The 72,089-nt window shown below is 39.4% G+C and overlaps 3 protein-coding genes across 7 annotated transcripts in view; all 3 read left to right on the top strand.

Annotated features, from left to right (window-relative positions):
* The first annotated feature begins 36,733 nt into the window (after positions 1 to 36,733).
* On the top strand, positions 36,734 to 62,582 carry LOC131257868 (ras-related protein RABB1c). Its single transcript, XM_058258789.1, has 6 exons — positions 36,734 to 36,867; positions 41,162 to 41,301; positions 59,590 to 59,672; positions 60,114 to 60,318; positions 60,438 to 60,506; positions 62,192 to 62,582. Exons 1-6 carry the CDS (start codon positions 36,822 to 36,824, stop codon positions 62,282 to 62,284), a joined length of 636 nt encoding a protein of 211 aa, XP_058114772.1. The 5' UTR covers positions 36,734 to 36,821; the 3' UTR covers positions 62,285 to 62,582.
* LOC131257869 (small ribosomal subunit protein eS10z-like) lies at positions 42,733 to 43,414 on the top strand. The gene has a single exon (XM_058258790.1). It carries the CDS (start codon positions 42,825 to 42,827, stop codon positions 43,236 to 43,238), a length of 414 nt encoding a protein of 137 aa, XP_058114773.1. The 5' UTR covers positions 42,733 to 42,824; the 3' UTR covers positions 43,239 to 43,414.
* Positions 62,583 to 69,989: 7,407 nt separating the features above from the next.
* Positions 69,990 to 72,089, top strand: part of LOC131257866 (general transcription and DNA repair factor IIH subunit TFB1-1) — a 21,674-nt gene continuing 19,574 nt past the window's right edge. For 2 of the 5 annotated variants that reach the window (XM_058258785.1, XM_058258788.1), the window contains exons 1-2: positions 69,990 to 70,299; positions 70,993 to 71,071. In XM_058258785.1, coding sequence (XP_058114768.1) covers positions 70,222 to 70,299; positions 70,993 to 71,071 — 157 coding nt within the window. In that variant the 5' untranslated portion in view covers positions 69,990 to 70,221. The remainder of the gene's footprint in view (positions 70,300 to 70,992; positions 71,072 to 72,089) is intronic. The other 3 variants (XM_058258784.1, XM_058258787.1, XM_058258786.1) reach the window with 3 other exon arrangements.

Below are 72,089 nucleotides of genomic sequence, written 5' to 3'. Positions count from 1 at the left end.
AAGAAAAAGTTAGGCGAGGGACACCCACCATTATTTTTTAGGGCCCGCCATGATGATTATATAAAATCCACTCTAATCATTAAATACAAAGTTAAAATATAGGCCTGGGAACAAAAAATCGTACCCATCCTCAATTCATATGAATGACATGAAAGAAAATAGTTTGGAGGGTGAAGGTAACTGTTTCCCTTCGCATGGCCTATCTAAATTATTGAGCAATCTTGTATTTGGGCCATATGGCTAAAATCAAGCGACACACCTGATGATCGGAGTGGAATTTACATAAACATCATGGTTGCCATGTCCCATACATTTTTAAAGCTTAAATAGGTTCACATCACTGCGTCTACGTGTGTGAAAATAATTATAGTTGACTTCAAGAATTAGTCTGCCCCACATTAATTTTTACGCAAAATCCACTCAATTAATCACTAGTTGTGCCACTTTATGTTAGCCGTAGGGCCCAAAAATCAGCCCAGATTATAATTCAGGTGGGCCATCGAAGGGAAATAGTTGGGAAAGGTATGTTGTGTATATTGTTTCCAATCATATGGTCCACTTAAATCACAGAACAAGCTGACTTTTCAGCCCTATGGCTAAAATGGAGTAACACACCCAATGATCAGGGTGGATTCAATTTACATAAACACTTAGGTAGGCTACTATTGAGAAATTACTAAAATACATGTTATGCACCCATAAAAATGCTAAACATAAATTTTGGATTCACATGTAATCCATATACATAATGCTAAACACAATAAAAATTTCAATTCACATAAATTTCATAATAATTGTGATTTGAATTTTAATTAATTTATTTAGAATTTATGTTTGCAGACCAACTCTTATACTTTTAAGAGAAAAACCATGGTTCATGTGCAGGCCATAGTTCACACTCGCGTACAAGGCAGTTCATAGTTCATGTACACGCCATCACATATGCCAGCGTGGCCAAAGGTGCAATATCCAAGCCATCCATTAGGTGGGCCTGACCATGTGGACGTTCTCACAAAAATAAATCTTGCTCATTCAGTACGTGGCTATGATTTTAGAAACAGATGGACGGGTGAGAAAAGTTTAGCTAAGTTTGTTTTTCATCCGTTCATTTGTTTTGTAGTGGGCCCCACAATAAGTGGAACGGCTGGTTAATGGACAAGCTCATCTACATACATCTGTGATAAACGAATTGGATCACGTACAAGTGCCATGCTGGCACACGTGTGGTGTACATGAGCTGCCTTGTACGGCCACCCGTGTGGTCCTATCAAAGCTCCATCAAAGAGAACCTTCTTACCACCACACTTTTGGGCTTTTGTTCTTTCGGCCAAACGCCATCATTTCTGTGGAGAAAGTTGGATGAGGGCACACGTGTGTGGACCCCACCCATCCAAAATCAGACACACGTGTTGAGATGGCAAACGTGTGCTAGATCCTTCGTTTCTATTAGTCAGGCCATACTGATTAGCTTGGAAATAATTATGTTTTGCTACTCATGTCGGCTTTAGTGTACAAAACAAATGGACGGCTAGAACCAGTCCGCATGTTTGTGTGTTGTGTGGTGGCTGAGAAGTGAATTGCCCTGAGATTTTTTAGCCTAGAGATGTGATTTGTGTGGCCCACCAATTGAAAAGCTCGGATACAGTACAGATTCTTTGTATTGGCACGACTGGCGCATGTGCATGGACTGTTAAGCGTGCGAGAGTGAGACACATGAAATGAATTATAGGCGGTAGGTTTATAATAAAAAAACTATCACTTTAGGGTTTTGATTTTGTCTTGTAAAATCATAGCATGTTTTTACAGGCAAAGACATGTAATTTTTTAAACTCTTTAAGTGAGTTTGCCACACAAATTGTGGCAGTCCATGACACGTGGCAAGCATGCAAGAGAATCCAATCCATCAAAATCATGGGACCCACGCTTGATCAAGTGAAATCCTAATGGTTCGATTGGCCACCACCAAGAAAGAAAACTTCCAACGGTCCAAATTCAATGGTTGAAATCAACGGTTCAGATCATCTGATTGGTGGAAAATTTTACGTATGCACCATCCACCTTGGGGCCTACGACTTCAAAGGCCTGGATTAGTTTCCATTTATGTCCCTTAAACCATGAATGAGTCACCACACCTTTCTATAAGTTTCACCAATGGCTTCAAAGACATGATCATTTACACCTAAACCCTAGTGAGGAAGGCTATGTTAGACCATTGATTTGTAGATCAATTTCCACAAGGAGTACGAATTGGATTCGCCCCCACTGAGGCTTTTCCACTCTACACGTGTGCTAACATGGAACACGTGTGAAAGACTCAGCCCATTGATCCAGTGAGGGAGCATGTGCACCCTCAAAATCAAATGGGCCCCACATGAATGACTAATATGCACTATTGACCATTTATGTAAATTTCATATATATTTTTTTATTATATGTTTGTGGCCAACCTGATGAGTGTTACAGCCTGGATTTTGGGCCAGGGCATGTCTAAGGTGGGCCCCACGCACGTGTGCAGCAAAGAAAACACTCAAATCTCCTTAGACAAAGTTCCAATAATGCGTCTGGATACATGCTTATCAAATGAGTAGCATTAACATAGTCATAAATGTTCTAATGATAATAGATAAATATCCATCACAATGTTGCATTGCCTTTTTCAAGCTTGTTTTCATCCCTAATGAATTTTACACCCTTTTTAAAAGTCATCGGACACTTAACAAAGGAAGTGGATTGCGTCCTGCCCCCGCCTCGATGGAAATTGGGTCTAGTCATGTTTTGTAATTTATCCGGCGAAAATCAGTCCAAGTAGGGTTCTATGATTTTTGGGTTTTATCGAATGCATTCGTCTTTTATTTATTTATTTATTATTATTTTGAATACTTTAGGGTATGAGCAAGCCTTTAAAAATGAAGTGGCTCCATGGCTCAAGTGAACCATGCCACATAAAGTAATGGTGATAATGATGGCGATCGTTGAAACCTTTTTAGGGCTTATCATAATGTTTATTTGTCACCTAACCTAATTATAAGATCACCTAGACATGTACGGAGAGAAAACTCAAATTTCAACTTAATCTAAAACTTATGTGACCTCTAAAAGGTTTTTAACGGTGGGTGTTCAATCCTCACGGTGTGTTCCACTCAAAGCATTGAATCTGCTTCTAAAATTATTTGAAAAAATGGATGAACGGTGTGGATAAAATCCATACATCATGATGGGCCCTGTAAAGTCCCTAACAGGACCAATTCCGTTAAGGTGGGGCAGGACACAATCCACTTGCCTTACCAAAGGCCCCCATTTAAACTCAATATGAAAATGGGTAGTGGTCCAATACAAGGCCTTGTTTAATAAAGTTACTTTATAAGGATAGCACGTGGGAACCATTATATCATGTGATAAAATCAGGTTGATACAACCATCACGTGAACTACTCCGTAGATTTTCAAAATTTGTGTGTGATTATTCATTATTTTCTATACAACGACTAAATAAGCTTGACTTTTAAGGCATGCTATTATAGTTTATTCACTCAACTAGTAAGTTGGATGACACATGCAACATAGCTTTTAGTGTGTCCCACATGCAACAATGCAAGTGAGTAGCCAGAGGGAAGCGGATTAGCTACTTACAGGCGATGCTGAAGCAATTGCACCAAGTTCTATGAGTCTCACCATGATGTATGTGTTATATCCACACCGTCTATTCATTTGAAGAGATCATTTTAGGGCATGATCCAAAGAATGACGCAGATCCAAAGTTGTAGTGCACCTCACCACAAAAAACAATGGAGAGAGTGATGCCCACTGTTGAATCCTTCCTAAGGCCCAACGTGCATGTTTATTTGAGATTCAAACTATTGATAAGTTAAGAAAGAAATTAAAGAAGGAAAAACACAATTATCAGCATGAAACTTTTGTAGCCCTTGGAAGTTTTTAATGGTAGGTGTCACTCTCTCCACAGTTTTTGTGGTAGGGTCTACTTGAGATTTAGATCTTACTCATTTTTTGGCTTATACCCTAAAATCTATGTGTTATATCCATATTGTCCATTCATCTGAAGATATCATTTTAGGGCATAATTCAAAAAATGACGCAGATTCAAAGCTGTAGTGCACCTCGCCGCAAAAAACAATGGAGAGAATGATGCCCACCATTGAATCCTTCCTAAGGCCCAGCGTGCATGATTATTTGAGATTCAAACGGTTAATAAGTTAACAAAGAAATTAAAGAAGGAAAAACACAAATATTAGCATGAAACTTTTGTAGCCCTTGGAAGTTTTTAATGGTGTGTGTCACTCCCTCCACTGTTTCCTGTGGTAGGGTCTACTTGAGATTTAGATCTTACTCATTTTCTGGCTCATGCCCTAAAATGTTATCTCTAATTGGATGGACAACATACATCATAGTGGGACCCACAAAACTTACTGACATCACTTCAATTGGGAGTCTCCCTACTCAACATGTCAGTAGCCAACAGAGTCTTTACAGTCAGGTAAATAAAATTTTACATAAGTGAAGAAAGTTTTCTACACGAAGGTGAAAAACCTAAATATGCAAGGCCTTGTTGGTGAACCGGCGCCTCTTGGATCAAAACCCAAGTAGCAAAATGACTTGATTGTTCCATTCAAATCAGTTTAAATGGGGATTCAAATGCATTCAATGAGATTTGATTGGCATGTTGGTGGGATGACCTCATCCTGTCACTTCAGTCTACACAATCTACCAATCAAGACCTGCCAATGTTGTTGCTTGTGGCCATTGATTAGACATTAGGCCATATGGAGATGGGCCATGAAAAATAAAATAAAAAAATAAAAGAGAAGGTATTTTGAATGTCTTGGGTTTCATTCCACATAGTCAAAGCACATCTTGCAATATATTCTTCTTGGACTCCTCAATATTATTAGTTCCAAGGGACCCTTCTCTCTCTCTAACTTTATATCTATTGCATGGTGGGGTTAAAAAAAAAATCTAGAAAAATGTATATAATTAGTAACATTGTAATTACAGCCTAATAGTGATGTCATTCTTTTTCTTCCCTGCACAATCTTGGGTGGATCTCAAAATTTAAAGAATTTTGGTTTTTAATTTTTATTGTTTTCTACAATACATAGACGGGAAGACCAGGTTGTGAGTATATCACAATTTACTAAATTGTAGCAACTCATCTAATGTATATATGCACATATTTTGTATGTCAATTTATACCATCTGATTTCAAGAACTAAACAAATCTTTCTTTCATGATTGAGGCCTGGAGGAATGCCCGATCCAATAAAATGAAATATTTCTTCGATCCTACTTATTCATTCTATAGGATGGTGGCACTAGGCACGACTTGTCTATGCCCACGAAGATTTAGATCCTACTTATTCCTGTGGTTGGAATTTATGTGGGGCCCATGAAGATGCATACCACAAGTCCGCTACATTAATTTTGCAAGACCATAATAGGATGAGTCTTAAAAATTAGATAGATCCAAAACTCAGGTGACCCATGCCATATGAAACAGTTAAAACAGAAAAATCTACTGTTGAAATTTTGGTAGAGCCTACAACAACGTTTATATGCCATCCAAGCCGTTTATAGGATTATCGCTCAGATAAACTATAGTGCAGATATCATACTGATACAAAACTATTATGACCCCACAAAGTTTACAATGGTAGACATCCAATCCCTGCTATTTCATGTGGAATGGCACACCTAAGTTTTGGATCTGTCTATTTTTGGACTCCCGTACTATTTTGATGTATGGGTTGTCACATGCATCTTTATGGGCGCCACATATCTTCTGACAACAAAAACTTCTTGTGGCTAGGGTGCAAGTCGCATCCACGTGGCTGTATTGATTCAGTGATGTTATCTGTGATCTGGTCGTACTAGTTGAATTTGGATCAGAGAAATTTTCTTTTTGACCGTCCGTTTGATCAAAACAGATGGAAATGTTAGGACCATCTGATCAGTGTGATTTTCGGTATATGATCCATCAATGGTGGGGTCCAAAGTTTGGACGGTGTGGATTGACACATGCAGGGTGGCATGTTTATGGTTGTTGAGCTGCCACAGTTTTGTAAGTTGTGGTGAACACACCACGTCTAGTAATCAGAACTTTTGTATTGCACGAGCTAGATCCTCAAATATCTCCACTTTTACTACGGAAAAGATCAGAAATTCGAGGATCTTAACGGAGGCTTTCTGTGTCGGCATGCGTGTAAAAGGCAGCCCATATACACGCCACCATATGTGCCACGTGGCACAAATCTGTACAAGATCCATGCCGTCAAACAGGTGGGCCTCAACTTATAGATGCCCTTGACAAAATATCATGTTGGCCCACTGACAAGGTGGGCGACAGTTTTTAGAAGGGACCACTAGGAAAATGTGGTCAGCTTTTTCTAAGCTTTATTTTATGGGCCGAATGATGAGTGGACCAGAAAGAGTTTTTGCAGGGCATTTAGACAATGGGAATCACCTGATGGATGCTTTGAATCGTTAGCACGTGTGCCATATTGGCACTTGTTGGTGTCACGTGTGGGATTAACTAAGCTCTCTTTTTTAAACATAAATGGATTAAGAAAACAGATCATGCATGCATACACGTGTTTTAGTTCATGCAAGCTGAGTCAAGTTTTATCTTAGGAACAATCACATGCACGTGTATGTTTCTATATATGTATATATATATAATACTCAGTCACGTACAAGTACGCACAAACTTGTGCCAACTTTTTTGAGAACTTATTATGAACTTATTATACGTTATGTGAATCTAAAATTTGAACCGTCCTTAGACGCACCTCATGAAACTTCCCAATCCCACTTTTTACTTTGATCAAAAACTTTGGTGGGCTATAAAAAATGTAAACAATTCTCTCTTGATTTACATTTCTCTTTGCTATGGCCCATTATGATTTTAGATAAGGGTGAAAATTTATCCTTTAGGGTTTTATGGGATTCCGCATCACATGGACCGTTGGAATTAGATGCACATAACACGTGTGCAAAGGTTCTCACATGTGTAGGTGCCCAGGTGAGCATGACTAAGACTTGAGAAAACTTAATATGGTCATGACGTGGTCAAAAGAAAACAACTCTGCCCACTAAAAAACTCAAGAAAGTAGCCGAACTCAGATCAACTTAACACAACTCTACATTATTTATATATTGATAGTATGAATAAGCATTTAATAATACTCAAAAGAAAATAATTTAATAATATTTAAAACAAAAGTTTTGAAAAAACTTATGATTTTTTTATGTCAACTTGAGTCAATTAGATTTGAGCTGAGTTTTCTTATTTTTAAATTATGCAAATATGTATATATATATGAGAAGCTGCCCTTGAGGTCGAACTCCGTGACCCCACCCACCATGATGTGTGAGGGACATCCATTCCATTTATTAGATGTGCCTTTCCATGCTAAGCTACAAGCCTAAAATTTAAACCAATCCATAACTTAGGTAAGCCACACCACTCGCAATAGTTGAGAGTGAATGTGTATTGATGATTGAAACCTTTCTGGTTGTATACATGGCTAATGAGATATGGTTTAGACATACAACTCATTCATTGCATGTATTCCACCACCTTATGCTTGGCTTGGATGTCATGGACATGTGACACACTGCCCTGTATGTGCACGTGTGTATCATATAGAATAATCCTAAAATATTTATTCAATCTGTGAGTGCCCCACCATGTTTGTGTCCGTCCATCAAATGTTCCCCTCTTGTGCTGGCCACTGACAATAGAAGTAACACGGATTTGTGACTCAGGTGGACAACACCACAGGAAATAGTTCCAAGTGAGATGCTGACCATTGATTTTGCACCATGCGAACCGTACGTCCCTTGTACATGCATTTCAATCCATTCATTTTGATGCATTTCCACCAGAACAGTGAAGTGACACACCCAAGAATTAGGACATTCCAACACTCGGATTGCCCACATTAATGCAATCAAAGGTGGCCATCCACTCCTAGCTATTCCCTTTGGTGTGGCCCACTTAAGTAATGAACCAGCCTAATTTCTGGACCCCTGACCAAATATAAAGAGGGCCATCTCATGGCAGGAGTGGATCCATATACCCACTCGGTGGGGCCCACATAACTCAATACAACTAACATAAGTTATAGTCTCCATGCCACTTGATAGTTTCCCATACGTGAGTGTATGAACGTATGTATAAAACAGGCAAAATGGCAAAAGCGTGAGAATCTGAAAAATGAAAAGACAGAGAGAGAGAGAGAGAGATAGAGAGAGAGAGGATATCCTTTCTCACGGGGTTATCTGATTTCTTCGTTCTCGCCCTTCGAGATGGCACGAGGCCTTGTCAGTTGGACCAACGTCGCCTCCCCTTCTCTTTTCTTTTCGTGTCTTTGACTCTCTCTCTCTCCCCTTATGACCCTCTTTCTGTCTCTCTGTATGGTGGTCCATGAACCCATACAAAACTGTATACTTCCCACTATCCATGAATATGGTCCACCTCTAAATGATCCAGCCTTTCGTATGATGGGACACAGATTGGGTGCTACCACCACCTCTCCCTAGCTAGGATGGGATAGGACTCTGAGGGATCACCATGATATATGGGTTTTATCCACACCATTTATTAATTTTACTGTATCATTTAAGAAGATGAGCCCAAAAATAACCAGTTCAAAGACCCAAGTAAATCACGCTAGTACTTATGTTTTTCCTTCATTTAGGTTCACATAACTTTATAAACAGGTTTGCTCGTAATTAACTATATTGTTGGAGCCTTAAAAGGTTTTATTTGTCGCTAATATTGTTATTATTGTCTCATGTGATGTAGTCCACTTTAGCCTTAGACTTGTCTCAATTTTTCACTTGTATCCTAAAATAATATGGAAAAATAAATGATATACATCTGGGTGACCCTCCAAAGCCCTTATCTATTCCTAGTTAGGGACGAGTAGGGGAAGTACCCGATCCACCTCCCTTATAATGGAATTCATAGTCATGCATGCCACTTGCAAAAAAAGTTGTATCATCAGAATCTTGTACATCCACTTAGAAGATTGGCCTAATCAGGTCCTATCGTACCCGTACTCAGCCTAACTAGGTTAAGGTACGGGTGAAAAGCTTTTTAGATTCAAGTCTCATTCTTGAAGATTTAGAGCAGGTTCAGATACTTATCCATTCTATAGATAAAGGTTTCAATTTAGGTTCAAAAATAAATAAAAGCTTTTTTTATCTGCAAGCACATAAATGGATGGATTAGATTACACACGTGCCACCAAAAACATGCATGGGATGTAAATGAGCTTTTTTGAGACCACAATAAGAAATATATATTTAATATATATAATGGTACTATTAAAGTTAAGCTCACCTGGCAAAAATTGACTTGACCCGAATCTGAATCGAATCAACTTTTAAGCCGGTCCAAAAAGTTAAGCCCCAAACCTAACCTAATTTTTTAATGGGTCCAATAAAAAAATGAACCATGTTAAAATGGGTCAAATCTATTTACTAATGTGGGTCAAGATACCACAGCCCTAAATCAGGGAGAGTGGACCCATGCAGTGTAAAATATCCTGTGGATTACATACAGATTTGGGTAGTCCTTGAACTACCATTTGAAAATTCCATTTTCAGGTAACACGAGGGCATTCAAAGCTCTCTCTGAACATGGATCCTTTTATTTTTGTCTGACAAGACATGCACGGAAAAAGCTGACTATGAAAAAGAGAGACACCCACCCATGCAAGAATGGCCGTTTTCTGTTTGGAAATATATGCTTGTGAGTATAATATCATTAAAATAATAGTCCCAGACATGGTCAAGATTGTGGTACAAACACACGTACCAAAGACCTCTGATGTCCTGACCCAGCTGTTGGATAATCTCAACCACCCATTTCTTAAAGTTGGATATTGGTTTTATTTTAGTTTGGTTTAAAGAAATTTATACTCTGGCGCAACTTGATGCTCCTTAGCATGCACATGGAAAATGTAGAGTTGGTATGTATGTTTGTATCTCAATCTAAACTACACAAATCATGGGCTTTATAGTAGATGGGTCATGACATAAAATTTACTAAATTTATGATCTTAAATGGCTTGTTGATGGACATTGAGTGGATGGTTGAAGTTGAAAGTATCAGTGGTCAAAATTGGAGTCCAAGAGAATATCCATTAATCTACGGTTAGGATTGTCTCGTGGATCCGATCTGGGGGATATGCCCCCATCTACCATGAGTCTCCCTGTTTGGACGGCTTAATTTGAGTTACATGTATGCCTAGCATGGACAGTTTGCATGCATGGGTATGGAGCATCATACTCTGTTAGAGTATTATACAAGCTCTCCTGGTTGGATATAAAAGATAAGGAATTTTACGAAAACATACCTACATATTATAAAATTCACAACTACCTACATAATATAAAAATTCACATTTCAATACATTTTTCAAAATAGATTTTAATAAACTATCTAATTAATTTAAGTAATTATCATTGGAGTAGATGGAAGTTAGGATTAACCTTGTGAGGGTTGCCTTGTAGGGTATTTCCAATTTTGTGATCCAACTGAATCATAGATGAAAATGATTTTTAGTCATGGGCCTAATATAAGATGATGCAGCAAGTTGCGTGGATTTTGTATGAACATCATGGTGAGTCAATATACGCTATCGATGTAATACTATATGTGAAATTGAAGAGAATTGATCTATGCATCAAATATGGGGATCTGATAAAATGAATAAAAGGCATACCTAATTGGCAAGCCATAATTGTAGGTGATTGTTGAAGTCTTCCACACCTTACACTTTAGGGCCTGTTTGGCCGGACGGATCCCATGGGATTAGGAGGGATGGGATAGATTTTAAGGTAATGATGGTGGTGTCAGTGGATTGGTTTAAGATCCATGGGATTGCTATATTCCGAGACAAGTTCACCAAGTCTGTTTCGCACGCCCGGCATATCCCGGGATTTTACCTTCCAATCTGTCCAACCAAACACACCCCAGGCACAATTGAACAGGATTAGGAGGGATGGGATCAATTTTAAGGTAATGATGGTGATGTCGGTGGATTGGTTTAAGATCCATGGGTTTGCTATATCCCGGGACAAGTTCATACGGTCTGCTTGGCTCATTTGGCATATCCCGGGATTTTACCATCCCATCCCTCCTAATCTCTCTTAATCCGTCAGGCCAAACAGGCCCTTAGAGAAGCATCTAGGATGGAAAATAGAAGCTTCAGACGTGTGTCAGCTTGAGGACCTAGTCGGTATTAAATAGTTGCGTGAGGGAAGAGTTTGACATACATCGTAACTCCTCTAGCTCCCTTAAGGTTCCACATGAATTTGACAATTCTAATCTAACTACAAAGTTGTGCGTATAACACAGCAGTACTAGTAGCGTACCACCCCTTACATGATTTTAGATTAATCACAATGTTAGTGGGGTCCACCGATATGCCTAATCACAGTATCCAACGCTTGGAGAGATCCATACCGTTGATCAATTAGGAGTACTTTATAGAATTCTTACAACCGACACTTTTGCTCGCATGGTTGAATGGTAACTTCCATTAAAAAGCTAAACGGAAAGTACTCCAATAATGATTACTTAATGAGGTATCTTATTGAAAACCTTTTTTAAAAAGTACTAAAATTTACATTTGATTTTAAGTTAGTAGCTATTTTGTAAAATTTCCTAAAAGATACTAAAGAAATCTTAACCAAGTCGTATGTCGTGATGCTTCACTTCCATATAAATGGGACACACGATTTGCTCACCAAGACCATTGATTGATGGCCCCCCACCATGGGAGAAAGGTCCATATCCATCCTTTGATCACATCAGCAATGGATGGCACGAAACTTCCAATATGGATGATTTTGGGACATTCCCCATCCACAGTGGGACCTATGGAATTAATGGTGGACAACTAAACCATAAGTCCCACTAGGGATATTGAAGCTGGACCAAAAGAGACCTATTCATATGTGGCCCTATAAAACTCATTTTTTAGACTTTTGTATTTTCTCTCTCTCTTGAAAACATTAGATTTTTCAAAGGCAAAATCATCTTTAATTTAAAAAATAATAATTAAAGAGGTCTTGGTTAAGCTGGCCTACAGCAGTTATAGGTGATCTTGTCATGCTAAACAACTTCCAATAACAAAGGCTTTTAGCCATTTCATGTACGCAATGGGCCCATCAGATTAATGGTATGTATGGTTGATATAAATTGTTCATCATAAGGACCTGGACAATATGGACAATCAAACCATGCATGGACCCCATCTATTTATGTGGCATGCAAAATTACTCTTTTTTATCATTTAACCGAGAAGTGAGCCACCCACATAGAGACAGATATTTTAGATATTTTGAAAATGGATGTCTTGCCTACAACTTTATATAGATGAAAAAAATGTACAACTAGCTACATAGGTGGCCTTAAGAGAAGTGTCCCATGTAACCCATAAGTTGATACTCGAAGTAAGATGCAAATTAGGTGTTGAGTAGGGCTGTACATGAACCAATTTAGCTCGGTTAGCTCACTCGACTCGAAAAAGCTTGATTTGACTCGGTTCGAAATTGAGTTCGAGCTGAGTCGAGCTAACTTTTTTAGCTTGAAAAAATTTCGAACCGAGTTCGATCTCAACTCGACTCGGATTGAACCCCAACTCGAATCAAACTCGAATCGAACCAGTTTGAAGACTCGGTTACTTTGATATCGATGTTGCTCACCAAGTGTTTGATGAAATGACTCAACGAAGTGTCGGCTGGTAGCAAGAAAGGTATGTATATGAAACAAATACCCTTTTTGCTTGATTTTGATGTTGCCTACAAAGTATTTGATGAGATACCTGTAAACAACTACTGCTGTTTTACATATAGTAAGAAATTGAAAGTATACTCCATGTGTTTGTGAAAATGACGCATGGGCTCAATCTTGGCTTGAACTTAGCTTGAACTGGCCCGAGTTACTAACTGAACCGAGTTGAGCCGAGTTCAAGCTGGGGTTAGCTAGTGGCCGAGCCAAGTCAAGCTGTGCCAAGCTCGACTGGGTTCAACTCGTGTACACCTCCAGTGGTGAGGAGCTCACTACCCACCTTAGTGATGAAATGACACGGTGAGATTTTATTGGAGGAGCCGCTTGAGTGGTAAAATGACGTGGCTAGATTTGATTAGTGGGGCCTTATGTTGCCGGCGATAGACCCGAGCCTTTTTTTTTAAGCCTTTTCGGCCCTTCTTAGCCATCCATAACAACATACAACCCACCAATCAAATATGGCTGCATCATTTAATCACTAAGTTACCCAAATTGCATCCCTTTAAAGCAACACTAGCTTATAAAATAATACTAACAATAATAAAAAAATAAAAATGTCACCACTAAGTGCCCAAAAATAAAGATAAATAATGGCTATGATTTATGTTAGGAGTATTATTCTTTAAACATGGGCCATCCATATTGAGGCCCACTAGATCAGCTGTCCCAATTGAATTTTCACCCTATTGTAATAGGTGTCTCTACACTCCGACAGTCCAACATATAAATAAGAATGCTGTGGATTATTGCAACATGGTGTGGCCCATCACATAAATGGTGTGGATTATTGTAACATTATCCTGTATGCAGCGTACAGTGCCCGACATATAAATAGGAATACGTCTCGATGTACTGTAGCCAACCTCATGCAGCTGAGAAAATGGCTCAGCCAAAATCTGTAACTGTTGGACCATTGATCCGATAGCCCTATTGTGGATGATGGATGCTTCCAGTTGGGAAGATCTTAACCATCCAATCTTTAGGACTTTCATCTAGACCACTATTGAAATTTCCTCCCAACCGTCTATTTGGTAGGATCCCATCTGATCACCAACCCATGCACCTTGTACAGTACAACGCATCAGTACCCTATTTACATTCACGTACTAATGCATCAGGACCCTTTATTGCATGTCTGCCAAAAATGACAAAAATACCCCTATTGACTCGTAGGCTGCAGGTGTGCTTGGGATTCTAAAAGTAAGAAATCTGAAGATGGACCCCACACCCAACATTGGGGATGGACCACTGATGTTGCAGACTTGCACGCTTGCTACTTGCAATAATACAACTTCCCACAATGATAAAAAGAGGAACATGTCCAAACAACAGCCACAGTAATAATATTATAAGGATAAAACTATGCTACTCTGGTAGACTGTGTTAGATGATACACGGCCACTGAGAAATTTAGTAGAACTTCCATACATAGCATGCAATTAAGTTGGGGTCCTTGTTTAGATGTATCATGAACAAAAATTATGATTATTTGATTATCCATCCAATCTGAGGACATTTATTAGATGGTTAAAAATGAAAAAATCCAATGTCTCTATTTGAATAAATAAGTGTCCACTTATCAAATTTTAGGATTTTTCAATAATCTGATTTGGGATTGTAACTTAGAAACAGTGGGTTTCATGATATTAATTTTAGTTTTTATGTATGCTTACATATATATAATCTTTAAGTGCATGTGTATTGAGAGACATACTCTGGCAGTGTATCAAATAACTACTTGTAATATGATAACCTTTGCTATCGCTCTACCGCTGCTGGTGGTGACCCAACAGCCACACCGAATCCTCATTGCACGTGCAACCAACCATGTGGTCCACCACAGAGAAATCATTGCCGGGACAAATCTTGTGGTGAGACCGTAGCCGTACGATCGTGCGTGTTTAATGATGTTGATTTGTATTCTGGAAAATTTTGGAGATGTTTGCTACAACAAGTCATTGGGTGTTGTAATATGGTAGTCTGAGTTATAGCCGTTGGATATTAGCGTTTTAGATGATCAGAACCGTTTATGTGGTGGGCTTTGCTGTGGACTCTGATACCCAAGAACAACTTTCTGATTGGAATATTTAAACCCTGTAATCATTCGACTTCTTTTCCTTTGAATAGAGACTGTCTCCTTAACTGATGTTGTGTGGGCCATTGATAAAAGTTTATAATCTTTTAATCTTGAAGATTTTAGAAGACACACTTATCTGCTACCTTTTCAGATTAACGGTTTAGATCATCCAACAATACCCGGATTGAACGGCTATGGTCTTGAGTGTAAATTGTAGCAAACCTTATGGAGGACTCCCTTACATGGTAGAACCATCTCACTAATGAACACGTGGCAGGATGTTGATCTATGAAAATACCATGAATGAAAATAATATAAACCATCTGATCAGTGGCCTAAAAAGGGGTAGTGATAAATAAAAATATTTAACGGTCAATATTCATGGAAAAGGGTGACGAAAAGTGGTGGATAGAAAGGTCTAACACGTGTGAATCCATGTGATCAGTGGCCTAAAAAGCAGCAATGGCAAATTAAAATATCTAATGGTCAACATTCATACAAAAGAGCAACGTAAAGTGATAGTTAGAGTTGTCTAACATTGGCCTTTTTTTAATATGGCCCATACACGTGCACAATCACTAGATGAACGGCTTAGATTCATGTATTACTTTCAAATATAGTTTGAAAACAAAGTTTTGTATTGATAATATAATTCAATATTTAAAAAAATTATTATTATAATTTTTTCGATATCATTAACATTAATTATACCTGCATCAATTTTTATTTTTAATTTTGAAAATTTAGAGAAAAATTTATTGAAATTCAATAAATTTGAGATTTGGATGCGAAAACTGAGACCGTAGAGCATGTGATATCAAAAACTCAATAAATTTTAACTAATTTAATTTTTTTCTCTAATGATGTTAGTAATACATTATATTTACATGTTTTGCATACTTAAATATAAACTTTGATCTTTGATTTTTTTTATTTTAAAAAAATTAAAATGAAAATAAAATAGATTTCATTTTTACCTTGTACTTAAGATTGTTGAAAAATCATATAAAATCACTTGGAGATGAGCTATAGATTGATAAAACTTTTTAGAATTTTTGAATTAAGCATACCAATAAATAAATAAATAATATTTTCAAAAATTATATTCATCAAATTTTATTTATGCCTTACATTTTTGTATTTATTGATATAAGTTGATCCTTTATATTTTTTATTTTCAAAAATAAATTTAGTTTTTTATTTTAAAAAATACATGAATTGGAATCAACTACAAGGAGACTTTCATACTCTGCAAGAGTTTGAGGATTCATGCACATGCACTGAGAAGTAGCACATGTGGCCTTCATGTTACTTTAAATGAACCGTCCACAACGTGGGCCCTACTTTAGATTGACCATTAACTAAAAACTATACTGATGCGTGGACATATATCGTCCTGCGAGTTGGATGGTTCAGCTTGAGTTACAGTGTGCCACGTGTACGTTCTCGTATATGCCACCAGATTAGTGTTGTAATTTACACATCTGGAGTCGAGAATCTGGTTGGATGGCTGAGATTTACGGATCATGAAGATGGAAGATTAGCACAACAGTCTAATTAAATTGCATCTTAGAGTAGTAATTTGAAAAGCTTAAGGCTATTCACGGTCTGGATTTGAGTTATTTGGGCCCAGATTTTCTAAGGCCAGGCCAAAATTTCTGGGCTGTGAGTTTACTATTTTTTATTTTATTTGGCCCTGGCCCACATTATCAACGGCCCTAGATGCAAGAAGATTGAAGCAGGTGAAGCTAGCGATCTATAACAAGGCCTTTAAGCTCCTACAAATCTAAGCTTAGGCCCGTGGGCGCGGTTTGGGCCTCATCTTCGATAGGCTGCCCCATGGTTTGGGCTTGGGTTGACCTTGGCCCAGAAAAATCTCAACCGTTGATAGCCCATGGGAAACATGATTTGAGGTGGTCACAAATAAGGAACCTCCCTGTGCCGTTGGATTGTGATGATGACCCTGATTTTGTTGGGCGTGGGCCCACCTGGCTGCTTGTAACGGGCGTTGGCCCGTAATTTTGGGCGTCGGCCCTCTTTTGGTTGATGATAAAATTCTACTTACTTTCCAAAGAAATAGGAACATCCCTACCACTAACTTTTGGGCCCCGTGGGAGGCTGATCGCAGCCATTGAACGGTTGGGCCCCTGTAATGGATGGTCCATGTCCTATATTTACCTTAATGGAACATTACCAACCATTCATTTTGTGTCCATGAAAAGATGGTTAATGAATGTATGTGAACAGTCCACGTTTTGTGGATAAAGCCCAGAAATCGGAAGGGAAGATTATTCTGATTTGGGAGATTTCTTTTTCATATGGTCCATCCATGATGGGGGCATGCGATCAATACAACTCAAACGAAGTCGAGTTCGAGTCACCCAGTAACTTGACCTGACTTGACCCAAAATCCAACTTGGTACTGACATGACTCAATCTAGAACTCGACTCGTAGATATATGTTAAAGAAAACTTAGATATGACGTTTCAGATCTGAGATGCCGTGTTGTTGATAGAGAGGCTGCAATTTTGTCAAGTGAATATGGGTTTTGAGTTGTGATTTCAGCCTGTGGATACCCACTGCACCCAACCCGAGTTGATGCCTACTTGACCTGACTTGGTACTCGTGACCGAGTCGGATTCGGTCTGGATAAGTCAAAGCCATACCTAGACTCGGATCGGGTTAGGTATGCTGGACTTGGTACTGAGTCAGTCAAGTCCAGGTCAGGCATATTTCAAAATCTGATCGAGTTGGATCAGTCACAACTTGGTCTGCCTCAAATTGATGCCCACCTCTAGGCCGAAGCTGGTTTATTGACACCCATGGGCTGAATTCGAGCCTAAAAAATCAAAATTTTGAATAGGGCTGGCCTGACAACCCGACCCAATGGGCTGAGATTGGGCTTAAAATATTTGAATTTTAAATAGTATAAATAGTTATAAAGTGGGCCCCACATACAGCTAGTTATGCGAAAGCAGATGAGCCAGCCTATTATCTTACATGTATAAGGGTCGACCCGTCTCAAACTCAGGCCTATGGCCTTCTATTATCGGGTCCCATCTTGGACCCAGCCCCACGATGATCCTAACCATTAATTTCGGATATCAGAACCTTGTGATTGGGGTTGTAAGTTTCATTGAGTATATTAAATCTTAGGGCCTGTTTGGATGCCACCTCATTTCCATTTTCATGTAAGTCTGCAGGGCTGTGCCATTTATTGGGGTCCATTGTTCATTTAAACATGTTCCAAGATATAATGTTAGTCCATGCATCACACATGCCAAATGGACACACGTTTCAAAGATCCAAACCATTCATGCGATCCGCAGTGGCATAAAACATCCGCACCCTTAAAATGAGCCTGATCCCATATTCAGGAAACCACAAAAGAGAGTAATTTCATTGAGACTCCGACAGCTACAATAACCTTATGGGCTAGAAAACGAAAACTTGAATTCTTTAGGGGCACCCAAACAGTACCTTAGAAATTCAAAAAGACAATCGCGAATGTTTACAAATCAACAACTTCAAAACAACCTTATGTTCGCATTGGCAGTGTTTGGCCCATCTGGGCTTCAAAGAAGAAATAAAGAATTTCTATAGTCATCTCATAAGAAAGAGTTCTCTCACATATACAAAAGCAGCATTTCATCATTTTTGAAAATTCTACTATAAGTACAAATCTTAAAAGTTGGGAACTAGCATTATAAAGTGACAAGACAAACATCACATTAATTTTCTTTGGGTAGATGAGACTTCAAATGATGGCTTAATGTCCATAAGGTGCATGTATGCACAACTGAGGAAGAACATAACCCAATGGCTCACATCTTTTAGACCCACATTTAACAGAAAGGCTGATCACTTGGCCATTTTCTTTTATGGCTTAAGCATAGGCCTAGTCCCTGCTACGCATGCGAAAACAAGGTAGGGATCGATGGGAATGGTGTAGGTTTTTTTTTTTTTTTAATGGGAATAGGTTCGACGGTAATGGTGTAGGCATAGAGCATGTGAAAATACAACAAGGATGGAAATGGTGTCTGTTAATGCAGAAATCTAGTCAACCCTTGCTGGAACCTACACACAAAGGAGACAAAGGAGACCCTATCTATAGCAGGGGAACCCTCTAATTCCTAAGACAGAATCAAACAAGCTAGGTCCAGGAGACTTGAGAGTTCTCTGGTGCGTAGAGTTGTGTGTACCTTTCATCATTGGAGGGATTCTTATTTATAGTTTTGCGGAGTCGATTACGTAGATGGAAACGCCCCTTAATTATGGGCGTGCATTCAGCATATATTTCTCAACCGTTTTGCGAGATCTCTAGTGGAGATAAGATCAAGTGATTGAGCTCGGGTCAGGCTTGGTAGTCAAGCTAGGTTCGGAGTTGGTGGTCGAGATTAGAGGGAACACGCAGTAGGAAACCGAGGTCGAACATCCAAGCTGACTTACACTGTAACACCCGTACTTTTTCTTTAATGGTGGATACTTGATCCCACTGTTCCCTATGATGTGGCCCACTTGAGCATTGGATTGCCCTCAGTTTCGGGCCCTAGCCCTAACTTGACCCGACAAGACTGATGAACAGTGTGGATTTGTCACATCATTCCTGTAAGGCCCATTCGCTAAAAAAATAAATAAATAAGGAAAAGCCTCTTTTGCAGTGACATACAAAAGCACGTCACCTCTCCCCACTCCCTGTTGGACTCTCTCTCTTCCTTCTCCTTCAACAAACGTGGTAGGTCCTACACCCACCTCGATTCAAACTGCCCGCTTCTTTCTCCATCATTCTTACATTACAACATCCAGACTATTCAAAATTCATTGGGATTATCCTCAACATCATAAAATACTCCAAGAATATCATGTCGACAGCTTATGACGTGTGAAACTTTTAAACCAAGAACCCACTGACAAAAATTCACTGGACCTCCATTGTCATGCACTTACAAGCTTTCATTTACCAATTTACATCATCCATGAACCTCGGAATGAAGGAAAACTCACTGGTTGCAAATCCGCCATTGACAACCATTGTTTTCTTTACGGCGCCAAAAAATCAGTCATTCCATCAACAAGAGAAAGAAGATCGAGACAGTAACATTAAAAGAGATCAGAGAAGAGAAGAAAAGAGTTATAAAAGGAAGAAAAGAGAAAGATAAATGGAAAAAAGAGAAACATGCAGTTTTATCGAGTTAACTCGGCAAGTCAACCCGATGACCCACTGGTCCGATCATCCAAACTGATTCGAGATTCTAACTTAGAGTCATTTATGAGCTAAGTTTCTATTCTTCATCCTTTGACCTCATACATTAGAGTAGCTTTGATTCGAGTCGACTCAATGAGTCAACTCAGTGATTTAACATATTATTTTCTTATTTTTTAATATTAAATAATTAGAAACCTTAGTGTAGGTCTTAGAAAATCAGCATGTATGATTTGTGTAGGGATGACATTGTTTACATTGAAAATATTTACCGAGTGCTACTAGTCCAAGTTGCGTTGTGTTGAATTGAGTTGAACTTGATCTAACTGGGCCGAATGGATCGCATTTGTATCGATCTTAGATCTTCTTGCCTAATCCAGCCATACATGAGATATGTCACATTAAATTAGGTAGGTGATCTTTCCTGTTGAAAATTTTAGGTTAATATATAGATTGATTTGATTAATTGTTGTGTTCAATTTATTTGATTACTATCATTAGTTGCAGATTATTTTATTTGATTCTTAATTGCATAGTATAAAGGTAATTTATTTGAGTTATTAATTGATTTTAATTAATTATCGTTATGTGCTTAAATTGTAATTAATTCATTATTATTACATGATGAATAATATATTTGAATTTATGGGTGCTCTGCCCTAAAAGGATCATTATATTTTTATGGGTGCTCTGCCCAGGGTTATTTCTGAAAGGATCGGCACGGTACGGGTGCTCTGCCTAGGGTCATACCCGAAAGGATCGACACAGGTACTCTGCCCTGGGTGATTCCCTAAAAGGATCAACAAACACAAGTGCTTTGCCCTCAGTATTTACCCTAAAAGTCTATTCACCAGGTGCTCTGCCGAGGGTCATTTCCTAAAAGGATCAACACCGGTGCTCTGCCAAGGGTTATTCCCTCAAAGGATCAACACACACGGGTGTTCTGCCCTGCATTGAACCAAAAATGATTTTAGATGACTGTATTATCTTATTTTGTTATTATGAAATACAAATTGTTATTATTGTCATGTAAAATGCCGATTTAATACTCGTAATTAATCCTATTTATTTTGTTGAGTTGTATTGGTGTTAACATAAAGTTTTCAATTTTGGGAATGATGTGACCCTACGAGCCGTCGCGCTCACACCCTTCTAGATTGTTTTGTAGGGTCTGTGTATGAAGAGCCAATTGAACAAGATTGAAAACTTTTCTTTTTGTTTATTTGAAAATTTCTTAAAATTCAATGTATGTTGTTATTATTTAATTTTGAATGTCATTGTAACTAAAGATTTAAGGATTGATTAGTGGATAATATTTAATAACAATGATTAATATCATTTTATTTGCTCTAATTGCCTTGAAAATGCATGGAAATAATGTGAGTTGTGTCATATATTTTATTTAAAATCGACTCACAGTCCTGAAATTCGGGTTTGGGCCTGACTAACTCGGGTTCCGAATTTCGGGGCGTGACAGATTGGTATCAAAGCCTAGGTTGTAGATTCTAACTGAGGATCTAGGTTGTGTTTTAAATTAGTGACCCAAACATAAAGCCATTTGCTTTTATGATAGGAAAAATAAAAATATATATTTAGGAATCGTTTGCATCTATGTTGAAATCAAATATGATCTTATTTAGGCTTGACATTGAACTAATAACCCAAAACTGGACTTTAAAGAATTTTTAAGAATTTTTAGCCTACTATAATAAGTTGGACAACAATAGTAAGTAGAAAACATATGAATTATAAAAATCATGACTAATTAATTATAACTCCATTTAAGGCGATTGAAAATATTAGTCGTAGATTAACAAGTGCAGTTTTATATAAAAATAATACAAAAATATAATTCTAGGTTTCTCCTATACCGATTTTAATTTATATGTATACTAGTCAGAAATCGTTAACTTCTTGGCAGAATTAATTTTCCGAATTTTAAAATTTTTTATAAATTTTGGATTAAGATGAAATTTTATAGTGTTATAATAAACTAATAGATGCATCGTTATAAAAAGTTTTAGACCAATCCGATGCCTAAAAATACTAGAAACATTAGTAGAAACAATATCCTCAGAATCTGATTTTTTTTTGTACAACAACCTTGGTAAATATCACTGCTCTTATTCTCTTGATCTTCATGTGCAAGTCTTTTAGATCATCTAATCTTCCTTGCAATCTTACAAAATCTTCAACATACTAATTGAAAATTATATATAATTAAATAAAATAAAATTAGACCAATCCAATGTTTGAAACTATCCAATGCATCAAATGGAACAGTGCCTTCAACATCAGAAATTTTTGCATTTCAACTTCAATATATATCTTAGCACCGTCCCTGTTAAACCATCACGTATACTAACTCCAACCACCAAATCCTTCCTTGGAAATCCAATAAATATTCTACGAAGCATATTTTCAACCGATCATAAATTGTGCTTGTAAACAATTCGAGTCATATCACTCTATCATGAACGCTTGAACTTGATGCCTTTAGATTGGATCACTTGCAAATAGAATAGCTCAGACCTAAAGTATTTTTAGATTGCTTTGGTTATACTGACCATGATCATACTTTTACATCCCTACTGTTAAAATCTTGCTACAACTGTGGATATGAAGACCATGTTGCATGTCTATGCACGACCCCTTCCTCTTCGCCAACCGTAAAATTCAGAAACTACCTAAGTAAGTTTAAAGGCCACCTCCACAAAATGGGTTGCCATCCATACCCCGACAATCTCCACTTTACTCTTCAGCACAACCATTCATTGAGCTCATCTCCGTCGTACCCACAAGGATTACCACAACAATTTCGACAATTACATCAACGACCTCCACCGTGGTTACAATAGCAAGGGCCACCCACTGGATATTTTAGGACCACCTCAGCAGCCACATTAACAAGTTAGACCACTTGGCATCAATAGACATGTCTAAGGATCCATGTGCCACGACCTCAAACCCATGTATACACCTGGCCACGACACCACTCTCAAACAATATAATTCAACTTTACGAGGATACATTACCATGTCGACAATCTCAACAACTACATCAACAATGACAACAGTAGCAACATCATAGGTCTTCATGACGCTCACGTCAGCCCAAGGATACATTATCACACCACCAAATGAAGAGCAAATTTCAACACTTGGGTATGTCAACCACCATTCGAGAGAATGACAAAATTAGAGGAAACACCAATGCAAGCACCGCCAATTGCATACACTCTACGAGATTCGACGACAAACATTAGTTTAGTAAATTTCGGGGACAACTTTGTTAAGGGGAGTAGAATGTAACACCCGTACTTTTTCTTTAATGGTGGATACTTTATCCCACTGTTCCCTATGATGTGGCCCACTTGAGCGTTGGATTGCCCTCATTTTCGGGCCCTCGCCCTAACTTGACTCGACAAGACTGATGAACGGTGTGGATTTGTCACATCATTCCTGTAGGGCCCATTCGATGAAAAAATAAATAAATAAATAAATAAGGAAAACCTTCTTTTGTAGTGACGTGCAAAAGCACGTCACCTCTCCCCACTCCCTGTTGGACTATCTCTCTTCCTTCTCCTTCAACAAATGTGGTGGGTCCTACACCCACCTCGATTCAAACTGCCCGCTTCTTTCTCCATCATTCTCACATTATAACATCCAGACTATTCAAAATTCATTGGGATTATCCTCAACACCATAAAATACTCCAAGAATATCATGTCGACAGCTTGTGACATATGGAACTTTTAAACCAAGAACCCACTGGCAAAAACCCATTGGACCTCCATTGTCATGCACTTACAAGCTTTCATACACCAATCTACATTATCCATAAACCTCGAAACGAAGGAAAACTCACTGGTTGCAAATCCGCCATTGACAACCATTGTCTTCTTTACGGCGCCAAAAAATCAGTCATTCCATCAACAAGAGAAAGAGGATCGAGACAGCAATATTGAGAGAGATCAAAGAAGAAAATAATAGAGTTATAAAAGGAAGAAAAGAGAAAGATAAATGGAAAAAAGAGAAACATGCAGTTTCATCGAGTTAACTCAGCGAGTCAACCCGATGACCCGCTGGTCCGATCATCTGAACTGATTTGAGATTCTGACTTAGAGTCATTTATTAGCTAAGTTTCTATTCTTCATCCTTTGACCTCATATATTAGAGTAGCCTTGATTCGAGTCGACTCACTGAGTCAACTCAGTGATTTAACGTATTATTTTCTTATATTTTAATATTAAATAATTAGAAACCTTAGTAGGTCTTAATAAATCAACATGTATGATTTGTGTAGGGATGACATCGTTTACATTGAAAATATTTACTGAGTGCTACGAGTCCAAGTGGCGTTGTGTTGAATTGAGTTGAACTTGATCTAACTAAGCTGAATGGACCGCATTTGTATCGATCTTAGATCTTCTCGCCTAATCCAGCCATACATGAGATATGTCACACTAAATCAGGTAGGTGATCTTCCCTGTTAGAAATTTTAGGTTAATATATAGATTGATTTGATTAATTGTTGTGTTCAATTTATTTGATTACTATCATTAGTTGCAGATTATTTTATTTAATTCTTAATTGCATAGTATAAAGGTAATTTATTTGATTTATTAATTGATTTCAATTAATTATCGTTATGTGCTTAAATTGCAATTAATTCCTTATTATTACATGATGAATAATGTATTTGAATTTATGGGTGCTCTGCCCTAAAAGGATCATTATACTTTTATGGATGCTCTGCCCAGGGTCATTTCCGAAAGGATCGGCACGGTACGGGTGCTCTGCCTAGGGTCATACCCGAAAGGATCGACACGGGTACTCTGCCCTGGGTGATTCCCTAAAAGGATCAACAAACACGGGTGCTTTGCCCTCGGTATTTACCCTAAAAGTCTATTCACCAAGTGCTCTGCCGAGAGTCATTTCCTAAAAGGATCAACACCGGTGCTCTGCCAAGGGTCATTCCCTAAAAGGATCAACACACACGGGTGTTCTGCCCTGCATTGAACCAAAAATGATTTTAGATGACTGTATTATCTTATTTTGTTATTATGAAATACAAATTGTTATTATTATCATGTAAAATGCTGATTTAATACTCGTAATTGATCTTATTTATTTTATTGAGTTGTATTGGTGTTAACATAAAGTTTTCAATTTTGGGAATGATGTGACCCTACGAGCCGTCGCGATCACACCCTTCTAGATTGTTTTGTATGGTCTGTGTATGAAGAGCCAATTGGATAAGATTGAAGACTTTTCTTTTTGTTTATTTGAAAATTTCTTAAAATTTAATGTATGTTGTTATTATTTAATTTTGAATGTCAATGTAACTAAAGATTTAAGGATTGATTAGTGGATAATATTTAATAACAATGATTAGTATCATTTTATTTGCTTTGATTGCTTTGAAAATGCATGGAAATAATGTGAGTTGTGTTGTATATTTTATTTAAAGTCGACTCACAGTCCTGAAATTCGGGTTCAGGCCTGACCAACTCAGGTTCCGAATTTCGGGGCGTGACATACACAGTCATCCTGAGGAGAAGTTTACCGACCTGAGCTCTCTGATGGGCCGTGATAGAGCTCCCCTTGAACACTTGAGTAGCTTACCGACCTGCCCGTGAATGTTGTGTCCAAGCACTAGGATTGAGTCGAGCTCCCTTCCTTAATTGAACATAAGTAAAATCAGGAATGATCATCATCTTCATCTTATCGTACGGTGCAAGGACTCTCTCAAGTCTCTAAGCAGGCGCGCTCGGTCCTGTACGGGATCGTGTTTCAAAGGCCTCTCCAGAAGACCTGAACAGTAGCTTGGGCATGAATGGGGCCATGGGAGAGCTCAGAGTCATACAATAAAGTACATCAGTATCGCTTTCTGATCGTTGAGGAGCTCCTTGGTCATGACTGGCACTGGCTGACCACGTGAAGCACACAGATGTCCGAGCCAACCTTATACTTCTGACTAGCTCATTTTTACCCATAATAGTAGCCCCCCTACTTCCGATTTGGTCGTGTAAGCTTGGGAAGTAAGTTGGTGTAATGAGGTCGGACTCATAACGCTTTATACGTGGGAGGTCGAGTTGGTTCATCATTATAGCCAAGAAAGGCGATAAACATGAAGATCGAGGAAAATCCGCAATGACGGCATGGTGCGCTCGAGGTGACATGGTATGATGGCCTTTTTAGTTTCTGACCTGTGGGGCGCGAACACATGGCGTCGCTTGAGAAGTCGAGTCAGAACTGCAAGTAAGAGGTCGCAACGTGGAAAGAGACGGGAGGCGTAACATCCCCTCAGCTGCAGCATTAAATGCGAGTAATTTTTCGGTCCTCTGCTAATGGTTTTTGAATTATGGGTGTGGAGAAAAACTGTAGTTAGGATTAAGGTTTGAAAAACTCTTAATCTAATACCATGTTTGTATTGAGTGAGAAAATTAAAAAATTTCCCTTCCTCTCTTTTATTTATAATAATTTAGAAATAAGAAAATAATAGTAACTTAGGGTTTAATAAAACATGATATACCTATTCATTTTAATAGCTATCAATAAGTAATGCCAAGATTCATGTTGCACAAGCTAAGGCCAGAACCATTTGGCCTAGCTTAAGCCTGGCCCATGTCCCATAGAAGAAAAAAAAATAAAAATAAAAATAAAAATCAAAGCATTGGCCAGGCCCAACCCATATGACACTTTATATGCCCATGACCAGTTGAAGTGTAAAGTCCTTTGATATACATTGATACACCATCCTCTAGTGGCTCGATACTTTAAACAAAGTGATTCTTTGACATGGTATCACAACAAAAAATTAAGTGTTCAAATCCTGGAAACCTTTTATATACATTGATATATCATTCTCTAATGGCTCAAGCTTTTAGATGAAATGATTGTTTGATAGACTAAAATAGTGGGATTCATGCCCACTTAGTGTTGGGCTTATGGTAAAAGAAAGTGAGGTTAGGTGGAAAATAGGGTAGCAATTCCTTTATTAGTTGTTTATATATGTGGGCAAGGGTTAGATTGGTCCAATCCCAAGCTGTGCTAGGATCCTAAGCTCAGCCCAAAACTAAGTGGGCTTTTATATTTATGCTCAAGCCCATATCATGGGCCTAATATGTGTCTCCAAGCCCAAACTAAATTCCTGATCATCCTAAAGCCCACGGGAAGGCAAGCCCATTGTCAGCCACGGGCCCACCTACAAGCCATAAATTGGATGGATACCATTAGAGCTGGGCATGGGATGACTCAACTCATCTAACTCGTTCAGACCCGATTCGATCCGAACTGAGTGGGTGAGTTGATCTGATCCGAATAGACTCCGTCCAATCCGAACTCAAACCGAGTGAAGTTCCCGGTAACTCAATTTAACTCGATCCGAAATCCAACTCTTTGCTGACTCGACTTAATCTAAAACTCGACTTGTACATATATATAATTAAAAAACAAAGTCAGATTTGACGTTTCAGATATGAGATGCCGTGTAGCTAGCCTAGGTTTTGAGTTGTGATTTCAGCCCGTGGATATCTGCTGGACCTGACCCGACTCGGTACTTGTGACCGGGTTGGACTTAGTCTGGGTTAGCCCAGGCTAGACCCAGACTCAGATCGGGTCAGGCATGCCGGACTCGGTACTGAGTCTGGTCGAGTTCAGGTGGTCTATTTCAAAAGCGGATCGAGTTGGGTCACCCTAACTCAGTCTGACTCGACTCAATGCCCAGCTTTAGATACCATCCACGTTTGAAACCTTAGCATTGGATGTTATACACACACCACAATGGCCTCACATGAGCTGATCACGTGGTAATTAATCATATGGTTAACCACATTTGATTGTTCTTTCCAGGTCTTCCTAAGCCCACATGCTGTACATTCTTTGTCCATCTTGGAATGCTGCACAAAAGGGTGGAAATGGGCTGGCCCAGGTCCAATGAGCCCAGACCTACTTTTGGACAGGTTTGTACCTATTAGCTAGGCTCATAGTCTGGGCTTGTCATGGCATGCATGGCCTGATCAATTGTTAGGCCAAGCTTGGGTTAAGTCATTTTAGCCGGACCCGACTTCATGTATACATGTGTGCCATCCTACCGAATATGCAATTCCAATCCTCATATAGGCAACACAAACATCTTGAGTATAGTGTCTATTAATGCTTTGTGGATGTGTGGCCCATTGGGAAGCAAGGACTTTATCAATTTTTCAGGCCGGGATGGGTCAGACAAGCCCAAGACCATGCTATTTGGGCCTGACCTTGGTCCAACTGTGTTAAGCCCATCTCAGGCTTGGGCTGGATTAGGGCTTGAGGACCATTGGAACGATCCAAACCTTCATTATAGATCCATGAACTTACGTCTGCCTCGAGGCCCGCCAAGTATACTAAGCCCATTGTAGCGAATTTAACATTTGTGGGCTGAGTTGGGCCTCGACTCAGCCCCTTACCTCATTGGGCACACATGAAGATGGTTCATCAGAGAGATGGTGGTGGTCCACTAATGGATCAGTCCTAATCCAAGACAAAACCATATATTCATCGTTGACGATATTTCGAGATTAATGTGGTGGGCCTCACATGAGCCAATGTGATAGCATAGTGTGGTTCAAGGATCATACTACCCTCAGTGGGCCCCACATTAAACCAGTGGGTCAACATCATACGGTTGCATCATGCAAAATCTCATAGAACCAAAGGTATGGGCCAGGCCCAAACATTGGACCCATCACAACCATGCATGCATTGAGATACAAGGTTCACATCACATGGGTACACAAACCATTCTCTTCATCGTGCGATCTCAGCCACACATATGCGGATATCATAGTGTTCACCACTAGAGCCCGTGGGGTTATTGGGGCCCAAGTATTCATGGTTCTGGCTACTAGGCCTAGTATCCATATATGGGCCCATACGTAGTTTTGACATTGGACAGTGATGATATTGTATCACTGCTATCCATGGACTACATGAGATAATCTTATACAGGTATTGGAGGTTCTTCAGAGAATCGTGTATGGGCCCCACCTACCGGGTCAAAAAGAGAAGATGCAAGCCCATGTTAGCCCAACACCTAAAATTCTGCTTATTCCAGGTTTCGAGTGGAAACAGATTGGCTACTCCCCTTGACATCAGCCCCCCGGCTGGTGGTCAGTGCTCTGTGGGCCCCACCATGATGTATGTGTTTCATCCATTCCGTTCATCCATTTTTAAAGATCATTTTAGGATTTGATCCAAAAATGAGAGGTATATAAATCTCAGGTGGACCACACCACATGAAAACAATAGCGATTGGATATCCACCATTAAAATCCTCCTAAGGCCCACAATACTGTTTATTTGACATCCAATCTATTGATTAGGTCATACATGCCCATATGAAGGGAAAAAACAAAAATCAGATTGATCCAAAACTTTTATGACCCCCAAAATGTTTTTAATGGTCCACGCTCATTCAACAATGTTTCCTGTAATGTGGTCCACTGAGATTGGGATATACCTCATTTTTTGTCTCTTAAAGTAAAATGATCTTTAAAACTAGATGGACGGAATGGATGAAACACATATATCATGGTGGGCCCCACAAAGCACCGACCACCAGCCATTGGCTGGTGTAAGGGGAGTAGCCAATCCATTCCCGTTTCGAGTGGACCGTACTCTTACAAATAATGTATGGGATTTGGACCATACTGGAATTCCATATAGTCGCTCCACCTTCCAAATATTCCGAGGGTGGCTTTCTGACAAGCTTTTGAAAAATTATTCGCACCAAAATCCCCTTTTCGTTCAAATAATTTTCAGAAGCTTGTCAAAAGGTCACCCTTGGAATATTTGGAAGTTCGATCCTCTTTCAGGAATTTGACCATACAATGAGGTTAGTATGGTCAAAATCTCATAATGGTTAGTATGGGTAGAGTTGGGCAATCCTGACCTGATCCGGTGGATCCGACCAGATCCGACCCGATCCGAACCGATCCAAGGGCCTGGATCGGTGCAAATCGAGTAGGGCCCTCTATATCCGAAAGCTTTTCGAGTCGAGTTCGGATCCATGCCTACCCGAACCGATCCAATCCGGAATCCAATCCAATTGGATCTAATCAGATCGAACCTAACCCGATCCGGAGTGAATAAACCACATGTATTTTCTGGCACCGTTTGTGGGAAGTAGCTTTTATACGTGTTGCGTGGGAAAAGGAGAGAAGGATTTGCTGAACATGATGATTATCCCATTACCGCTGGTGTGGAGGTGGCTTCACAACCAGATATGGATTAGCTTGGCTAGCTTCCAAACGGCCAGGAGTAAGCAGAACAGGAGTATTGAATTTGACCAGGTGGACAGAGAAAGAAACTGGTTAGTTCTCTCTCTTATGGGACCAGAATTCTCTGCAACACCTGCTCCCTATGGGAAACGGATTGGCTACCCCCCCTGCCACCAGCTCCGTAGCTAGTGGTCGGTGCTCTGTGGGACCCACCATGATGTATGTGTTTCGTTCGCTCTATTCATCCATTTTTAAAGTTTATGTTATGGCTTGGTAGCAAAAATGAGAGGAATAAAAATCTTAGGTGGACCACACCACACGAAAACAATAGCTGTTGGATGTCCACCATTAAAATCCTCCTAAGGCCTACTATACTGTTTATTTGACATCCAATCTGTTGATTAGGTTATACGGTCCCAGATGAAGAGAAAAAACAAAGATTAGCTTGATCCAAAACTCTTATGGCCCTCAAATGTTTTTAATGGTCGACTCTCATTTAACACTGTTTCCTGTAATGTGGTCCACTTGAGATTTGGATATACCTCATTTTTGGATTCATATTGTAAAATGATCTGTAAAAATAGATGGACAGCATAGATGAAACACATACGTCATGGTGGGGCCCACATAGCACCCACCATGTCAAGGAGGTAGCCAATCTGTTTCCCTCTCTATGTGCCCACCATGATGTCTATCTGACATCCGCTCCAGCTGCTATAGGTACGTGTCGTGCGAAAACGAGCACTGATGCTCCTCGAGCTCCGAGTTGTACGAACGGCTCAATGGATATCAAAGTTACATGGCCCCACAGTGATGTATTTATTATATCTACACCGTTCATATATTTTCAGATATCATTATAGAGCATTATCCCAAAAAATAAATAATATCCAAAGATCATCTGGACCACACCACAAATAGCAGAAGAGAATGATTTTCACTGTTAAACAATTCATGTGGTCCACACGATAGTTAGATCTGTCTTATTTTTTGTCTCAAGCCTTAAGACAAGCTCGCCAAATGGATGGACGGTTTGGATATAACACATACCTCATTATCAGTCCCACATAACTTACATATAGCAAGTCATAGACTTGCGTGAAATGGACATCACTGCACTTTCATGCAGTGCACGTCAACTCTATAATACGTCCGGTGAAGGCACGGATACAATTCTTTCAAAGCCATGTGGAGCCCACCTTGATGTATATGTTTTATCTCAGCCGTTCATCCATTTTGAAATATCATTTTAGGCCTTGAGCACAAAAATGCAATATATTGAAGGCTGAAGTGGACCACACCACATGAAATAGTTGGATTAAATTCAAACGATCTGAATCGTACTCAACCCGATCCGACTCGATTTCCCTGAATGAGTCGGACTCGGTTCGGGTCAGGCCAACCATGCATCGGATCGCTCCGAGTTAGGTGACCTGGACTCGGTCCCGGATCGAATCGAATTCAGATCAGGCTATTGAGATTTCGGATCGGATCGAGTTATACCCAAACCAATCCGATCCAGACCGATGCCCAGCTCTAAGTATGGGTCACTTGGATAATGGATACGCCTGATTTTTGGACACCTGTAAGAAGTTTTAGCTTGGCCTCTAATGGTTAGAGTGGATTTTGTATAATCATCATGGTGGGCCCTGTAAATATAAAGGGCAGTCATCTTTCTCCAAACTCTTTCACTTAATATTGCCCACCTCTAACATGGCTTAGCTTAGTGTATTGGCCATGGGCATAATGTAGGATTATACATCTAATGGTCTAAGTAGATTCTACCTATGACATTAAGGTCGGCCCATAAAAAATCAAGGTTGGATATACTTCTCCTAACTTTGAATGTTCTAGTAGATAAAAAATAAAAAATACATAATGCAAAATTCTTGATTTTTATGGAGCCCACCGTAATGTTTCCATGAGTTATACTCCAACTATTAGATTTTTAATCATGTGTTAGGTCAAGGACGAAAAAATTAGGCTGAGTGTGATTCAAATGGGCCACACCAAGGGAAACAGTTGCAAGAGATGCATCCACCCTTGACTCTTATGGGGAGCACATCGATGGTTGTATAAAATCTATTCTAACCATTAGATGCCACACTAATATTTAGTCATAGGTCCAAAAAATCTAACCCATTCATGATTCAAGTAGGCCACACCAAGGGAAACAATTCGAAAGGTGAACATCTCCTTGTGTATTCTTTTCGATCATGTGGCCCACTTGAATTAGAGATAGGGATGATTTTTGGGTCATGGGCTTAACATGGTGTGACACACAAAATGGTTGGTGTAGATTTTACATCAACTCCAATTTAGAGCCCACCCAAGTGGAAACCGCTTTACTTTACTTGAAATGATGTATTTCTAAGAAAACATCTCCTCGCCCACCCTCTCACGCGTGCTGCGTGTGTATGAAATTTTTTTACCCACACCCATCCTTTATTTTTTAGTGGGACCTACTCTAATTTATTTGCAAAATCTACTGAAATCATCAGATGTGTAATCCTACTTTATGCTAAGGTTAAAACTTCATGATGACTGCCCATTCATGTGGGCCACACCATGGGAAAAAGTTTGTGAGAGAGACATCTACCCTTAATATTTACAGGCCCACTGTGATGATTATATAAAATCCAGTCCAACCATTAGGTAGCACACCAAAACATAGACCTGGGTCCCAAAAATCAAGCCCATCCATTATTCAAATGGGTTATTGGAAGGTAAAATATTTAGAGGGTGAATATTTCCTTATATACTTATTCCAATCATCAATCTCTTTTGATAATCAAGTAACTTTTTTCATCCCTGTAAAAGCGACTATGAAATTTGAAATTACCTTTACTCCTTAAAAATTACTTTTCTAAATCCTAAAGCTAGACTACAATCTTTTGGACCACTCAGTCCAAGACCTAGCTTGATTTTAAAAGGGGCTAGTAAGCCTGGCACTCTAGCCCAAGCCTCACCTAAGGTGGGCTAGGCTCGAAAGCCCGATGGACCCATTGACACCCCTAAATATGACGCCTTAAATAAATCTCATGTGCATCATCAACAATGTGTGACCATATACGATCTTCGTCTAACTCAATTTCATGTTCCGATCTTAAATTGATCATTGTCCCGGCATACCACTGATCTAGTAAAATTTATCCACATGGCCTTAAAAATACATACCAAATTAAGTAACTTTATTTGATCACGACCTTACCATGTAGCATAGAATAATAAAGACACAAGGTCACTTATGGAATCAACATACTTGCACAATGATTAGACTTGCATCCCATGTGGCTAATGTAGACGTTCTGAATGATCAAAAGTTCATAGTTTATGTGACCATCACATGAGATCGAACCAATTTACTACTAATCTATAATACAAAGCCAATCATACCAATCTGCATAAAGATCCCATTCCTAATAATCTTATTAATTAGGATAAAGGTACACCTTATATGAACATGCCTTTTAATATACATCATTCTAATTATATATATCTGTATATTAATTGTTGCACAGGAAGTGAACTAAACTTTAATTGATAAATGTTGACCATATATTGTCATGTAGGCTGATCTAGACGTCTACATGCGTATGTAATCATGTGTTTGTGTGTGTGCGCGTGTGTGATTGAGAAAGAATGTAACTCTAACAGCATTAAAGTTGTACAGAAGTCAAATTGAGTCGAGCTTGGCATAGCTCGACTCATCTCAGCCAGTAGCTGACTATAGCTTGAACCCAACTCGGCTTGGTCCTTGATCCTAACTGGCCAGCTCGACTTGGTTCGATCAACAGCTTGGGCAAGTTCGAGCCTTTGTGACATTTTCTCAAACACATGGATTGCACTTTCGATTTTCTCACAGTATGCGAAACAGTAGCAGCAATTTGCAGGTATTTCATAAAACACTCGATAAGCAACAGTAAAATCAAAATATAAGAGTAGTTTTATCATGTAAAATATTTTTGGTAGTTATTTGTTTCATATCATACCTTCTTCGCTACCGGTCGATCCTATAGACAATGTATGCACCCGAAACGCCATTTCGTTGAGTTATTTCATCAAATATTCGGTGAGCAACGCTCAATATCAAAATAATTAAGTCACTGAACTGAATCAATCCGAGTTCGATTCAAGTTGAGGTTCGATCTAAGCTGATTCGAGTTCGGACAAGCTCAAAATTGACTTCTTTTTTTTTTTTTTGAGCTCCAAAAATAAACTCAACTTAGCTTAAACTCAATTTTAAACCAAGTCGAATCAAGCTTTTTTGAGCGGAGTTGAGCAAGTTAACCGAGCCAACTTAGTTTGTGTATAGCTCTAAACACTGTAAACCTTTTCACACAACCAATAATTGTTACTTAAAAATTAATTCAACAATTAGCAGAAATAACAAGAGAGGCTCTAAGTTGAATTAAAATTCAGGCCGTCCAACCGTATGGCACACGACTTAAATTTAAAGGTTTCTGGATGGATCTCCTTGTTGTCGATGACGTGGCTCACCTATTTTTTATGTTTATCCTGATCTCTGGTTCATCCTACCATCATGGATTCGGACGCGGCCTTTTGCAGGAAGTTCCTGCACTGGAAATCTAGATGGGCTCACCATGATTTTTGTGAGAAACCGACTCTGACCATCCGTTTTGTGAGCTCATTTTAGCACACGGAACTAAAAATGAGCAGATACAATACTCAAGTGGGCCGAAAAAGTAAGGATTTAATATTCACAGTTGAAATATTCGCAGGGCCACATAAGTTTTGAATCAGGCTAATATTTGTGTTTTATGTTCATCTCAGTAGGAACGACATTATAAACGGTATGGATGGCATGTAAACATTACTGTTGATCCAAGGGAGATTTCAACGGTAGAAATTTCCCTACCCACCTTTTTCTTTAGTGCGGCCCACTTGAATCTTGGATCCTGGTTACTTTTGGTATAAAGCCCTAAAATGATCTCACAAAACGGATGGACGGGATGGATTTCTCAAAAACATCACGGTGGGCCCCATCTTTTTTCTCAGCGCAGGAGCTTCCTGCGAAAGGCTTTTGTAGGAAATCTGCGTCCCATCGACCCTGCCACCAGCCAATGGCTGGTGGTCGGTGCTCTGTGGGCCCCACCATGATGTAGGTGTTTCATCCATTCCGTCCATCTATGTTTCCAGATAATTTTATGGTATAAGACCAAAACTGAGGTATATACCAATCTCAACTGGACCACATTACAGGAAAAAGTGTTGAATGAGCGTGGACCATTAAAAACCTTTTGGGGGCCATAAAAGTTTTGGATCAAGCTTGTCTTTGGTTCTCCCCTTCATCTGGTCCTGTATGACCTAATCAACATATTGGATGTCAAGTAAACAGTACAGTGGACCTTAGGAGGATTTTAATGGTGGATATCCAATCAATATTGTTTTCCTGTGGTGTGGTACACCTGAGATTTATATCCCTCTCATTTTTGGGACAAAGCACTAAAATAATTTGTAAAAATGGATGAACGGAATGGATGAAACAAATACATCATGTTGGGGCCCACAGAGCACCGACCATCAGCCATTTGGCTGGTGGCAGGGGGAGTAGCCCATCCGTTTCCGTGTAATGCAGATGTTGGATGGAATACACATGTAGACAACGGTGGAAAATCATCCAAAACATTGAAAATTCTAGTGGTGGCCCACATGATGGCTGGATCTGTATTGTGAGGGTACCACATGATGGGATGGTCCTGATGGACAGGTCAGATGTCATACATACACCCGTGATCCACACGCTCAGCGCGTGTGGAGCAAAAGGTTCTTGTAGAGAGGTACAAGGAATCGTAGAGGGACGTGGATTGCGTACTGAGTACTCACTACGGTATATATCGTACGGAGTAAACTCTGTAGGGTCCATCGTGATGTATGTGAGGTATTTATCTTATCCACGCCGTTCATCCGTTTTATGAGCTCATTATAGTTACAGATTTCAAAATTGAAGCATGTCCAAAACCCAAATGGACCACACACGTAGGAAACAGTGGGGATAATGACGTCCACCGTTGAAACCTTCTTACGGTCCAGATCGATGTTTAATTTTCATCTAGACCGTTCATAAGGTCAAAAAGACTTTTTTTAAGGAAAAAAAAAATATATAATCTTGATCCAAAACTTCTTGGGGACCACAAGAAGTTTTCAATTGTAATCGTTCAATCCCAACTGTTTCCTGTGGTGTGGTCCATTTGTTTTGAAAAATGATCTGAAAAAAATGGATGAACGGCTTGGATAAGACACATACATCACTGTGGGTCCCACAGAGTTTACTCAGTACGCAATCTGCGTACCCCTTAGAGGAACCAGCCCCATAAATAAATTAAAAAATCCCCCTTTCGGATCCTACTCTACGTTTCTTCCTGTCACGGCTTTTCTCGGATTCTCTCTCTCACTCTCAATTGAAAGAGAATTCTCGCGATTTCGGATCTGAGCGAGGATGTCTTACGCTTATCTCTTCAAGTACATAATCATTGGAGATACGGGTGAGATTTTTAATCTTTTTATTGCATCTCTTTCTCTCTCTATTTGATTGGATTGATTCGATGGTTTCTATGAATTACTTGCGTTTCTCAGGTGAAATCTTTGGTGGATTTTTCGGGGTTTTTTACTTTTTTGAAGAATTTCTGGGTAATATGTGCCGAGTATATTATAATTTAGAAATCTTCGAGTTTTTCTAATGCAAAATGTTGATGGTCTTTTTTATTTTATTTTATTTTATAAATTAAGTTTCAGGGAGAATTTCTGTTGTTAATCTGTATTGAATCGATGGAAAATTATTATTATTTTTCCTTATAGGTAGGATTTCTGTGTAATTGTTGTGGTATAGGTTAACAAATATAGTACTTGTTGAGTACTCCATTTAGTACATGTAGCTGTTTGGTGAAGCTTTTGATCGACTCGGCGGTCCAATTGATAGACCATGTCATAGATGGGCTAGTGTGGATCATCATATAGGTGGGCAATTGATGGACACTACTTTGTTTGTAGGGTTTGTTTGATCTATTAAATGTGACCCATGTGACCTCGGCGTAAAACATGAAAGGATCTTTTCAAACAGTTGGTTTCCTATTTTAGGGAGGACTACAATCTGAAAACAACATCTTTGTCTTGGAATCTAAGGGGTCAGTGTGGATTTTAGGGGATTTGAATTCAATATCAAAATTCCTGTGGAATTTAGAATTTTGTTTCTTTAAGTTGTGTTTGGAATCCTGTGGAGTCCAAAAGTCGTTCTTGGCAACTAGGATTTTGAAAGGGTGAGACCGTTGGAGAGGGTTTTGATTCCTCTCAATTTTGCAGTTGAGCCTTTTTAGAGTATTTTAAAAAGGGTTCAAATTGAGGATTTTGAACCTCTGGAATCCATTTTCCCTAAAATCCTTGCTGCCCCAAAATCCAATTTCCCTATGGGCTCGTTTGGCAAACGGAATGGGAGAGACTTGAGGGGATTTGCATTTTTTTTTCCCGGTTGTTTGATAGCAAGGAAGTTGAGGGATTTGGATTTTAGGTGAATATCAAAATCCCTCAAAAGAACCTTCTTTTTCTTTGCATTCTCACCTTAAAGCTGATTTGAAAAATCTACTCAATTCCACAAGATTTAAAATCCATGTTGACAAATGAGCCCTACAATGCCCCAAAATCCTTCCTACCTAAAAACCCCTTTGGCAATAAGGATTTCAGGGCAAATGGATTCTAGAGGGTTCAAAATCCTCAATTTAATCCCTTTATGAAGTCCTGCAAAAATGCTAGAGTGCAAAATCCAGAGGAATCAAAATTCTCTTCAACGGCCACTTTTTCACGTTGCTATGCCCACCATTTAAAATAGTATTCTCACCCCTCAAAAAGTCTAGGCTGTCAAAAACAATTTTTAGATTCCACAGGATTGAAAATCCAATTTGAGGCTACCAAACGCAATTTGAAGAATCAATATCTCTACATTCCACTGAAATTTCAATTACGAATCCAAATCCCCTGAAATCCATCCTGAAAAACAAGCCAAAGAATGTTTTCCAACACCAAACCTTGGTTCCTATGCATTTTTTTAAAGGAAAGAGTCATGGGTAATGTTTATTGAATTTGCGAAAATTTGGAATTTAATAACATTTTTAATGCACAACCTTTATGTGTTTTTACTTGTTTTGTTTACGAAGAATTTATGTGCAATATGGTGTCCAATTCACGGTGATCTTGTCAAATTAAGGAAAGAGCATTGCATGGCCTTTTCATGGATCGCATTTTACTATTGTAAATTCATGTTCATATATGGAGCTGTTGAAATTTAAGATAAACATTGGAACTTATGTGCCTTTAATGGTAAACCTTGGATGATCATTATGGGTTTGGGATTTGAAGAAGAATTTGTGGCATGTTGTTTATTCTACAAGGTTTTCTTTTCTTTGCTTGTTTGTTTCTTTTGCGTCATTATTATGTTCCATTATCTGCTGGTGACTAAGATGAGGTCCCTTGGTGAGTGTTGTTTGTGGATGATGTGGTGTTGGTCTATGAGACTAGAGAGGGTCCAAATGCTAAATCGGAGGTTTGGAGGAAGACTCTAGAATCTAGAATTCTTTATAATAATAAAAAAGCCACAATCAAGATGAAGTATTTCAAATGCAACTTTTAGTAGTAGTAGTTGTAGAGACGAGACGCTAGTTAAAATTGATGGTTAGGAGATCTTGAAGCGATGTGTTTCTTATTTTTGTTGTATTAGTTGAAAGGATGGAGAGATTGATGAGGATGTTTTTAACAGAATTAAAATTGGAGGAGTAAGTGGAGATTTGCCTCTTGAGTATTATATGATCTCCATAGTGGCGATGAAATTCATGGGAAAATATCAGAAGACCCTTAATCTACTGCTATTTTATATGAGGCACAGTGTTGGGCAGTTAGAAAATTAGCTTGAGCGGAGATTGAGTGTTGCAAAGACAAGGACGTTGAGATGGATTTGTAGGCAGAAGAAAGAAAGAGAAAGAAAGAGAAAAAAGAAAATTTATGTGTTGCATTTTGTGGTAGAGAGGTGTGCTCCACTAGTACCAGTACCACCATAAACGTACGGTGTTACTAGGCAGCGATGGGACCCAAATGCTGTATGCAGGCCACCCAACTTGTCCATAAGACGCCTCACCTCATATTACTCCCAACTCCCAAAAATGAGACCAATCCAACGCCCAGGTGGGCCACAGCACAGGGAACAGTGCCAGAGAGGACACCTGCCCTTCATTCATTTGCACAGGGGCTAACCTGAATTGAAAAACAGCCTGAGTTTTGGTTTGACCCGTCATCCAAGTCAGATGAAGGCTCGGAATGGCCTAGATTCCATATACACATGGTGGGCCCCCCATGCAAATCGAGGGTGGGCATTCCCTCCCAACTACTCTGTGTTGAGATCATCCTGATTTTAGGACTCTATGGTAACATGCACTGACACATCTGATGGACGGGTTAGGCTTCATACGTGCATCATGTAGGCCCCACATCTTCCCAATGCCACCATAGCTGACGGTAATCCTGATAACACTAGAGCGCACCCCTTCCTGGTAATCCTGAAATCTAGGCATGTTTTCGTTGGAAAACCCTTTTGTGCATTTGTGGCTTTCGCTGTTCATATTGTTTACGCATTTAATTTCATGGTGATTTGGGAATTTGAGCATGCCTCTCATGCAAGTCTTCAGATTTAATAAACACTTTAGCTGATCCTGTGTAGCATTTCTCATTTCTTCTAGAATCTTCTTCAGTGAATGTTTAGTGGTAATCTTAGAATCTTTTGATGGAATGCCTTAGTTGTTGTTGTTGTTGTTTTTTTTTTTTTCTTTTCTTTTGGGTTCTTTTTAATTTTTAGTTTATGTTCATTCATTATTTCTTTCTTTTTCTTTTTTCCTCCTGATTTTCTGCTGCGCGCACACGCAAGTGTGTTGAACTATGGAAGTTTGGGAATTGAGACATGTTATTAATGCAAAGCCTTTGAGTAGTTTTGGGCTTCGAATATTTTCTTGTTCTGTTTTTTTTTTTTTTTTTCCTCAAATGTATAATATAGAGAAATGCTCTAGTGCTCTAAGAGCACTGTAGGTTATAGTGCTCCTAGCTGCATCTGCATACTTAGACAATCCACTTCATTGAACTAGACTGTTCAGTAGGTGCAATGCTTATTTCATGGGCTATCCTATGAACATCACACAGATATGACTATCTTAACCATATAATCAATAGCATTTAATATTGATGGTCAGGTCCAATCGACAATTGGATCCATGTATCTGTTAGAACCCATCATGGATTGCTTATGGTTGTAATATAAGCTTTTGTTAGGAAATCCTAACCATCCCATCCATGGCTTAGAAAAAGGATGGCTACAAAAAATAAGGCCACATCTGGACTGGATCATCTGATCAGTGTGATTTTCACATGGTCACCCAAGAAATGTGTTCCTGATCTAACACAGTTCAGATCGATGATTTAATTGTCCCAATGAACCAATGCCACTAGAAGCACTATAACTTATGGTTTCTCTGAGAGCACTGGATTATGTCTCTATAATATACAGCATATACTCCGTAAGGCTGGTGAATATTCATGTTGTTGTATTAGGGGACTTCTTGGGTTATGGGTGTTTTGGTTTGCATTTGCCATCTTAAATTTTCAGTAATATATGTTGCGGATCTGTGATCTGTTATTTTGATTCTTTAATCTTTTTTTCTTTTTTCTTTTTTTTCGTTCTTTTATAGTTTTTTGTGAAGCTCATCATGGTTCTAGAAATTCAATAATATTTCACTCCCTGTACTGCAGGAGTGGGAAAATCATGTCTTCTTCTGCAGTTCACTGATAAGCGATTCCAACCAGTTCACGACTTGACCATTGGAGTTGAATTTGGGGCCAGAATGATTACAATTGACAACAAACCAATAAAGCTGCAAATATGGGATACGGTTTGTTCTCTTTTGCCCTTCTTTACATCTACAAGGTGGTTGCAAGATGAAATGTTAAATGTATTTTTGGCGTTGGCATCCTGTTTGTGCTTCCCAGGGTTCAAAAGATACTCTATCATCAGAACATGGTTGAGATAAGAATGTGGAATGAGTGGGAAATGCTTGCTTGCATGATGTGGCTTAGGTTTTCCGTGACAAACCAAACTAGCGGTTTAACTCGAGTGGGTTGGGTTGGGGTGGGGTGGGTTGAGGGCCAACCCAAGCCCAACCCAACCTAAAAAGAGTTAGTCCGAGGCTTGACCACCCTAGATCCATCCCAAGTTACACAATCGAATCTTAACCTCAGGTATTGATACTTAGCTCTAATGCAATTCGAGTTGGGTTGGGTTGGGTTAACACCCGCCACCTGCAACCGATGTTTTAAATATCGTTATCGCGTAATGTATTGTGCCGTTGGGATACGAATACATATCAGATATCGCATGGGATATATCGGTTGTATCGCGTAATGTATCGCCGTTGTTAGGAAAATGGGAACATTGGGAAATTGGTCAAAATTTTCAATGAAACTTCATGGATTATTGAAAAAGACATCAATACACACTTGGAAATCAAAACATTACCAAAAAAAAAAAAACATAATAGGGGTTTCTTTTGTATGGGATCCTAATATATGCGCTTTTCAACAGAACTAATTCAAGTATATTCAAAGTCTATTCATATAATTATAAATGTAAGAAGATATGTATGGAAATACAAGCAATACATTCAAAAGCAAAAGAAGAATCACTAGATCAGGTTACATACATGTTTAATTTTGTGTTTGGATCCAAAGATTGCAACAGCTTTGTGAAAAATTGAGAAATTTTGATTTTTCTAAATTTTCCGCAATTTGACCCATCTCCCCTAAATCCCGAAATCGAAGTTCAAAATCCATGATTTTTCATGGAAAATATGAAGAATCATACATTTGTAACTATTTGACATTAGTTTAATGTGATTTACAACAAAAACATGGATCGAAAATCGGAAATGCTTACTGGATTGAATAGGTGGGATATATCGGCACTACCTATGCGTTTCGTATCGCACGAGTGGGATACAAGATATATCGTGGGATATATCGGCTGATATCGTCGATATTTAAAACATTGCCTGCAACTAGTAAACTAACACAACCAACCATTAACATAATTTTAGTACCATGGGGTGCAACCCGGTTATTGAATCAATAAGATCTTGACACCTAAAATGCAAAGAAATGGACAAGAGTGCACCGACAAGAATGTTAAGTAGAGAGGGGGAAATAACTTTATTGATGTTAAACTTCTTCTTACAATACTTAAGAAAAACTCATACGTAGAAAATTTTGTAATTCCTCCCTCCCCTTATAAATGAATCTTCAATGAGAATCTCCCCAACTAAGAGATTGATTTCAAGAGGGTGTCTGCTATGCAAAGAAAGACTACAACCTTGCAAAGCATCCGGATATAGATGTCCCTATTCTGCAAGTCATCAAGCTCATGCAGAGCTTCAAGTCGAAGGAGTACGTTCGGGAGACCTTTGCGTGGATGCACTATTACTGGTATCTCACCAATGACGGTATCAAGTTCCTTCGCACCTACCTCAATCTTCCGTCAGAGATCGTTCCCACCACTCGGAAGAAATCCGTGAAGCACCCAGGTCGGCCCCTTGGTGGTGGCCCACTAGGCGATCGCCCCCGAGGCCTGCCTCGGTTTGAAGGTGATCGTCCACGGTTCGGTGGTGACCGCGATGGCTATCGTGGAGGGCCACGTGGACCTCCAGGGGAGTTTGGGGACAAGGGAGGAGCTCCACCAGAATACCGGCCTTCTTTTAGGGGTCCTGGTGGAAGACAGGGCTTCGGCCGTGGAGGTGGTGGTTTTGGTGTTGGGCCAGCAAGCTCCAGTCTTTCTTAATGTCGCCATGAGCTAGTTTTGTGTTATCTAAAAAGTTTTCTTTTCACCAGTTGGTAGTCTTTGTTTGTTTCAGATCTTGGCGAGTCTACCGACCTACACTGATTATTTTTTCTACATGGTTAAACCATGCTATATTTGAGCTTCTTATTGGATATTTAGCTAGTTATTTAAAATTTTCTTTTGGGAAAAAAAAAAAGAAAAAGAAAAAGAAAAGAAAAAGAAAAAAAGAAGAGAGATTGATTTCAAATTAATCATGATTGATTTTAAATCAACCTAAATCTACTTAAGATGGTAAAAGCCTAATTGTAGTAAGAGCAATCTAGGAAATAATCCTCCAAATCTCCGATCATATTTTCTCCATATCTTCAATCACATATTTAAATCAGCTCCCATATTTTCCACAAATAGTAAAATGCAAATCTTGATACATAGGCCCCAAATTAATAAACAAACAGTCCAAAATCAGCTTATGTTGAGCCCTTTTAGTAGGTTGTGAGCCTCCGTCACCATGGCCTTCATAGCATAAAATTTGTAAAATTTATGGTTCTAGTCATCAGGCCATCTACAATATATTGTGGATAGGTAGTTAGGGGCCCATTTTAGTTCCAATTATGAACCCTTTTTTCATTCATGGATGGTTACGATCATGACCCCTATATAGTCCGATACCATGGATGGTTTCAATCATGAACCTTATTTTTCATGCAGGCCATGATTTTATGTGTATATCATGCACGTTAGTTATAACTCATATGCATATGTACTCAATCATTTAAATATCGATAGGATCAGCCGATACTATCTTTATTGCACAATGTCAATATATAACTAGGTTTTAGTTAGGAAACTTTGCAATATCAGTTGATATGTCATGATATATCACAATGTATTGATGAGTAGGGCTGTACACGAACCAAGTTAGCTCGGTTAGCTCGCTCGACTCGACTCGACTCGAAAAAGCTCAATCCGACTCGGTTTGAAATTGAGTTTGAGCCGAGTCGAGCTGATTTTTTGAGCTTGAAAAAAATTCGAACTGAGTTTGAGCTTTCCCGAGCTTGACTTGACTCGGATCGAACCCCAACTCGGATCGAACCAGTTCGGTGACTCAGTTATTTTGATATTGATGTTGCTCACCAAGTGTTTGATGGAATGACTCAACGAAGTGTCGGGTGGTGGCGAGGAAGGTATGGATATGAAACAAATACCCTTGTGTCTAGATTTTGATGTTGCCTACTGAGTGTTTGATGAAATACCTGTAAAACCGTTGCTGCTGTTTTTCATATAGTGAGAAATTGAAGGTGCACTCCATGTGTTTGTGAAAATACTGCACATGTGAACTCGGCTCGAACTGGCCCAAGCTGCTGACCTAACCGAGCCGAGCTGGCTAGTCAGGCTTGAGGACCGAGCCGAGTCGAGCTATGCCAAGCTTGACTCAGTTCGACTCGTGTACACCTCTATTGATGATATATCAATATATTGTGATAGTTTGAAAATATCATTGTTATAGGTTCTTGATGTTGTTGATATGTATCACACGTATCAACGATATTGCACTTGCATCGGTCTCCTTCTGAAAAAATTTAGAAATTCACCAAAATTCCACAAAAGATTAATTTTCTCAGATTTTATTTTATTTTATTTTTTTTGCTGAGATTACGTTGCTAAGGGGGATCCCGACCAATCATTTTCATTTGTTTAGAGAGAAAATAGGATTTGGGAGCAAAATGAGATCATGGAGCGTGTGGTATTGGAAACCCAATCAATGAATTTTTGCTAATTTAAACGGTTCTCTCTCGTTTAAATTGCTTGGAATCTGTGGAATGAAGTTAGTAATACACGATCTTGCATGTTTTGCTTACTTAATCACGGATTTTGACCTCCAATTTCAAAATTTTCTCGATTTCACCCATTTAACTTGTAATTAGAGTGTGAAAAATTTATGTGCGAGTGCTTGGAGGCTGATTTATAGATTGATGGAACTTTTGAAAAAAAAAAATAACAAAAAAATAAAGAAAGAATATATATTTTTTAAATTACATTGACCAGATGTTATTTATGCCATATATTTATATATTCATGACTGTATGTTGATGTTAACATCGGCCTCACTCATTTATTTTCAAAAATAATTTTATTTATCTTTAATTATAAATAATAATAATAAATACATTTTTTAAATAAATGCATTGTACATTGTAGGATTGATTTGACTTTTGAATGCATTGGCTGTGTTTTTATTTTTATTTTGAAAGATGACAATTTTATTGATGAGAGAGGCTAAAGCCTAAAGAATTATAAATCAGACCAAAGATGAGGAAAAGAAAAACTATCACTTAGAGCCTTTGAGGCTAATGCCCACCCCATTACATATGATTTTATCCCTATTAAAACCGCCAACACCCGCCCACTACGATTCCTGAAACAATGGTTGTTTCTCTCCCTCCAAATGCACCAAATGCCGGCCAACAATGAGTCTCTAAATCATCCTCCCTAGAGGAACTTCTTAATTTAACTAGGCAATATCCATGATATCCCAAATGACAAAAAAAAAAAAAAACCCTTCCTTTGCGAAAGGGCAATGTATGAAAAGATGATCTACTGACTGTTTGCTCTTCATGTACATCACACGGACATTCGGAAGCATCGTAATCCTCCTACATAGATTGTCCACCGTGAGCACCCTATTCCTTCCTACTAACCACGCCAACACTGCAATCTTGGTAAGGGCACTGTACCATGACACATAAGTTGTATGATGCACCCAAGATCCCGCTGAACACCCAATAAATACTCTATATAGAGACTTGATTGAGAAACAACCAGACTTCTCTTTGGACCACACCACTGATGGACTCACCTTAGTCAGCATCTCTAATAGCTTAACATATTCTTCCACCTTTTCTCTTTTAGATTCCTGCGACAAAAGGGGATCCCAAATCACCTAGTCACCTATGATGGAAAGACATTGAGCAACTGTGAAATTCACCTCCGAGGAGATTCTAGCTAGCTTTGGAAAAACTTCCTGTAATGCTGTACCCGCCCAACCAAATATCCTCCCAAAATCAGATCCTCGTACCATCTCCAAAGAGAAACCCACCCCCTCAAAGAACTTCCTCCTCAAAATAGTCACTGACTTCCACATTGACGAGGCCTTATACAGAGACAAATCCTTTATCTGCCATCCCCCTTCTTGCACCCCATACTTCCTCACTATAACCTCCTTCCATAAATACCCCTCTTCCGATCCAAATCTCTGTAACCATTTTCCTAGGAGAGCAGAGTTCATAGCTTACATATCACAACTTTCTTCCCTATCCTATCTCGGGAATCAATGCATTCATGAGCAATTAATTCACTATCCAAAATTTGCCTCCTTGTCACGAAAGCCCCTTGTGTTCTTGATATAATGTTAGCTAGTGCCTTCCAAAGTCTAGATGCAATATTTTTTGCTAGAATCTTATAAGGACCCCCAAGAAGGCTTATCAGCTTGAAATCCTTTAAACTCTTTGCTCCTTTTTTTTTTGGTATTAAAACGATGAAGGTAGCCCTCAACTCTGCCACCAGATGACCTTTCTCAAGAAACGCCTTAATAAAATCCACCAGATCTCTTTTAACTAGCTCTCAAAACTTCTAGAAAAAGTAATAGGAAATCCATCTGGGCCAGGGGCCTTATTGCTACATAATTCCGCCACCGCCACAGTCCGTCTTTTCCTTTGATATAGAATCTAGTTGCCAGTTGTTTAGTTGCGGTTTGTTCCACCCTTCCCCCGAAAGAAGGTCTTTATAGAACTTGACAATGGTGGCACACACACACACACACACAATTTCTCCTCTACTCTTTCCCCATCCACCAAGATACTTTTGATTTGTTCGCTCTAGCCCGTGCACTAGCCATTGCATGAAAGAATTTTGTAATTTTGTCCCTGTTAGCCACATTGTCCTTGATTGTTATTTCCATTTGATTTCCTTATCTCAGACGCGCATTATACCTCGTTGAATAGATTTCTTGCCAAGCAATCTCTTCTTATGATTAACCAAACCCCTCTTCCTTTATGTCTGGTGCTGGAATAGCTTGCCAGTAGTAATCTTTTCTGCTTCCCGGTTACCGAGAACCTCTTTCTTCTACACATTTATATTCCCTTTTAGAAGCTTCATTTTCTAGAATCACCTTAACCCATTTAATTCAAATTGGAAAGTGATCGGATATAGGTCGCGGCAGTCCTTTTTGGTGCATAAGTGGATATGTCACCCAATTGATAGAGACCAAAAACTGATCCAGCTTAGATTTGATCACCTAAGATTGCCTATCAGTCACATGTATTTCACATCCCCCATTGGTAGATCCATCATCTCATTCCTCTGAATCCAATTAGAAAACTCCTTCATTCTTCAATTTATCCGGCCTCCACTTGACTTCTCCCACATGCCACAAGAATCTGACCACACTGAAGTCTCCACCTACACATCATGGCAAGCACCATCTGTTTTTGCATTTTATCCAGCTCTTCCCAAAACTGTGAACAACGACCTGGAAATTTGGTTTTGTAGAACCCCATAAATACCCAATGAGAACCAGACCCCAACTCTTTCAACACTAGCAATAAGGTGAACTCCCCACAACATGTCCTCCTTAATCCGTACCTTGATATCCCAGATTACCATAATACCTCCTGCCAATCCCACCACGTCTACCCTCACCCACCCGCCCCCCACCCTGAATACGGAGAGTCCACTACCGTGATTTGTCGTTTGTAGTTTAGTTTCTTGAAGGACCACCTACTGGGCTTTCTAGTGCTTGCACAAGTCCCTAATCTGGTTTTTGCGAGCACACCAGCTCCTGATCATTCCAGCTAATCATCTTCACTGGACACCCTTCTTGCCCCCTTTACCCCTTCACCACTGTGAGAGGCCCTCCCATCATAGTTGATAGAGGAAACTAACTTTCCAGTTCCCTCCTGCCTTTGACAGATTTCTGAATTTGCATGTCTTGCTTCTCCTGAATTTTTTTGTCAGCCCCTCTCCTCCATGAATTGGAATACTACAATATAGTCCTCTTCTCTATCTCCAATCGAGACTCCTACCAATTGCCCCACATGCCCCATGGCCTCCTTAATCCATTTGTTCCCTTACTCATGAAAATATGTCCCACATTCCTTTTAGCGATAAGAACACAATTGCTAGAAACTGACATTTCGCAAATTGTGACCACACCATTTTCTGAATATTAAATCATCATTAGATCATCCTGTTCTACAATTAGCAAGTCGCCTATCTTCAGTGCTTCACTTCTAGAATTCCTGAACCAGAGAATCTTACCCCCCCCCCAAAAAAAAAAAAAAATCTCGCTTCCTCATAATTGTCAGTAGATTCCTGAGTCTGCCCTCTTGGTACAATTGAAAAAACTTCAGCGCCATAGACCACCAACTCCCTTTCCCTAGTTTCTGAGAAGTGTATGACCTGCAGCCCTCCTGACTCTTGAGATATTCTCTTTCTGAAGAAGGCAGAGGCACCACTGCTTCAACCTTTTGGTCCTCGAGCTCAAGAGGGGGAGAAACTTTTGAAGAAATAACAAAACTGCTCTGGCACGTGTCTCCTTTTAAGTTGTTGCCCACACGTATTACTATACTTAATTCCTAGACACGTGTTGCTTCAGGCAAACATGTGAACAAACCTCTAACTTTGTTGAATGCATCCAGAAGGTGTGTTGGCATTGCATTGGTCTTCTTGATTTCTTCAGCTGGCTGTTGCCACACGTCACCTAACTCCCCATCATTAATGACAGACGATACCTCGCCTCCACAAATCAAGCTGAGATTCAAAGTCTTGTCACATGCATCCTGCCACTTCAAATGCCTCTTGACCTTCGCAACCTCTCCTCTGCCATTGTTGTCAGTTAGGATACGTGTCCCTTGATCAGCCATCTCCCCTTCACCTACCCTCTGCAAGCCAATCACAGCGTCACACATTCTTGCCTGCTCTTTCCTCTTCCGCGCGGAGTCACTCTAGTCCTCTCCTGTTCCTTCCCCTTCCGCCATGGATTCCAGCAATTCTTTCCTTCCCTGCCAGTTCCTTCTCTGAGCCAAAAACTCCAGGATTGCATTGCCGAAATGAATTCCCCAGACACCTGATCTCCCCCTTTATCATTCTAACACTGATCAAAGCTGGCATCATCATCATCATCTAAGCTTTATCCCAACTAATTAGGATCGTGTCTATGAATCCTTTTCTGCTATTCCACTCTATAAAGGGCCATAACTTCTGTTAGACCATAGGTTATCAAGTCTTTTCTTACCACTTCCACCCACGTCCTTTTGGGCCTTCCCCTTGCCCTTTTAGAGCCCTCAACTTGTACCAACACACCCCTTGTAACCTTCTTGTTCTCCATTGCACATGACAAACTATTAAAGTCTACTTTCCTTCATCTTGTTACCTATTGGTGCTACTCCTAAATTCCACTTAATGCATGCATGTCTAATTCTATCCTTCCTTGTCTTGCCACTCATCTATCTCAATGTCCTTATTTCAGCTACAGTCATCATATTGACATGTTGTTCCTTAACTAACCAACATTCTGTCCCATAAGGCATGGATGCTCTTATAGCCAGGCCATAAGATTTCCTTTTTAATTTGAGTGGTACACGACGATCACACAAAACTCCAAAGGCACATCTCCATTTCTTCCACAACTCTTAAATTATATGGGCAACATCATTCTTAATCTTCCACTACCATGTATTATCAACCCAAGATATCGAAAGTAGTCATTTTGGAAAACTTCTTGGTCAACAATCTTTACTAATTCCTCGTTCCCACTCCTATTATTACTAAAATTACACTTCATATACTTTGTTTTAGTCCAACTAGTTTTAAATCCTTTAGATTCTAAAGCACATCTCCATAAGGGGCCGTTTGGCATCTCCACTAATAAGAGCTTATTTGCTTATTCTATAAAAATAGGCTCTTATTTTTGAACTAGAATGTTTGGTAAAGCTTTAATTTTAGAGCTTATTCTTTTATGAACTAGCCAAAAAGCTCTTAAAAAATAAGAGGGAGGTCACTTTTTCTTTTAGAGCTTATTTGGCTTATGCAGGTAGACATTTTTGGTTAATTTTTAGACAAGTTTGCCCTTAAACTTTTTAAATAATTCCCATCTTACCCTCCTCTCTTCTCTTTACAATCTCTCTAAGGTGAATCCACATAATGAGCAACCCATATTGAAGGTGAGCTCCACATGATGAATGGTCCACATCGAGGTGGGCTCACATAATGCAAGGTCACATCAAAGGTGTGCCCCACATCAAAGTGTGGGCCCACATGATGGACGGTGGACATTGAAGGTGGGACCCACATGATGGATGGCCCACATCAAAATGTGGCCCCACATGATGAAAGACCCATATTGAAGGTTAGGCCACACATGATGGACGGTCCACAACAAAGGCAGGACCCACATGATAGATGGTGGACATCAAAGATGGGCCCGCATGATGAACGACCCATATTGAAGGTGGCCCCACATGATGAATGGTCCACAACAATGTGGGCCCACATAAAGCATAGTTCACATCAAAGGTGGGCCCCACATAATGGATGACCCACATCAAAGTGTGGCCCAACATGATGGACCATCCACTTTTAAGTGGGCCCTAGGCTGTCCACATCAAAGGTGGGACCCACATAATGGATGGTGGACATCAAAGGTGGGCCCACGTGATGGACGGTTGACATCAAAGGTGGGCCCACATGATGAACGATCCGTATTGAAGGGGGGCCCCCACATAATGAATGGTTCACATCGAGGTGGCCCGCATAATGGATGGAGTGGGCCACACATGATGAATGGCCCACATCAAAGTGTGGCCTCTCGTGATTGACAGTCCACATTAAGTGGCCCCCACCTAATGGATAGTTGACATCCAATGTCTCGCATGATGGATGACCCATATCCAAAGTAGCCCAACATGTTGGATGATCCACATAGAAGGTACGGCCCACACAATGGATGGTGGACATCAAAAGTGGGCCCCGCATGATGGACAACGCACTTGAAAGGTAGGGCCCACATGATGGACACATCAAATGTGGATTCCACATTGTGGGTAGTGGACATTGATGCAGTGGAGTTGTTGTAATCTTTAAAAGTGATATCAACTACCTATAAAAAATAAAAAAATTCTTATTTGAATGTTTTACCAAATGTGGTTATTTCATATAAGATTTTTTTTTTTTTTTTTGAAAACCTGATTTTACCAAATGAGCGTGTTTAAAATAAGAGCTTATTAGAGTAGCTCTTATTTGAAAAGCTCTTATTAGATTAGAGTATGATGCAGGACATGAAAATTAAATATGATATGCGAGATTTCAGGCTTAAGATCACGTTAGTTCAGAAATAATTACACAAATTCCATATCCCACATGAAAGTCCAAACATTCAATTAAGGGGAATCTATATGGGTCCAGGCCTATACATGATAGGGCTGGATCAATAAAAATTATGAACCAAACAATACTCAAAGATAAGAAATAATCATCCACACATGCATAGTAATCAGTCTCTAATCCAAGGGATTCAGAAATTCCAATTCGGGGAACCCTAGGGTAAGAAAAGGGGCATAAAATTGGAGATTTGAGTAATTTAGGGTTAGGTTTAGGGATTTTGGTGAAAGCGGAGTGAAAGAGAGGAGAGAGACGAACCAGAGAAGTACCGCACGTGTGGACAACAACAATGGCTTAGACGCACGCGCGTGTGATCCCAGCCGCACGTGTGTGGGGCCCACTATTCAGAAAAAGGTCACCTCGGCCCTGGTCGACCAGGGATTGACTCCAAAACCTCTAAATCTCAGCTCGATCCAATGTACGGTTTGTGCGTGGTGCTCCACCGAAGTTTCAGCCCTCCTGTAGGGCCAGATTCTAAAATTCTGATGTGGGGAGGAGAATTGCTACAATAGATGATTGATTTGAAGTGTAGATGATGGGATAAGGTGAGAAGAATGGATGGTAGAAGATGGGTAGTAGAGATGGCGATGGATGGGGGCGAATCGGGATAGATGTGGCTTTGCACCACGGTAGTTAACCCTTCGATGAAGGGAGGGTTTCGCAACCAATTAGGCTTCACAACTCAGATAGTAGGAAAACGCAAAATTTTTATTAATCTTCAATGGAATCAAAAGAACTACAGGGGGTGCCTATTTATAAGAAAACCCTATACCCCAAAACTCGCTCTATGTGCACAAACTATTACTTGGCGATGAAGTAAATTAAAATAAAAATCAAATAAAGAAATCTAAAGCGTTCATGATGTTTTAAATAATAACAATAAGCAAAACATAAAATATGAAATCAATCCGACTAGTGGGCCCCGATCATGAAATCCCATGATGGGCTTTACTTGATTATCGGGCCCACTCCAAGGAACCAAAACTCTGTCTTTTAGCTAGGGGGCCCTCTCTGGAGTCGTCATCGATCTAGATCGACGGTGAGGCCCTCTTTCTTGATGCGTACGTGCGTAGGGGGCGGCGCACATGCGCGTGTGCGCGTAATGTCCCCATCAGAGTAGAGATGCCAAATGAGCCCTAAATCTAGTCATGCAAAGGCATTTTCACACCGGGCTCAAGTGGGGTGGCCTGTAGGGACACACTCGAGGTGGGTGGCCCATGTGAGGTAAGACCAGTGTTCGAGTTGTTGGTGTCGCTACAAGTTTCGCTGGCCGGAGATAAAGATATAATATCGTTATCGTCGATAATATCGCCGATAACCGGAAATGCAGGGAAAAAGGGGGAAACATGGTTTTTCAGTGAAACTTTAGGACATGCCTAAATACATATATTTACATATTCAGGAATGAAAATTTTGCAAAAGAATGCATTAAATTAGAAGTTTCCATTTAATGGGGGCCAAAAATCATGCGTTGTCGTATATGCCATCGGAACAATTCCAAGTCAGGCTTTCTCAGGAGGTTTTAGGCATGATTTTACACGGTGTGGTCCACCTGAGCTTTGGATGTCTTGATTTTTGGTGGCAGAGCACGATGGCCACACATGGATGGATATGTCACACATCACGGTGGGCCCCACATCGCATCCTAGGTTAAGCTTACCTAGGAAGCTTTGCAGTGGATCTAAGCCGATCATCCATATCGTGTTTCGCTAATGGTAGTAAACGACAAAAGAAACATGAAAACAATAAAATAAGAGGACTGCTCATATACAAAGAACGGTGTTGATATCAGTTCCAATAACAACCTTTTGGATGTTTTTTCTTTAATTCCAAAAGTGAAGGGGCAAAAAATATAGGAGAACCCACTTTAGAAAAAACACCCTTTTTTCCTAATTTTGGTAATACATATAATACAACAACTTGTACATTGTATTATCTAGCGTCCGAACAGAGGGTGTGACTATCAAAAGAGTGTGGGTGTGTTTTTACAAAACTCATCGCCTACGATACAACCGGCCGCATGCTGACTTGCAGTGGGATCAGTCACACCCACCATTGAAACATTTATAAGACCCACCATTATGTATTTTTTAGATCCGGCCTCTTCATAAGTTAACATAGAGATAGATGACGTGAAAACAAAAACTATGAGCTTGATCGGAAACTTCTGTGGCCCCTAAGAAGTTTTGAACGGTGGATCATTGTCCCCACTTCTGGGGCCCACTGTGATGTTTGTGAAAAATCCTCTCCGTCCATCCGTTTTGTGAGTTCATTTTAGGACATGATGCTAAAAATGAACCGTATCTAAAGCTCAAGTGAGCCTCAAACTTGATAATTAAACATCCGCAGTTGAAATATTCGTGGGGCCACAGAAGTTTTGATTCATGCCAATATATTTGTTTTCAGTTCATCCCAATAGTAATGACGTTATTAACGGTATGGATGGCATCTAAACATCACTGTTGAACCCAGGAAGGTTTCAACAGCAGGAATTTCCCAAACTACATTATCCTTTAGTACGGCTCACTTGAGCTTTGGATACCGTTCATTTTTTAAAACTAGTCCTAAAATGAAATCACAAAACGGATGGACGGAGAGGATTTCTCACAACCATCACAATGGGCCCCACCTGAGCTTGCAGCGCTGGAACAGGAGGAAAGGCTTCCGCAAGAAATCTGCGTCCTTGATCCACGCGCACGGCGGAAACGGATTTGGCTACTCCCCTGCCGTGCTCTGTGGGCCCCACCACGAGGTATGTGTTTCATCCATGCCGTCCATCTATTTTTATAGATCATTTTATAATATCAAAAAAAAAAAGAAAAAAGAAGAGATATATCCCAATCTCAATTGGACCACATTACAAGAAACAGTGTTGAATGAACTTTGATCATTAAAAACTTTCTGGGGGCCATACAGGTTTTGGAAAAACCTGATCTTTGTTTTTTCCCTTCGTCTAAGTCTTTATGAGCTAATTAACGGATTGGATGTCAAATAAACAGTAAAGTGGGCCTTAAGAGGATTTAAATGGTGGATATCCAATCACTACTGTTTTCCCGTGGTGTGGTCCACCTGAGTTTTATATCTAACTCATTTTTTGGATAAAGCTCTAAAATAATATTTCAAAATTAATGGACAGCATGGATACAACAGATGCATCATGGTGGGGCCCACGGAGCACCGACCTGCACCCTCAGAGCCCAAGCCATGGTGGGGTGTCTTTTGAACACCGTCTGCACGGTCAAAGCTCACCTGTGGGGTCCACCGTGATTTATGTATTTTATCCATTCCATCCATCCATTTTAACAGATAATTTTAGGTCTTGAGCTTAAAAACGAAGTATATCCAAACCTCAAGTAGACCACACCATAGGAAATAGTATGAATTGAACATTTACCGTTGAAAATATCTTGGGGGCCACAAAAGTTTTGGATCAAACTTCTATTTGTTTTTTCCCTTCATCCATGTCTACGTGATCTTATGAACAGGTTGGATGAGAAATAAACATCACTGTGGGCCCTAGAAAAGTTTTAACGGTGGAAGTCATTATTCAAACTATTTCCAATGGTGTGGTTCATTTGATCTTTTGGTACACTTAAATTTTGGTCTCAACCCCTAAAATAATATGGAAAAATGGATGGACCGCATGGATATACCAGATACATTCTCTGTGGGCCCAACAGAGTGTACTCAGTACGATAAGAGCGTACTGAGTAACAAGTAGGCAATCCCATTCACGCCGCCCGATCCCCAATTTGCGATGAAAACCCCCAAAATCCCTCTCCCCTTCAAAAATTTTCAAAATTTTATCTCGTTCCCACCGATTTCTCCGGATTTTCAGCCCGAAAATCCCTCTCCCTCATCCCAAATATAAAAAAAAAAAAAACCCTCTAATTTCGAACAAGCTCTCCACCCGCTGGTGGAATCAAGAAGCTGCAGAGGATTTTTGGACGGAAAAAAAGAAGAAATTTTTGGGGTTGATCTTACCTGAAATGCCGATATGCACTCAACAGCAGCTGAATTCGCGTCTTCCTCCAAATCCGGGTGCAAAATTCTTATGTTTTTTGTGATTTCCTCGTCGACAACCACCCCTTTTATCGATAAAAGTGGGTTGGTAGCTACAGTTCTCACTCGTGGTTGGTGGGAACAGCGACATATCGGCGTGATTTTGAAAATACCGATAATATTGGCAAGATTTCGGCGAAACCTGGAAGCGACACGAAATAATGGGGTTTCGGTGTCGCTGCACTGGCGACACCGATATTATCGACGATATTTCGATAATATCGCCTTTAATTTGAACACTGGGCAAGACCCATGTGAAGTGTGGTCCATGAGGGGGGTTCGGCCGAGGGCCTGATCTGGGCTATGAGATAAAAGGATTGATTCGCCATGCTCTATCAGTTCAAGCTTTTAAAGAGCAAGTGGTTAGTTGTCCTGCGTTAAAAGTGGTATCAGAACGGGAGGTCTCGTGTTCGAGACTCCTCCCCGTGGGTGATTAATGTAGGGGCATTTTCACATCGAGTTCGAGTGGGGTGGCCTGTGTGAAGCGGGGGCACACTTAGGGTGGGTGGCCCGTGTGGAGCAGGACCGATGTGAAGTGAGGCCCATGAAGGGGGTTCGGCGGTGGGGACTGGGCTATGAGATAAAAGGATTGATTCTCCATACTCTATCAATTCGAGCTCTGAGAGGAAGTGGTTAGTTGTCCTGCGTCATCTAGCTTTATGTTTATGCCCGCCCTTGTCTTATCAATCAAAACCAAGGTATTCCAAAGTAGTTATGTAACAGTGAGAGTGGTAACTATCATGCGTTACGGTGTCATAATGGCCAATATGAAAAATTGATCCGTAACAGTCCTGTAACAATAGTAATGGCTTGTAATGGTTCCTTATGAGGCAGAAATAAGTTGTTTTTCCAAAAAAGAAAAAGAAAATCCCATTTTTAAATAACGTACATCATGGGATCTCTTCCTACAAATGCCTCATTAACTCATCCATAACTAATGCGAAAAAGGTATGGGCTCAATGCCAACTACCGATGCAAGCCTACGGTAGTTGGGAACTCACTTTTCTCTCTACCAATGGTCCTTGCATTTATTACTATTCCTTCATACATATCCTTAATCATGTCAATATATCCTCTTGAAACTACTTTTTCTCCTAACATCGAATAGATTAACTCTTTAGGGACACTACCCATAAGCTTTCTTTAAGTCAATAAAACCATGGGGTGATCGTCTCTCCCGATATTTCTCCATCAAATGTCTGTCTAAAAATATCTTTAGGAGTATATTTCCCTGGCATGTAACCAACCTGATTTTCTGATACATTTATTCCATGCCTTGGTTTTTGCGCAATCACTCTTTACCAAAGTTTCATCGCACGGCTATCAAGTTTAATCTTATGATAGTGCAGCTCTGTTTGTCTCCTTTGTTTTTATAAATAGGTACCACGATACTTCTCCATTCGTTTGGAAACTTTGTCAACTAAAATAATCCAATATCTCCCATACACTTCCAACCCTCTGTGGATATACCATTTGGTCCAAGGGCTTTTCTTGTGTTTACCTTTATCAAAGCTTCTTTCACTTCGACTATACTAATCCTATAAAAGTATCTATGGACTCTGACTCATTTGAATTAATGGTTCCTTTAATCTTTATGCTCTTAGAGTGATTGTTATTTAACAAGTCTGAAAATAACTACTTCACCTTTCATTGATCTCATAGTCTTCTACTAGCCCCCTCTGGTCATCGCCCTCAACTCATCTAACGTTATCCAAGTCCCTAGTCTACCTCTCTTTCATTTTTCCTAGTTTGAAGACATCTTTCTCACCTTATTTTGTCCCCAATCTATTATCAAGTTCATCATAAGCCTTAAGTTTAGCCTCATTTGCTACTGGCTTAGCAATCTTTTTGGCATTTTTATATTGATCAAGATTTTCATTGTTTCTAGTCCCTTTGCAGGCTTTATAACATGCACATTTCTCATTAATCGCTTTTTGTACATCCTCATTCCACCATCAAGGACCTCGATTGTTTCTAGAACGCGATGCTAGTTTGCACTAAGATCTACATTGTACGGATTTTGATGGGTTGATCTGTTGCAACATTGAAAGAAGACGTCTCCTAATCTCTGTACAAGATAACAAAGTTCCCTCTCCAATGGCCTTTACTGCATCTCAAGCTAGGAATATATGACGTGAACAGCATTTAGACAAATTTACCCCATCAATGAGTCAAAGGGAGGGGTGTAAACCTTTTATTTTGAAAGAAAAATGGTATGTGTCTAGCCCTTCAACCGAAGGCATTTTTTGTCATTTTAATTCTTTTATGCAGTAGCGTGCTCCCACTGGACGCCGATTGGGTACTACCCCCACCCGTCCCTAGCTAGGAATGGACAAGGGCAGTGAGGGGCCACTGTGATGTATGGGTTTTATCCACACTGTCCATCCATTTTGCCATATCATTTTAGGATACAAACCCAAAAATAAGGCAGATCCAAGGCCCAAATGGAGCACACAGTAGGGATTAAACACCTACCGTTGAAAACTTTTGGGGGCCACAGAAGTTTTGGATCAAGCTGATATTTGTGTTCTCTTCGTTCAGGTCTATGTGACCTTATGAACAGGGTGGATGACAATTAACCATCACCATGGGACCTAGGAAGGTTTCAACGGTGGGTGTCCTTGTCACTGCTGCTTCTATGGTGTGGTCCACTTGAGACTTGGATCTGCCCCATTTTTGGGCTTGTACTCTAAAATGATGTGGCAAAATGGATGGACAATGTGGATAAAACATATACATCATGGTGACCCCTTAGAGCCCCTGTCCGTTCCTAGGTAAGGACGGGCAGGGGTAGTACCCAATCCGCATCCGCTTCCACCCTCCTATATGTGTGTAGTCCATATGCGTAATGTGGTATTTGGTAGCCCATGCAAGAAAGGCTCTATGGGGCCCACCGTGATGACTGTGTGACATCTACTCTGTACATTTGTTAAGCCAAATTATGCTACGACACCAGCCCAAATACAAAGAAAATCTAATACTTGCATGGGCCACAACACTGGAGAAAGTGAGGATGGGTCACCCACCTTCGAAACCATTATGGTGCCCTTATAATTTGTTTATGTGCCTGTAGCATGCACTTGTGGGTAGCCAAACCCTTTGCCTCCATCTCTCTCTCCTTTTTTCCCTCTCCCCTCTGGCCCCCCCCCCCCCCCAAGTGTAGTTAATGAGGAGTACCCTCAGGGTGCACTCTTTCTATTGCATATATGGTCATTGCACCTGGTAGGCATGAAAATGCTTTCCTGAACGATGATCATGAGGAAGCATACATGAGTGGAAGTGCGACATTGTCTCCCACAAGACCAAGTTTTAGAGATGCCAAATCATGGATTGATCTCTGATTTAGATGGTAGGCTGGAAAAAAATAAATCCAACATACAAGTGGTCAAAAGGCAAAAGGCCTTACATCAAAGATGCCATTTATCAAAAAAGGAAAATCTTTAATATTTGAAAAAAGGGAAATCTTCAAGCCCTGATGGGCATATTATCTTATGCTAGCGGCCTAACGAGTATAATGTTGGAAAAATAGTTCTTAATCCTATGAATCAGATGGTCGCAATAAACATGAGTTTGCAGCCATTTGGGTTTGTTTTGGTTATAATCTTGGATGCTTGCAGCTTAGCTTAAGAGAAGTTGATGAAAATTGTCATGGCTTGCTATTTTCTTTTGTAGATAATTTAATGATTATGAAATTTAAATTATTATTTTTCATGTTTAAACAGAAAAAGTAATAATAATAATCATTCCCTTAAATATATATTTTTTTGTAAATCTTTTATAGGTAGGAAACTATTTTATCATTTACCAACTGCTATTAGATGCATATGATGCTTAAGAATCTATTATGTTACAGGCAGGCCAGGAGTCCTTTCGGTCAATTACAAGGTCCTACTACAGAGGAGCTGCTGGGGCACTGCTTGTCTATGATATAACAAGGTATGGTTGCAAATTGGCATGTATGAACAAGGAACTTGGCATGTTCCCATAGAGCTTTGCTAATGCCCAGCTCTATACAACACCCAGCACCTGCACAGGCCAATCTGACAGATGTGGGACATCCTGGCTGCTTAGGCTGTTGAGTAAATGACCTGTCCCAAAAATCATGCAGTGCATCAATGGATTTTTATTTTATTATTATTTTATCTGATGTCCATTGTTTCATATGATATACTGCCTGCTGAATTGACCTTTCTGGTCTTGGGGCTAAGTCATTGACACAGTGAGGTCCTCTTGATGGATGGTTAGATGTCCCACAGGGTGGCTTGTAGAGGTGTGCTTGAGGATGGCAGAACTTGTTGCTCCCTGTTCAGAAATCAAGCATGGAAATTTTTATTTTATGATTTTGAAGTACCAAATTATTGTTATGTTTACTTTCAGGAGGGAAACTTTCAACCACCTTGCGAGCTGGCTTGAAGATGCAAGACAGCATGCAAATGCTAACATGACGATTATGCTGATTGGGAACAAGTGTGATCTTGCCCACAGAAGAGCTGTCAGCACAGAGGAGGGTGAGCAGTTTGCCAAGGAGCATGGATTGATATTCATGGAAGCCTCTGCAAAAACTGCTCAGAACGTTGAGGAGGTGATAAACCTTGAAGACTTCCACACTGAAAGAGCATGAACCATGTTTTCTTTAATCCTGCTATTTCAAATTTTGGTCTCTTATCTCCTTCCTCTCTGAAAGTTTTGCACTATTTCCAGGCGTTCATAAGCACTGCTGCGACAATCTACAAGAAAATTCAGGAAGGGGTCTTTGATGTATCCAATGAGGTGAGCCTACATTTTTTTTCTCCCTTTGTTTTGGGTTTCAGAGGGCTTGATTATGGTGTCATAAGGGCCCATTTCATCACATCCTCAAAAGCGGCAGTTGACCCTAAACACAATTTTGGGTCCAAGCACATTCATGTTTTGTGTTTGAATGCACTTCTGCAAATCCATCAGATCCCCCACTTGACGAAATAGGCACTAAAAGCCCACTCGCCAAAAGCCAATCACATTGGTTTTCGGTGAGTCGGTGAGTCAATCGACATACACCCATTTGCGGCAGTTGCATCCGAATGGGCCTTAATTTCATTTAGGGGCCGTTTGGTTTTTCATTTCTTACGTAAATGCCTTGTGAAAAGCTCATTATTACCTTTAACCCTGTTTGAAATTTTGTGGGTATTTCCACCCTGAAAGCTAGTCTGAAAGAGCTGATTTAAAGTTGTGGGCCATTTTACCTAAACATTTTAATGTGTGGGCCCAAAAATGAGGCAGATCGGAATCTCAAGTGGTCAGGAAACAGTGGCCTCAAACGTCCACCATTGATAGCTGCTTTGGTCAAGCTATTGAGTTCATGAAAGGCCCAACAGACCATTGGTCTGGATCACTGAACTGTGTGGCCGACTCATGCAAACTGGAAACTGTGGATATCCTTTTCTTGAGAATTGGATAATTCCCACTTGCCATTCATTGAATACCATCTCAATCCCTTGTATTTGGTAGTACATAGTACTTCAATTAGCATCTAACAGTATCATGATTCTTCAAGCACTCTTCTCCATAAAGAGGGAAAACACAATGCACAGCTGAAAAAAGCATCGCTCCCAGAGGCATACTGGGTGGGTAGCTTCTTGCTAACTGAGTGCTACATGGGGGCGACTTGCCAGAACTCCAATGTTTCTTGTGCACCATTTAAAAAATGATGGGAACTCTTCTAACATACCAATGTTATGGTCGAACGGCGGTCCAGACTGTCCAAATTGCTGGTCCAACTGTTGATTGAGCACAGATGAATGCTCTGGGAAGATAATATTAACCATCTGATTGTTTCCCTTGAAAATTCGGTCCACTCTTTTACTTCTAACCATCCTTTTGGTAGCCATTAATTGGATGGTTAGGATTGATTGATCAGTGTGATCATGGGACTCACTATTTGGATGGTCTGGATAGCTGCACATTAGTGCCACATGTTAGTATGAGTCACTGCCATTTTCTAATGGATGTAAAACTAACGTAGCAAGTCTAGCCACCCTCTATAAAACTGCTTGCCTGTTTGACCCTCCATTCGAGTACGCTTTGTAGTCATTTTGTTTGGCCAGCAACTGTACATATGATCCCAACTTTCTATGAGCAAACTGTTAATCAAGCCGGCCACACCCCAAAATCTCCCCCTCCAAAAACCCTCCTGACATGGCTGGTGTAACTTTCCCGCCAAGCATTGTCTAAATCATCCAACTTGCATGTCACCGATTGGCTGGTTAACATTGTTGCACATCCATAATGTACCCACTGATGACCCAAAAGTGGGACCCACCTTTACAGTTGCTGTAACCAACAAAAACCACCTCTTTTATAAATTCCAATATTCTTGCTTTAAAAAATAAAAATCAATGCTCCTTGTGTTTCTGAGGCAATGTTTTAAGTCTACCTTCTCCAATAAAAGCTTTTTCACACTGTTTGTTTTCTCCTTCCAGTCTTATGGAATCAAAGTCGGATACGGAGGCATCCCAGGCCCCTCGGGAGGGAGAGACGGCACAGTTTCTCAAGCAGGAGGGTGTTGTACTTGAAAACCAAAACAGGGAAGAAAAAAAGAACATGACAGAATACTGCCACTGCTGTTTCTTCTATGTCGGACCCTCTCATCCTGCTTTATTCTGTGGATTATCTGAATTCAGTTTTTAGCTCTTTGGATGGATTCTGAATATGGAATTGTGCAAATATTAGTAGATATCTTCTTTGATTTGCTTTGTACATCTCTCACAGCGTTTGGAAATCTCTATTCGGTCAATTGTATTTCTGTGTGAATAGAACATGAATTGTGTGAACTATGTTCTGCATCAAATCTGATATGTCTGAGTTCTTTTATTAGACCATCCCAGCAATTGAAGTGGCGATTCATTTGCATGCGCCAGATCCAAGCCATTCATCAATTAGGTCCTGCAGTGAACATTGCCAAGCCTAAAAAATCAGGCAGGTATGCTTGTGAGGTCGGCCCGCTATTGTATGAGAAGAAATGGACTGTTGGGAAAGCAATTACCTGGCAGTTTATCTTCCACATACACTTATGGCCCATCCAATGAGTGGACTGGCTTGATTATTGGACCCGGTGATTGTCGTGGCGGGACTCATCTCTGATGAGTGGTTCTGATTGGATGTGTGCACTGCAAATTGCTTCTTGAAATTATCTTCCCTCTGATGATGACTCCTGCATGTGGGGCCATTGCATGCATGTTGATGATGGATGTGGACCTTCAATTGTTGGGTGCTTGTTAGATGGGCCACAGCTAAGAATTTCATTGTTCGAATGATTATTAGTAGATTGTAAAAAGAACTACCAGAGAATGTACACATTGTATTCCTGTTTCAGTTTGTACAAGTGGGGCACAGGAGATCCAGACCGTTGGTCTGTTTTGCCCCATTGAGGATGGACAGTGCCATGAAGAAAATAATCTCTATGGCCCATCATTGAATGGAAGGCTTAGATTGAATGACAGGCATGTGCAGCCCTTTGTTGTTAAAAATGGTTCACCTACCCATTTTCAGTGTGCCATAGTCCTGTGTCAGAAATCAAATGGTCCTGGCATTGCGAATTTGTGATTAGTGAAGTGGGCCTGTTGAATTTGAACCGCTGTCCATTTATGTTCTAACTATCATTTGATAGGCACTGAACGGGTGGTTAGGATTGATCAACAGTTGCAATTTTTATTTACTTTTTTTTGGGTCGTGGCCTTACAGCAGAGCCTACATGATGAACGATCCTGATCATTATAGATGGTCTGGGGAGGTGGACCTTATCTGCGTGGGCCACCACCCTGAATTGAAAACAATCCAGGTATCCTAATCTTGGGATCAGGGGATTTCTGCCCAATGAATTTGAATTTTTAGTTACTTTGGTGGCCAATGGTATTGGTGGTTAGGATCATTTAATCAATTGAAATGGTGGGCCATTAATTAAACGGTTATGATCAATCCAGTTTGACACTGTACGATGGAGACCCGACTGTTCCTCGCTAATGGGATTTGCTTGTTTGAGATCTTGGGGTGTCTTTACAGCAACGCACAGCATGTCACACGCGTGCAAGATCTAGGCCATTCGTTGGATGCGACTCTTGCACAGATCGACAGTCCAAGCATCAAGCTAGTTCATTCATCAGCTGGGCTGTACACAGATGAGGAAAAATGGATGCAGAAGTCATGAAGATAAGTCAATATGTGTCTTTCAATACCCTGGTGGATCATCTAGCGTTAGCCTTAGGGTTTTTCGAAACGCGTATCTAGATATCATCAAGTTTTTATGAAAGAAAAACGAAATCCTACAGCCGGGATTATCCATTGATCGCCGCCAATGCCACCTTCAAGATAGAATGTTTTCTCCTAGATATATTTCAAGAGGAGATGGGATGAATTCCCCTTCTTTTATTTCCTCGTCTTTATAATCGTGATGCCCAGGCAAGATGGGATCAATTTATTAGGAGTTACGGTTTAAGGAGAGACACCGTATATGGTGCTCAATTGTTGAAAATATTGTAATGGAAACAGAAAATATTCGATAGAAACAAAGCAATATAAAGGAACCCCACACCATGAATGTATATCATTGCCGTTGGGACAAACAGCTCATCAATAATATGATGGCTGTTGGTTCGAGGCACGTACGTTGTCGCTATCTTTGAAATAGTTCACACCCCTCAATGCAATGAACTAGCGGCTGTCGCTATCTTTGAAATAGTTCACACCCCTCAATGCAATGAACTAGCGGCCAATGTGGTTATCTCCTAGGATACAACTCCCAAGCAAAAGATTTCTCCACAGCTTGCATTAACTACGAGAGATCTAACACCAACACCACACCACACCACACCACATACCTTTCTTTTACCCTAGGAGTAATGATAAAAGAAAATTCGATCAGACAACAGTAAAAGGAGGAAAACGCAAAGAGGTTCAATGGTTTTCAATTCTTATCTCTCAGTGGGATGATCCGAACAAAAACCCATTAAGAAAAAAAGGTCAGAATGTTTAGATATGCCCTGATAATGGAGGCATATTTCACACCATGTAAATGGCTTTATCAAGTGGGCCACATTCAATGGCCATGACAAAAAAAAAAAAATAAAACCTTTTGTAAATTTGGGCAAAACCCAACCAATTAAGGAGGTTCATCGGGTCAGATTGCACTCCTATGCATGCAAGTATATGTGAGTATGTACATGCACATATGCTCGGTGTGCGCATACAAGCTTGGGCATAGTTCAACACACCTCACAATAGTTTATCTACGAGCAAATGTATATAAACTCCTTTTCTTCTCCCATTGTATTTGATATGAGACTAAAGAAAAATACAAAAAGACAAAAGCCAAGTAAAGACACTTGTTTTTTCAAAATACTAAAGTTTTGTTGAAATATACATAACAATCTCCCACTTATTTCAAACAAAATAAAATTAGACAAAAAAAGACCTATTATACATAAATGACAATAACAAAATGTCTTGAACATCACCTAGTGAATTATTTTTGAACTACAAGAAATTAGTGAATCAGGTCTTAAAGTAGTTTTTTTTAAAAAATAATAAAAATAAAATTAGACCATACATGTATCACACAATATTTTAAGTGTTATTTTAAAGTATTTTAAAGCTGCATATTACGATTATGTGTATTATTCCAACTTTCATGAGCTCTTTAGAGAATCAACCCAATTCTTATAGAAAATGGCCCCACTTCCACAATCATATAAGTTCATCAAGTGTGTCTTTGTAACGTCTATCACCCCACCTTAAAAGCAAGATTATAAACTTATTAAGGGATTTATCCAATCTTAATACGTTATAAAAATTCGCATTATTAATATCATAGAGAGGGATAGAAAAATATTTTCTCTTGTAATGCAGTTCAACCAAGGATTAAGATGGAAACTTGTTTTTTTCCATTGAACCTAATTCTTAGAATTTTCAATCCCTAGATTGGTTTACAATTTCCTGTCATTCATCTTTTTATGGGCTCAAGTCCCATCTACCTTTATATTTTTCAAACTCTCTCTCGCTATAGCTTTTGTTAAATAATTTAGAATATTTACGTTGGATCTAATAAAATTTAGAGTGATTACACGTTTTTTTAACAGTTGTCTCACACAGTTATGTTTCATACGGACTTATCTAGATTTTCCATTATATCATTGGTTACTAGCTCTTCGTATAGCAGCCAAGCTATCACAATTAATGAAAATAAATGGTATCAATTTTTCCCAAAAAAGTATATCTATTAATAGAGTTTTTATCCATTCAGCCTCTTCATCAGCTGTTACCAAAATAATGAATTCAGATTCCATCGTGGAATGATCTATACAAGTTTGCTTTTTATATTTTCACGAAATAGTTTCACCTGCCATGATAAAGATGTAACCACACCAGCAAATTTATAATCATTTAACCCTAAATTCCAATCAACATTACTGTAACTTTCAATTATGGCGAATCTTTGGTAATGAATACCAATATCCATGTCTTTTTAAAATACCTTAAAACCTTAAGTGTCGCATTCTAATGCATTTCAATCGAACTACTATAATATCTATTTAGTTTCTTGATTGCAAATGTAATGTCAGGTTTAATACAATTCATGGCGTAAGTCAAGCTATCGATTATACTAGTATATTCAATGTGAGATATTACTTGACCGGTATTACGTTCTAGTTTCATTTTAGGGTCAAAAAGAGTACAACATGTTTATAATCGAAATGGTTACATTTTCTATATAATGAGATTGAGTTATAGTTATACTATTTTCACCCATAATTATTTTAATCCCTAAAATAACATTTGCCTCTCGAGGGTCTTTCATTTCAAAGTGAGAAGATAAAATATTTAGTTTAATTAATCATTTTAATATTTGTACCAAAAATTTAAAAATCATTTACATACAAAAACACAATAACTATAGATTTATTAAACATCTTACAATAAAGGCTCTCATCTTTATTGAACATAAACTTATTAGACATCATCAAATGATTAAATTTTTCATGGCACTGTTTAGAAGCTTGTTTAAGTTTATATAAAGACTTTAAAAGTTTACATACTTTATATTCTTACCCTGACTCAATAAACCATTCAAGTTGTTTCATATATATATTTCCTATTCTAATTCACTATTTAGGAATATTGTTTAACATCCATTTGGTGAATTAAAAGGTTATTCATAGATGCAATAGTAATTAAAATTTGAATGGATGTCATTTTAGAATAAGAAGAGCATGTATCAAAAGTGGTCAACAACTTCATTTTGTTTAAACCCCATGGCTACTAATGCAGCCTTGTATTTCTCAATTGAACTATCAATCATTATTTTCTTTTTGAATATCCATTTACAACCTAAGGTTTTTATTCTAAGAGGTAAGTGGACTAATTTTTAATTGTTGCTAATTCTAATAAAATATATTTTCATTTTTAACTGCTTCTTTCTAACTACTATGATTTAAAAAAAAAAAAAAAAAAAAATCTTTCTGTAAACGTAGGCAAAACGTAACCCATTAGGACTCAAATCAAGGAGAGGCCCATCTAGCCCAATGAGGGTCTAATTGCACCCCTTGTGTGTGGGTATACGTCAGTGTACATGTGTCCGGTTAAAAATTTTCGGGCCAAGTTTCCCCAACAAGGCAGGCTTGTGCATATATACTTAGAAATAGTTCAACACACTTCACAAGAGTTTATGTTGGGCAAAGATACATAAATTATTTTTCTTATCTCATTCTATTTGATATGAGATAATGAAAAACACAAAAAAATAAAAAACAAACATAGACACTTACTTTTTCAAACTACTAAAGTTTTATTGAAATAAACATAACATCAACCACTTTATACATTTTAGTTATGCCGTAGTACATCTAAAGTTTGTAATCATGTTTATCCATGTAACAAAATTACCTAATCATTTCACTAATCATGCCCATCCATCTTTAATCAAATACCCATATACAAATCAAGTAGTAGATCACAAGATCTCCAGCAGCAAAATTACAATTGAGTCTGATTAAAACCTTTTAACAATTAAAACAAAAAATTAATGATTAAAAATTTTTAATAAAACATTTCAAACCTTTTAAGTACACAGCCAACGAAAAACCACTAGATGGAACGGATGGTTCAGTCAATTGGGTCTAAGCCATAAGAATGTTATAAACAACCAATGAAACTTTTATTTAATCGTATTAACATCAACAATATAATACCACAAGCACTAAATTACACCCATGGATAAACCTATGCAACTCACATGCATAACATGGGGTCGGACAAAGGAACTTTTTTATCCATTCCTTGTATATAATGACCAACTAAGAATAAATCTACAAGCATATGCTTTTACTGAACTTAAAGATTACTGGAATAATGGCTTTGTCTTTTAAACTATGTTCACATGGGAAGTGGATTGCATAGGGTACTGAATAAACTCGGTGGGCCCTACATTGATGTATTTCTTATCCACACCGTTCATCTATTTTACTAGCTTATTTTAGTACATGATTCGAAAATTGGAGCATATCCAACTCTTATGTGGACCACACCATAGGAAACAATGTGAATTGAACCGTTACAGTCAAAAACTCACTGGGGACCACAAAAATTTTAAATCAAGCTGATATTTGTGCTTTCCTTCATCCATGTCTATATATACTTATGAATAGTTTTGGATGACAAATAAACATCACTTGGGGCCCTAGGGAGGTTTTAACGGTGGATGTCATTATATTTACCGTTTCTGATGGTGTGGTCCACTTGAGATTTGGATGTGATTCAATTTTGGGGTCATGCCATAAAATGATATGAAACAATGGATGGACGGTGTGGATAAGACGTATACATCCTCGGTGGGTCCCTCATATATTACTCATTACCCAATCTGCTTCCGTTCCCATGCATATGATTATGATGTAGACCTGCGTTTTAATTACGCTATCAATAATGTACCCTCATCAGTCATCACTCACTCTCATCGTAATTTGCGGAGAAAATTATCAATTCAACGGTTAAAATCATCCCATTAGCTTTTCAAAGTACACAACTCTGACATCCACGGAAATATGACACGTGTATGTTCCAGATCCAATGAAGATGGCCCACCGTGAAGATGGCCACGTTAGGGAATATGGCATGTGTATGGTTCATATCCAGCGAACATTATATCGGTGTGGGTGGGATCCCTGACTGTGGAGCCCACCGTGATCTATGTTCCTTAGATCCACGCCGTCCAAACGTTTTTTCAACTAATTTTAGAGCATGATACAAAAATAAAGCAGATTCAAATCTTAGGTGGACCCACGCCATAGGAAATAGTGGTGATTGAATCCCCACCATTAAATACTTCTTGGGGAATACCGAAATGTTTATTTACCATCCAACCTTTTGATAAAGTCACAGGGACATGGACGAAGAGTCCACACAAATATCAGCTTGATCCAAAACTTATGTGGCCACAAGAAGTTATTAATGGTCAATCACCACTGTTTCCTGTGGTATGGTCTAAATTACATTTGTATCTAATTCATTTTTTGGATATTGACCTAAAATGATCTATAAAAACGTTTGGACGGAGTGGATGTAAGTAAAATACATCAATGTGGGCCCCAAAGTTATGGATCCCACCCACCTCGGTGCATCCGGGGATCGACCGAAGGCGCCCCTCTATGCTGGGAAGCGGGTTAGTAGCTCACTGGGCTATAGCGTACAACTCAGTGGGGCCCACCAAATGATGTATATGAATTATCCACACCGTCCATAAATTTTAAAAGATCAAATTTGGTTATAAAAAACAAATTCAGCATTTATAATTTTAACTTTGACCACACCACAACAAACTATGTGAATTAAATGCCTACCATTAAAAACTTCCCAGGGGGACAGAAGTTTTGGATCAAGCTGATAGTTCTGTTATCCCTTAATCCATGTATTTCTGACCTTATAAGAAGGTTGGATGACAAATAAAAATTACTGTGGGCCCTAGTAAGGTTTCAACCGTGGATGTTATTATAACCACTGTTTCATGTGGTGTGGTCCACATGAGCTATGGATATGATTCGATTTTTGGATCATACTCTAAAATGATCTGATAAAACTGATAGATGGCACGGATACGACACATAAATCTCCCCCATCCGATAAACGGTCCAGATCTCGCAAAGGTGTTGCAAGTCCGCACGCGCGGAATGCTTGTATTTGGCGCGTGCACGTGCGGAGCTGCAAATCACCTTCCTCTTGCATCTCTCTCCTTTTTTCGTCGCCTATAAAATGCAGCGGTTATTCGAGCGATACGGCGACGGCGAGAGCGCACTGCGCACTCTCGTATTCCTCCATTTTTTCCCATTTTACCCTCCCGATATCTCATAATTACAAGTCCTTGCACTTAAAACCCTAGATCCCCTGCCTTCAAACCTCAAATCCCTCTCTTCCTCGTTCCTCATCACCTCGTAATTGCCCTCGACTCCGCTCCTAATTTACGAGAATGGCATCGGCCGTTAACATGCGCGCCAAATACAAGACCTCCGTCAAAGACCCTGGGATTCCCGGAGTTCTCAAAATGGTATTTTTGTAATTTCAGATACGATCGTCGTGCTTTTGTGTATTTGCTGTTTTTTTTTTTCGTGTCGGATGCGTCATTGTTCGATCGCCTTGGGTCGTGTTTGGATGAGCAATCGATTCAGATTGCAATAATTGAAGTTCGACAATGTAAAGCGCGTCCTTAGTTGGGGCTAGTTGTACACGTGGCATGGTTTTAAGGCAATCTGAACCGTTCATGTTGTGGGCTCCAGCTGTGCGATGTAGTGTTGATTGGATGATCTTAACCATTGGGTTTGAGCAGTTGAATTTGAACAGCTGAGCATTTCCTCTGTAAGCGTCCGTTTCATACCCACCATTCATTTGGTTAGGATTGCTCGGTCGGTCAGCGTTGTTTTGGGGTTATGCTCCATCTGTAATGTATGTGCACAGGTCTGGCCTTTTATTTATTTATTTAATAATTAATGGGATTCACTAAGAAAAAGGAACATTTGAGATGCAAATCAATATTGAATTGAGCAACGCTCTCACCTAATATTTTACTGATTGATTTAGACTACCTTTTGTAGTTTAAATAGCTTTGGTTTTAGGGTTTTTGCATGTTACATTATCATCATTGTTTGGCCTTGTTCCATTGTTGAAGGGTATGGGATGATTGGCTATTGCCCTTAGTACTTCAAATTGTAACTCTAATCATTTGTTTTATTTGTTGGAACAGACAGAAGAAAAATTTATTTTCACTCCCAATGATCCCAGGTCACCCATCAAGCTTGATGTGAGTTTTCAATTCATTAAAGGTAAGCTATTTTCTTGGAATTCTGGATCCGTTGAAAGTTTTAACATTCTTGCAAGGTGATATTGCTATTCGAGTCATCATTCGAAAAAGAAAGATAGATATTCCTATTCAACTTCTGCTGTGTCTTAGTGTCCCAAAACCTTTGATCGTTAGGTATATTAATTGGCAGGAAGGTCTCAGTTCTCACATGCAACTAGTTATAGATGAAAAAAGCATGCAAGTGGCTGCTTGTGATTCTCTCACTATGGTGTTTGCATGTCATCAAATCCATCCCACAGGGTTGCCCCATCATGAAAATAGGACGGTCCAAAAATCATGGCTATCCATTCATCATGTAGTCCCACATGATAGGAAACAATGGAGAACTACTCCAAAAACCTTGAAATTCAGATGGTGGCCCACTTGATGGTTGGATCGGCATGATTCTCACACATACCATTTTCATCATGGGACAACCATGTTAGACTGGTTGGGTGCCATATGCCATGTTGGGCCCCACGTCAACTAGTTGTAGTTGAGATCTTCTCTTAATTGCCTCTGTAATTATGAATATGTTTGTACATCCATTTTCTCTATTTTTAAACTGTTAGTGATGGTGTCGATGCCCGTTAAACTAGTTGAACTATGATGACTTTGTTAGGATGTTAGTCCAACCTTCTGTTAAAGACAATTCCTCCTTTGTTTCCTTCCGAGAAAGTCAATAATACACGGTAAGAATGTCATAAACTAATAGACATCTAGTACAAACAAGCAATTAAAATGCTGAAATTGTCGTTTAGAAGGTATGCCTCGGGGAAGTAGAGAAGGTAGAAGAGATAGAAGAGGTGGAGGAGCTGGTAATCGAAGTAGGGAAGGTAGATTGAAAAGAATAAATGCCTGTTCTCCTTCTGGGAAGGCATAATCAATGGTTAGGGGCGATGGAATATCTAGGATGTTAGTGAGGTGTTTGTGCCCCTCCAAAAGGAGTCCAGATCGATCCATACCTCCCCAGATTCCCTCTGGGGGCTCGAGAGCCCCTT

This window comes from Magnolia sinica, chromosome 10, assembly GCF_029962835.1.
Source record: "Magnolia sinica isolate HGM2019 chromosome 10, MsV1, whole genome shotgun sequence".
Classification (NCBI taxonomy): domain Eukaryota; kingdom Viridiplantae; phylum Streptophyta; class Magnoliopsida; order Magnoliales; family Magnoliaceae; genus Magnolia; species Magnolia sinica.
Note: the sequence above shows the minus strand (reverse complement) of the source record. Positions and strands in the feature narration are given on the sequence as shown.

Coding starts and splice junctions, on each gene's coding strand:
- LOC131257868 (XM_058258789.1), top strand. CDS start 36,822: ATGTCTTACGCTTATCTCTTCAAGTACATAATCATTGGAGATACGG. Junction 36,868..41,161: donor CATAATCATTGGAGATACGG/GTGAGATTTTTA, acceptor CCTGTACTGCAG/GAGTGGGAAAATCATGTCTT. Junction 59,673..60,113: donor CTTGTCTATGATATAACAAG/GTATGGTTGCAA, acceptor GTTTACTTTCAG/GAGGGAAACTTTCAACCACC.
- LOC131257869 (XM_058258790.1), top strand. CDS start 42,825: ATGCAGAGCTTCAAGTCGAAGGAGTACGTTCGGGAGACCTTTGCGTGG.